At 41.7% G+C, this 72,089-nt stretch overlaps 2 protein-coding genes across 2 annotated transcripts; both read right to left on the bottom strand.

Annotated features, from left to right (window-relative positions):
- Positions 1–9,389: 9,389 nt before the first annotated feature.
- Positions 9,390–10,681, bottom strand: LOC122032419 (metalloendoproteinase 2-MMP-like). Its single transcript, XM_042591715.1, has one exon. The coding sequence runs from the start codon at positions 10,576–10,578 to the stop codon at positions 9,538–9,540; it is 1,041 nt and encodes a 346-aa protein (XP_042447649.1). The 5' UTR covers positions 10,579–10,681; the 3' UTR covers positions 9,390–9,537.
- Positions 10,682–47,896: 37,215 nt separating this feature from the next.
- LOC122031249 (peroxidase 31-like) lies at positions 47,897–52,049 on the bottom strand. Its single transcript, XM_042590384.1, has 4 exons — positions 51,875–52,049; positions 49,110–49,192; positions 48,301–49,004; positions 47,897–48,221 (listed from the first exon to the last, which is right to left on the bottom strand). Exons 1-4 carry the CDS (start codon positions 52,047–52,049, stop codon positions 47,897–47,899), a joined length of 1,287 nt encoding a protein of 428 aa, XP_042446318.1.
- Between the last annotated feature and the right edge of the window lie 20,040 nt (positions 52,050–72,089).

Genomic DNA, 72,089 nt, shown 5'->3' with positions numbered 1-72,089 from the left:
GACTGGATAGAGTAGCCTTATAGTAGAAGGTAGGGTAGTCCGAGTGACAGAGCGGTCCGAGCGAGTAGAGCAGTCGAGCGGGCGAGTGGACCAAGGCCTGTGATGGTCACAATTTCCTTGAAACAGATTCGCCCCACCTCTGGTTGTGCTTTGAGGTTTTCTTGGGTTATCTATTTTTCAGGATACAACGGTTAACCATGATGCACACCAAGCACTGGTGGTCACGGTGAACTAAGAGGCACCCGACTGCTATCACAGGTACTCCATCGAGCAAGAGATGCATAATAGAGGAGGAGGGGGAACATAGGTGGAGAGCTTCAACTTTTTGTGTGTGTTTTACCTGTGATCACAACCTCCTTATATAGGAGCTCAGAGCAATGGATAATGTTAATGATTGATTAATGATTATTACTTACCGAGCTGTAAAAACGCCAATGTTTCACTCGACCATTTACATTATGCATTAATCTCTAATTTAATGCATCTGTTACACACTTAAATAAGCAGTAAAAAAGATTTATATGGCAAAATGTCGGTTGTTCCACTTGAAAAAATTTTACCCTGATCGGTCTGGCATTCGGCGTAAGTCTTGCTTGCACACGAGTTAACATGATTTAGTACAATTCAGGACCTAGATTTGCACTCCTCCTGTACACCCACGCGTGAGAGAGAGCCTCTCTCCATACATTTGTTTACATCATCAATACATGTGAATTAATATAAATAACTAATATGCCTTGAAACTCCCAATGTGGGACTAAAGTCTCATCCACAATGAAGCTTCTTTCTTCTTCCATCTCTTATCCATTCACATATATCCAACAATTACCCACATGAATGAAGATAAGGTGTGTAATAGTATTCAACAGTTGAGTCCAGTATAGGATAGGTAGGTTTTATCCTTTGAACCTTCTCTTGTGAAGATTTGTTTACTTACTGGCTGACAGTAGACACGATGCCCTTGAACTGTTCTACTGCCTGTGTGAGCATTGACATATCTCACCCAATACTCTCCTTGATACAACTCATTTCTCATGAGTGTGTTCATTCTTGGCCATGAACATATCTGGTTCTGTGAGAAGCTATAAGAATTGTGCCTCCAATTCTCTTCGAAGCAACCCCATATCTTTATCACATAGGTGATCCCTCGAGAGTAGCCATCTACTCTTCTTTGATCATTAAAAGCCCATTAACTTATCCCGGTCCAGTCAATATTTTATTGGGTTATCCCCCATAGATGTGTAGTCGGTACAAATTAGTTATCCCTTTGAACCTAGTTCTTAGGATCTCGAGTCAGCATAAGTTAGGTGTCCTTTGCACTTATCTCTAACAATGGCATTAAACCCATTTCTTGTGATAAGATTGCAACTAACTCTTGATTTAACGCTTTGGTTAGTGGATCCGCTAGGTTATCCTTTTACTCTATATAGTCAACAGTGATAATTTTCGTTGAGAGTAGTTGTCTAATAGTATTATATTTACGACGTATATGTCTAGACTTACCATTATACAGATGGCTCTATACCAGACTAATTGCTAATTGACCATCTCAATGTATGCAAATTGTCGGCACAGGTTTTGGCCATCTCAGAATATCTTCTAAAAATTATTGTAACCATTTAGTCTCTTCACCATATTTGTCAAGAGCCACAAACTCAGATTTCATGGTAGATCTAGTTATTACCATTTTCTTAGAAGATTTCCAAGAAATAACTATACCTCCCATAATGAATACATATCCACTCGTAGACTTAGAGTCTTTTATGTCAGATATCCAATTCGCATCGATGTATCCTTCGATCACAGTAGGATATCTCGTATAGTGTAATCCATATTCATGAGTATATCTTAAGTACATCAGTACTCTTATTATCCCTTTCTAGTGTTCAATACCGGGATTACTTATGTATCTACTTAGTTTACTTATTATTGCATAGGCCAAGTCTAGTCATGTGTAATAAATCAGGTACATCAGACTTCCAATCACTCAAGAGTACTCTATCTAAGAGATACTTTCATCTCAATTTTTTGATAGATGTTGACTTGTATCTATCAATGTTTGTATCAACATAGTATCACCCTTGGTGAATTTTTCAAGAATCTTGTCCACGTAATAGGATTGACTAAGAATAAGTTCTTCTGTTATTCTAAGAATTTTGAATCCTAGAATCACATCAGCTAGACCCATGTATTTCATGTCAAATCTTGAGTTCAATATATATTTAGTGGATTTGATTATCTTATCATTACTCATAATGATAAGTATGTCATCTACATATAGGTGCAAGATGACGTAGTCATTTTCTGCAGCTTTCATGTAGAAACATTTATCACATTCATTAATCTTGAATCTACCTTCCTTCATGACATTATCATATTTCTCATGCCACTACTTTAGTGCTTGTTTCAAGCCATATAATGACTTCACCAATCTATAAACCTTATTTTTCTATTCTCGTATAGAAAACCCCTCAGGTTGCTCTATGCAGATTTTCTCTTCTAAATTCTCATTTAGAAAGACTATCTTTACATCCATCTGATATATTTAAAGATTTCATAGAGTGGTTATAGTCATACTCTAATAGAAGTTATTATCGACACCAGAGAATACGTATCAAAGTAATCAAGGTCTTCTCATTGTTAGTATCCTTTGATTACCAATCTTACGTTATACTTATCAATTGTGTCATCTGACTTTACTTTTTTTCTTGAAAATTCACTTGTAACCTAGTAGTTTATGTTGGTACAATATCCCCTAGGTCAACGTTGACTAGGTTGACTAGGTTGACTAAGCTTAAGTTGACTTAAGCTTGAGTCTTGATATTTGGGGTTTGATGTTTGACAATATATAGAGATTGCAAAAGTAATTGTTTGATTTGGGGATATTATTGGTGCAATTCCCTTTTGATCAAGGTTTGACCAGTTTGATGTAAAGAAGAGTCAAGTATGTCAAGGTTGACCGGATACTTGATTGGGAAAGTCCTAACTGGAGGTTAGGCAAGTGAAAGTCCTGGTGAGTGAAGCCGGACAGTGGGAAAATCCTACTGAGTGAAGCTAGGTGAAAGTCCTGGTGAGTGAAGTCAGGCAGATGGAAAGTCCTAGTGAGTGAATCTAGGAAGATGGAAATCCTGGTGAGTGAAGCCAAGCATGTGGAAATCCAGGTGGGTCAAGGTTGACTGACACCTGGTGTTAGGAAGTCCAAGTAGGTTAAAGGAGTGATTAGATACTTGACACAAGGAAATCCAGATGGGCCAAGAGTGATCGGACATCTGGTGGAAGGAAGTCTAAGTGGGTCATGGAGGACCGGACACTTAGCACGAGACGGTAAGTCCAAGTGGGTCAAGGTTGACCGAATACTTGGCACGAGGAGAAAAGTCCAAGTGGGTTAAAGGATTGACTGAACACTTGGTGTAGAAGTCCCAGTAGGTCAAGGTTGACAGGATGCTAGGCACGAGGAGTCCCAACAGGTCACGGTTGACAGGATGCTAGGCACGAGGAGTCCCTAGACTTGACGGGCAAGCTACGGTTGGATAATTTGATCAAATGATCAAATTGGACCAAGCCCAATCGATCAGCTGATCGATTGGGCACAGTGTTGCGATAGACATTATCCCAATCGATCAGCTGATCGATTGGGAAGCGATGTAGTGAGCATAGAAGGGTCCCCAATCGATCAGCCGATCGATTGGGCACTGCCAATCGATCGGGCAATCGATTGGGGGCTGAATTTCTTGCGCAGATGTGAGAAAGCTGAATCGATGGGTCGATCGATTCAGGCTTTTCCAGCGAGAGCACAGAGGCATTTTGAATCGATCAACCGATCAATCCAAGCCTCCCCAATCGATTGGGATATGACCGTTACGCAGAAAGTGAGCAATGGACGACTGTGATTGTGTGGATCTGACGTGGCAATCGATTGAGAGAGAGCCCAATTGATTGGGAGCCCTAGAAGCGCCAAGTATAAAGTCGTGGCGAGCTTTCTTCTTCGACGGCCTTCTTCCGATCTTCACACGACTTCTCCGACTACTCTCTACCAGTTCTTGGAAGCTCTTGGAGATAAGTGTTGTTGCACTTCCAAGATTCAAGAGGCATCTACAAGCAACAAGAGAGCAAAAAGAAGGTTTTTCATTTATATTCTTTGTATTTTTCTTCTTGTGTTGAGTTGTATGCTTGTGTGAGTGTTGTAAGAGGTTTCTCCACCTCCAATAGTACCGAGAAGTAGTTTCTTTCTTAGTGGAGAGTACTCGTGTGTATGGATCCTTGAATTAGTTATCTTTTCTTGAGGTAGATACCAAGTAAATCCTTCGTGTTAGCGTTGTAAGTGTGTTTTATGTTTCATTCCGCTGCATATCATCATCACGAAATAAGACAACGAGTGCGACGAGCTATTCATCCCCCCCCCCTCCCCTCTAGCTACAAATTGACCCTAATAGTTTACTTCCAAGAGGAAGATCCATAAATTTCCAAGTGTGATTTTGTAAAATAGATTCTATCTCAAATTCAATTGCCTCTCTCTAGTAAGGTCCATCAGAAGAGCTTACTGCTTCTGAGTAACTTTGGGATTCACTTTCTAACATGAAAGAGATAAAATATGATCCGTAGGATTTTTCTACCCGAGCTATTTTGCTCAGTCTAAGCTCAACCTTGATTGGCTCCTCATCATCATCTTCATCTTGTGTTCATATACCCATTTGAGGAGCTAGCTTCCTCTCGGGTCTTATACGGAAACAAATGCTTGAAGAATGAGGTATTTCTCGATTTTATTATTAAGTTCTTATGTACATCCCGTATTTGTGACGCATATATAAAAAACTAATACACACTACTGTTATGTGCATATCAAATAAATATGCAATCATCAGTGTTTGATCCTATCTTAATCCTTTTCGGAACAGACACCAACACTTTGGCAAGACACCCTCACATTCATAAATATTTGTAGGATGATTATCTTCCATTTCATAACTTATAAGAGCTCTTATCTATTTTCTTTTGGAGTACCTTATTTAAAAGGTAATTAGCTGTTAACATAGCTTCCCCCCACTTAAACTCTAGCAGTCCATAGTTTAATAGAAGAGCGTTCATCATCTCCTTTAGAGTGCGATTCTTCTGCTCGGTAACACCATTTTGTTGAGGTGTATAAGGAGCTTCTATTTCGTGTCTAATCCCATCTTCAACACACAACTCAGTGAACAGTGATACATATTTACCGTTTCGGTCACTTTGAACCACTTTAATCTTTCTATTAAGCTAGTTTTCAACTTCAATCTTATAAAGAGAAAATTTCTCTATAGCTTCATCCTTACTTTCGAGAAGATACACATAACAATATTTTGTATTATCATCTACAAAAGTGATAAAGTATTTATTCTCACCACGTGTTGGCGTAGCTTTGATGTTGCACACATCGGTGTAAATTAGTCCGAGTGGTTTGTTGCTTCTCGTAACATGTTGAAAGGATGACTTTGTCATTTTCGCTTCAACATAAATCTCACACTTGTGTTTTAAGTCAAAATGAAATATAGGTATGCTTTGCATGTTTATCAATCTACGCAATACATCATAGTTAACATGTCTTAGTCTACCATGTCATAAACATGAAGGCTCAAGCATATAAGTGAAAGAGCTTTCATCTTTATTTATCTTAGGCCTAATGACCATTACATTGAGTTTGAACAACCCATCAGATACATAGCCCCTTTCTACAAACATTCTATTTTTGGATAGTATAACTTTATCTGATTCAAAAATAATGCGAAAGTCATGCTTACTTAATAGTGATTTGGACACTAGATTCTTCTGATTCTCTGGAACATACAACACATTGTTCAGAGTAAGGTTCTTGCTCGAGATCATCTTCAGCACCACTTTTCCTTGGCCCATGATATCCGAGGTTGTTGAGTTTCCCATGAACAACTTGTCTTTATTGACTTCCTCAAAGTTATGGAGCAGCTCCTTATTGCAGCAAACATGTCTGGTAGCTCCAGTATCAATCCACCATTGTGAGTTTGAATCGATCAGGTTTAGTTCTGGTTGCTCATTTAGGTTGGCCTCCTGCTTCTTCTTCGTCTTTATACATTCCAAAGATTTGTGATCAACTGGACCATAGTTGAAGCACTTCCCAAAGAATTTCTTTTTGTTGATACCTCCTCTAGGTCCCATCTTAGAAGGCTTGGAGTTCTTCCATTCGAGTTTTGACCATACTCGACCACGTTAGCTTTTATAGTAGCTTATAATTTTCTCTCTGAACTTTTATTGTTTTCTTCAATGCAAAGTCTAACAATGAATTCTTCCATATTCATCTCCTTCCGCTTGTGCTTTAGGTAGTTCTTAAAGTTCTTCCAATCGGGAGGCAGCTTCTCAATGATAGCAACCACCTAGAAGGTTTCACTCAGGACTATCCCTTTTGAGTGGATCTCATGCAAGATTATTTGAAGCTCCTGGACTTGGTTGATCACCATCTTGGAGTCAATCATCTTGTAGTTCAAGAATCGACCCACGATGAATTTCATGGCCCTTGTATCATTCGTCTTGTACTTCTTGTCCAGAGACTCCCACAGCTCCTTAGTCATTCTTTTCATGCTATACACAACGTATAATGATTCGGTAAGGCAATTGAGAATGTAGTTTCATCAAAAGAACTCAGAATGATTCCATGCCTCCATTGCATTGATGGTCTGTGCATCAACATCCTCAACATGCTTGGGAGGGTCCTCAATTAAGAACCGAGCCAGATTAAGCGTGGTCAAGTAGAAGAGCATCTTTTGATGCCACCTCTTGAAGTTCAATCCACTAAACTTTTCTCGCCTTTCTCCGTGATTGATTGACACAGTTCCAATCGAGGCAGAGGGAACCTTCATGTGTTGAGTCTATTGCACTGTTATGTGGTCATCTCAATAGAATCGGAATATGTTTCAAGTTTGTTGGATAATCTGTAGGAGATTTTGGGGAATTAGCTAAATTTAAATACACTAAATTAAATTTAACTTATCTTGTACCTGAACCAGTGACTCACTTTTTCTGAATAATGGGGAAGAGGGCCGAAACATGCCACTAAAAGACTCTACTGAGACAAAAAGATGGGCTATCAATAACGTAGAGGAGGTAGGATGGGCAGTTAGTCAGATCTAGTATGGATTGTATATGGACGATAGTTAGAGTCGGCGACTCCCCTAGGGTTTCTTCATCTGGAATCTCTGGAGAAGAGGATCAAGTTGGCCCTTGTGAATAGCTTGATGCACTATCTCCCTTCAACCCTTTGATCGAAATATGGCAAAAGGAAAGAAAATCCATGGACCGACCTCGTCGTCTCCACCCCGTAAGAACTACGAGATCAATCCAAGGACGCCTTCAGCATCTAGGGGTCACAGACCGACCATAGACCTTGTTCAATAAGTGGAACGCATTAGTTGTCTGCTCCCCGGTTGGACAGTAAGGGTCGGAGAAGGGCAATCACTCGTTCTTAAAACCAACATTCTTAAGACCAAGACATGAGCAAATAATCTCAGGTTGTCAACAGAGTTGGTTTCTGCCAAGTGTTGACTGCAGAGTAGCTGAGTAAGCAGAGTAGCTAAATGGCAGGGCGGGCAGAGCAGCATGCAGAGTGGTTGAGCAAGCAGAGTAGCTGAATGGCCGGGTGGGCAGAGCAACAGAGTAGTTGATCAGGCGACCGAGTGGTGGTGCAGCCGAATCAAGAGCGGGTAGGTCGGCCGAGCGAGAAAACCGTCCGAGCCAGCAGAGTGGCAGATTAGACCGAGCGGGTGAGTACTCCATCGAGCAGAGTAGAGTAGTTGCAAGTAGAGAAATCGAGCAGCAGATCAGTCTAAGTGATCGATCGAGCAGAGTAGCCGACCGGGTATAGCAGTTGAGTAAGGAAAGACAGGGCTACCTAAAGGCAGAGTAGCCTGAGCCACAGAGTAGCTGATCAGGACGAGCGGCCGAGCGGACAATTATCGAGCAGCAGATCAACTGAGCAACAGATCGGTCGAGTCATAGAAGGGGTTGACCAGGAAGAGCAACCTTACAGTAAAAAGGTAGGGTAGCCTGAGCAGGAAGAGCAGCCGAGTGGGTGAGTGGACCAAGGCCTGCGATGGGAGATGCATGGCAAAGGAGGGGGAACGTAGGTGGAGAGCTGTGAAACACTAACGTTTTATTCGGCCGTTTACATATGTTGATTGTTCCACTTGAGCAAATTTTGCCTTGACTTGTCTGACATTCGACACACGCAGGTCGTACTCGCATACGAGTCAACATGATTCAGTATAATTCAGACCCTAAATTTACACCACCCTTGCACATCCACGCATGGAAGAGAGCCTCTCTCCATACATTTATTCATATAATCAATACATGTGAATCAATATAAACTAACTAATATATCTTAAAACTCTTAATATGAGATACGAATTAATATATGGGTAAATTTGCATGCAATCCCCAATCATAAACTCAATTTTGCATGCAATCCCCATTGACCAAAATCTTTGTTTCCACTCCCTTGTCCAAAATAATAGACACTAATTTACTTAATTATCCCTAATATTTTCAGGTATAAAAAGTCCAAAAATGAGTATAATTTTTCTTAAATTCGGCACATAAACTAGAATTCAGTATATTTTCTATCAAATTGAACACGACTCTTTTTCCACTTTAGTTAGATGAAAAATATACTAGATTTTCTTTAAATGATATTCAATTAGATAGAAAATATACTAGATTTTCTTTAAATTGTGCTGAATTTAGAATAAATTATATTAAGTAGGAAAAAAGTCATGTTCAATTTGATAGAAATTATATTGGAATCTAGTTTAAAGTATCGAATTTAAGAGAAATTATACTTATTTTTAGATTTTTTATACTTAAAAAAATATGAGGAGTCAATTTTGATAGAAAGGATTCTTATTTAAAGTGCTGAATTTTGATAAAAATATACTGGATTCTAGTTTAAAGTACTGAATTTAAGAGGAATTATACTCATTGTTGGACTTTTGTACTTACAAAATCTGAAGGGTAATTAGGTAATGATATTTGTATGATAGAGTTGAAACAAATGAAACTTTACATACAGAGAGTGAAAATAAAGTTTTTTAGACATAGGGACTGCATGTAAAGTTAAAATTATGATTAAAAATTTTTCTCTAATTTACCGTTAATATAAACTAACTAATATACATTGAAACTCCTAACATGAGACTAAGTTCTGCTTATAATAAAATTTCTTCTCTCTTCTCCTATTCTCAATTCATATATATTTAACAGATAATTGAACCACACGGGGAAGAAGAGGAGTGTCTCTCCGGACGGATTATCTGTGAATTCATCAGCATTAATAAGTGTTAGCAATGAGGGAAATCCAGATCTAAAATTATATCCATTTCATGATTTTTCTAACAACATGTATAATATTGTATAACTATACAAAAGATTACAGCTGACTCATTGTATCTAAACAAATAAAAATAAAATGTAAATGTGTCAATCTAAAATAAAATAAAGAAAAAAACGAAAAGAAAAATATTTAATAACCATGAATTCTACTTATTCCCACCACAATCCAACGGCCAGTATAGGCAAAATTGGCAACCACCGTCGCCGCCCTCCGTCCGGCCCATTCCTCTCCGGGATGCTCTCCGGCGTGCTCCCCGCGCCGCCCTGGTAGTTGGGGTTGCTCCCGTACAGATTCTGAATCGCCTCCACGTCGTCGCTCGCTAACTCTACCTTCCTCGTTCGCGTCCTCAGCGACGGGTACATGATCGCCTCCGCCGCCGTCGAGTGGCCCAGCCCCAGCAGGTGCCCGATCTCGTGCACCGCTACCGACTCCAAGTCCACCGCCGCGTCCGACCTCGCCTTCGCCACGTCCCCCCGCGCCACCCACGCCTCCGCCGCGTCGAAGTGCAGCCGCCCGTCCGTCGGCGAGAACGCGTGCGCCAGCGTCCCCAGCCGCCCGTCGAACGGCTCCCCGTCGCCGTGCGAGCCCAGGTAGAACCCGACCTTGATGTCTGCCGCCGCCTCCGAATCCGTCTCCGAGAACGTCAGCGTGGTGACGGAGGCCCACCGCGCGAAGGCCCGGGCCAGGACCTCGCTCAGCACGGAGCGGTCGATGGAGACGTCGGAGGCGGCGGTGATGGCGTACCTGAGATCACGCCGCCAGAAGGGCCACTGGGGGAAGCCAGGGAAGTAGGAGTAGAGGTGGCGGCCGTGGGCGGATCCGTTGATGGTGGACGAACCGTTGATGAAGTCGCCGACGCCGCAGCGAGGGGTGATGATCTGGGAAACGGTGGCGGCGTCCAGCTCCCCGGTGGCGCTGAGGCCGAAGTTGCGCTGGTAATTGCGGATCGCGACCTGGAGCTCGTCGTCGAAGGCATCGGTGAAGTTGGACCGGGGGAGGTAGCCGAAGTGCCGGAGATAGTCCTTGAGGGCGGCGAGGCCGGGCCAGTCTTGGCCGTGACGGCAGCCGGAGAGGTTTTTGAAGGGGAGCCAGGGGTTGGCAATGAAGGTGGAGGCAGCCGGGAAGACGGCAGAAGCCGGCACGAGGAGGAATCCGGCGAGGAAGAGGAGGAAGGGGGCTGAGGAAGTCATGGCGGGATCGCCGGAGACAAGGGAGAAGAGATAGAGAGAGAGAGAGGAATCAATGGGTTTAGTTAGAAGATTGATGAGGCTTTCTTTAATCACTGACCGATTGAGGGTGTTTCTTAATGTTTTCACACAACTTTTTGCCGTGCAAGAAATTAAAGAAAGTTTATTGGTCATTCACTGATTTGTTAGGGGTGTTTTTCAAGTCAAAGCTTGGATTTTAGAATTCAACCGTGGCGTTGAATGAATCGAAAGTTTATGAAAAAAATCGATGTTGAATTTGATAAGAGTTTTATTTATCTTTGTTTAAATGTATGTATTTTTAGTTCATTAATATAGAAGGAAGAATAGGGAAAGAGTAAGAAATAATATGAGAACAATAAAATCTATTGTTAATTGATATTTGTCCTAAGGATAATACAATATATAATATTTAAAAAGTACTTGGTCAACTGACCAATTAATAAATAACAGAATTATTTTAAGAATAATTCTGAGAATTATTCTAATAATTATAACAAAATTATTAGAATACTAATTTGATTTAATTTGATGATTTGATCTGGTCAATTCTGGTAATTTTTTTTTATCTCTTTTACCTCCGACAAACTTAACGGGAGATCTTTGACGTTGAATTTGCTTGTTACGTTGTCTAGATAATGACTTAGTAAAGATATCAGCGATTTGATCTTCAGCAGAAATATAAGAGACGGATAACTGTTGAGTTGCACACGTTCATGAACAAAATGAAAATCAATTTCCACATGTTTTGTACGAGCATGAAAGATTGGATTTGCTGTGAGATATGTTGCTCCAATATTGTCGCACCAAATTTTTGGCGCAATATTTGATGCAAGATGAAGTTCAGAGAGAAGTGATTGAAGCCAAATAATTTCTGACGTTGTATTTGCTATAGCTTTACATGGTATCAGGGCCATCTTTTTTATCCTCCCTCAACTTCTTGAGGTGAAGATCCAATAAACGGTGAACCTTTTTAATTTTGTTTCCCTCACGCCTCTTCTTCTTTCCTACATATTTTAATTTTCTTGTTCTTCTCTGTTTTCTTCCACTGCAACCCCTTTGTTTCTCTTTCCTCTTCCTTAATCTATGTATTTCTCTTTCACAAAAAAAAAGGTTTCCTTAACGATTCTGTGTATGTGGTTTTTCTCCACGACCGTTAACCACAAGGCAGAAACTCTTTTTTGTGACGTCATCCAACAGCTGTCGTCGGACAAATTATTTTACTTTAGATGTCAAATACTCAATGACATCAAAAGCAAAGTTTAGACTGATGTCAGATTTGTCACATCGTTGGTCATATTGGAAATATATACCCTAAAAGACTTGATTAGTCTCGGGTAAAATGTAAAATTAATTTTAGGTTCGACTCGACTTTACTCTATTCTGCTCGATTATCTTATTAAATAAATTTAAAAATCATAAAACTTACTTTGGCTTAAATTGCTCCCGTCCTGAATTCAGCTATTTATTATATTTGTCCATTGATGATGAAGCTTATCTATCAATATTTCAATTAGATAATATAAAAATATAATAAATATATATATCTCAAATAAATAAGAAGATTAATAAAGGTAAAATAAGTTAAAATTTATTTAAATATATATAATAATATAAAAATAATTTAATTTAATTATTTAAAAAAAAAAATTATATAGCCGATCTCATATAATAAGATAAAACTTTATTCTGATTGTTGATCAATTTTGCACTAGCCAATAATTGAACTTATAAGCTTGCATTGAGCCTCGTGATTGCAGATCGGCACGGACTAGTCGCGAGTCGCGGCCACAAAATGGTTGCAAGTTTGTGGCTCGGCCGTGAGAACTCACAACCAAAGAAACCCTTATATGCCAATTACACTCTTGAGGATCAGAGGATGGATGTAGAAAAATAAATTGCATAAGTGTTGAGATAATTTTCGCTTGTAAACTTATAATTTTGAACAAATCTTTCTTCATGATTAATTTATTTCCTCTTTTATTCGTTCATCTGGATAAACAGAGCATTCGTCTGAGTGAAGGAAAAGGCAGAGAGGTGACTGAATAGAATACAATACTACACATGTGAAGACGTGTTGGACTCTGTTCGAATATATTACTCTTACACAATTCATTGTTTATAACACGTGGATTTTTGCTAATTTTGCACAACTGCAAACTTCTTTTTCAGTCGAATTAGATGAGCCACCGAGTGCGGAATGCTGAACGACCAACCATTTGCTGCAAGTTTTCTTCATCTAACTGATAAAGACTCGATCTGCTTGTCAGTTGTGTGGATATTTTAGAGATCAACTACTGATTATACACAAGTTGTAGGTCGGAACTCGGACATGAACTTATCAACGTCAAAAGTTAATTTATAGATGATATGATGCGGAAACTGCAGAATAAATTTTTGAATGCCATAATTTTTAGATCACAGCTTTTTTACAGATCTATGATTAATTACCGGATGGAATCCATAATAGACCGGTTTCGGATCCTAAAAATAACATCTAAGATATTCTTAGAGGCTCCAAGCAAATTTTATTATTATTTAAGGTTATTTTATCTTTTACATTATTAGATTTTTGAAATTATTTATATTTTAGAATAGTTTTTGATAATTATAATTTTTCAACTGCCGTCTCCTTCTAAAATGATGAGTTTTATTTCTCGATATTCTTCTGAATCAACTTGTTATAGATTGTAAAATTAACCCATGTTTAAGAAGTTGGAAAGCTCGAGAGGCTAAGATACATTGGGTTGGGTTGAAGGATGAGTCCGGTTAAGTTTGGCTCTCCGGTACGTGTGAGCTTGGGATCGTGGCATGCTCGGTGCTCGGGCAAGTGTGTACATTGAGATCTTTTTCTTGTAACGTAGTCGGGAGGAGTTTAGAAATATTAGATTATATATTTATTTATTTATAATTTTTAAAATAATTTATTTTTTTTTATATTTAGAGTTTAAGATTTATTTACTGGACTATATAAAATTTTATATTCTGTATTTCTAAGAATTAATTTTGGATTTAATAATATAATTAGTTTTTTTATTTTCTTAATTTTTATATGGTATCAGAGTGGTTCTTCTTTTTAAATTTAATTTTTTTTGTCGCCCCCTGTTATTGTTTCATGTTGCCGCTATCATCTCCTACTGCTGTTATCGATTTCGGCGCTGACATCTTTTTCTATTGATTTTGTCGCTGATTCAGTGTACTGCTGATTTCGGCAACGCACTTTTCTACCAATTTCAATGCCGATGCTCTTTTCTGCTGATTTCGGTGCTGATGCTCTGTCCTGCTGATTTTGATGCCGACACTCTTTTTTATCGATTTTGGCTCCGACGTTCTTTTCTGTCGATTTCGGCACCGATGTCTTATGTTGCCGATTTCAGTGCCGATGCTCTTTTCTATCGATTTCCATGCTGATGTCCTGTGTTACCAATTTTGGCACTGACGTCCTTTTCTATTGATTTCGACACCGACATCCTATGTTACCGATTTCTACGTTTGACATCCTTTGCTGCCTTTGATTCTTTGTGTGATCACAGGCCGTCTTGATACCAGTTTTTACGGATCATAAAGATGTGTATCCTTACTATTTGATTATTCTGAGTATTATTCATTTTGTCATTATGTCTGATTGTGCAGATACTTCATGGAAATCTGATCTATGTATGTTGGAGCAGTTTCAACAATTTCTTGTTTCACAGTCGTCTGTCATGTTAGCTTCCTCTCATATAAGTTTATCATCGTCTGATATTTTAGGTATATCTTTATTCTTATAGTTTTTGGATTCTGGTGCCTCCCATCTGTTGGAGTGTATACTGAAAGCCTAAGCTTTGTAAACATTCATTATGAATAAAGAATCACATTTGGTCTAATTATCTACATTTGTTTGTAGTTGTTCATTTAATTTATATTGTAGATAACATAGTATGTGGTGTCACATACAGAAGATGATGTTATCAGTACCTTATAAATTATAAACAGTAGCTCACGACCAGAATGGAAAGGAACAAACCATTAGAAGGTCGTAGTGTAATTAGGTATTAGTTTATCTTGACTATATAATTACACTAGTACACTCAGAGTGTATTGAGTAGGACCATTCGAGGTCGTTCCTTTTATACTGACTTTATAAAGGAACAAAGACCTCAGTTATTATGGAAGTGTGTGCTCTTAATCCTAATATAATAACAAGCACATATATTTGATATTTATTTCTTTAATTTATCAATGGGTGAGATTTAGTTCGATGAATCAATAAACCCGATAAGTTGGGAAATGCTATCACTTATAGTGTGTGTTGTTGATTATAGAAGGAAACTGTGTCCTAGAGATACTAGGTTGATAATGTCCCCAAGAGGAGCTCATAAGGATTGTCATGTTAAACCCTGCAGGTGGACTTAGTCCGACATGACGATAAAGTTGAGTGGTACTACTCTTGGACTTAGACATTAATTAAATGAGTTGTCAGTAACTCACTTAATTAGTGGACATTCGATATCTTAAACACAGGGAGACTAACACACTCATAATAAGAAGGAGCCCAAAAATGTAATTTGGGATTGGTGCGGTAGTTCAATGATAGTTCTCTAGTGGAATGAATTATCGTTGATAAAATTAAGTTGTGTGTTCGGGGCGAACACGGGATGCTTAATTTTATCGGGAGACCAAAACCAATTCCTCCTCTCGGTCCCTATCGTAGCCTCTTATTTATAGAGTACTATACCCACCTATACCCACCTTCTATACCCACCCAAAGGGGGCCGGCCAAGCTAGCTTGGGAATCAAGCTAGGGCCGGCCTAATATTGGGTGGCCGGCCCTAGCTTGAACCCAAGCTAGTAGGGCCGGCCAAATAAAATTAAAAAAGAAATTTAATTTTAATTTTTATTATTATGTGGAAGATATATTTTAAAGAGAATTAAAATTAAAATATCTCTCTTGTGAAAGATCTACAAAAGATTAAAGAAAGAGATTAGATCTCTTTCCTTATTTGTAGATTGGAAGAGATGTTTTATTTTCTCTTTAAAATTATTCACATGTTAATAAAATTAAAATTATAGATATTTCCTTTTATTAACCATGAAGAGATTTTAAAGAGAAATTTTATTTTTTAAAATTTCCGGAAACAAATTAGGAAGTTTTAATTGTTGATTAAAACTTGTCCTCTTTTGTATTCCAATGATGTGGCCGGCCATCACAAATTAATTGGGGAAATTTTATTTCTCTCAATTAAATCATGTCAAGGAAATTAAGGAAAATTTATTGTAATTAAATTTCCTAATTTACCTAGGCCAAGGAATATAAAAGAAGGGGTGAGGGTGCCTTCACAAGACACAACATCTATTATTCCTCTCCCTCTTTTGTTCCTTGGTGTGGCCGGCCATCATCTCCTTCTCTTCCTCTTGTGGTGGCCGAACCTCTCCCTCTCCCTTGGAGTTCTTGTGGTGGCCGGATACTACTCGGAGAAGAAGAAGAAGAAGGAGAGAAAGCTAGCATCTCTTGGAGCTTGGTTAGTATTTTGGTTTTTCTCCTTGGTGAAGCTTTTCTTTTGTGGCCGAACCTTGCTTGGAGGAGAAGAAGGTGGTTGGTGGTTTCTCATCTTGGAAGATCGTTGCCCACACAACGTCCGAGGTTAGAAGAGGAATACGGTAGAAGATCAAGAGGTTTTTTTCTACAAGGTATAACTAGTAATTTCTATTTCCGCATCATGCTAGTTATTTATGGAAATAATACCAAATACAAGAGGCTTACGTTCTAGTATTTCGAATATGTTTTTTCGAAGTTGTGTTCTTTTGTTTCTTTCTTTTCCTTGTGATTTGATTGTTCTCTTTGGTTAACCTAAAGTTATTTTAGGAAATTAAATATTAGCTTTCTATTAAAGGTTTTGTCTAGTCGGTGGTGGTTGCTCCCATATCCAAGAAGGTCATGTGCCTCGCCACGTCAGTACTGGGAACCTTTTATGGAAATTAATATTTAATGGAATTAATAACTTAAGGAGACTTGGGTCGAACGTGTTAAGTTCCGCAGGAGATCCAAGTCAAAACCTAAAAGAACAAATAGATTAAGTTTTGGATCAAACGTGTTAAGTTCCGCGATCCAAAATTTAATTTAAAAGAACACATGGAAGCTAGGAAAGCGTTCAGACCTTTGTACAAAATTTTTGTACAGTGGAACCTATAGGTTTTCCGAGTAGCAACCAACAATTGGTATCAGAGCTAGGGTTTTGCCTCTGTGTATTTGGTATTTAGTTTAATTATGCACATGTCATACATAATTTAGGCAGGATAATAGTAGGATGTGCTAACTTTGTGGATGCAGGATCCAACTATTATGACTTTTAGTTATTATGTGTGTGATTGGACCCTTGGACATGTCAAGGGCATTTAATGTGTGTGCATGATTGTATTAAAATACAGCAGGAGCTGTATTTAGTTTTATTAGGATTTTATTTTTGATCTAGATACATGTACATTCCTTTTATGGAATATAGGATCAAAAATGTAAAATTCTATTAATGTCGCGGATCGAATCTTGCAAAGCGTGGAACCTTCTAAGGACCAGAGGCGCAGCGGAACTAGGAGCAAGATGGATGCGACAGCTAGACCCGGTGGCGGTGGCCAAATATGGCAGCAGCTTGGGATGACAACACACGGAGGACAATTAGAGATAAAAGCCATAATAGTTGAAAATTAAATTTTCTATTTATTGCTTTTATATTGTGCTGTGTGTGCATGTTAGTTTACAAGTTTAGTAGGCTAGCATAGTTAAAATTCCTCATTTATAAATAACTAAGTGGGAGAGGGATTTTTAAATAAATCCCATGGTCTCCATTACTGGTTTGTAAGTGATGCAAACAAGCTTGCGCGTTGGCTCTGAGTGCCTTCCTCCATAACGGATGAGCTTGTTTGTGGATCACTAGAACAAACTTCCATTTTTGGATGACTATAGGAAATTAATTAAGAGCGTGTGATCTTCCCCAACGGAAGGGGCATAATCTTATTAATGGACTTAGTGTCAAGTAATGGTATACACTTAGACACATCTAATAGTATCCTCCCCAACGGAGTCACTGCTATTATATGTGTGACCAAATGATACCAACTATTATTTTTATTTGTCAAAAAGTTAGGTTGACAAGATAATAAAATTAATGGGTTAAAACCCTCCTTTTACAAATGTTGAATTTGTATACGTCCACACTAACGTGGCATACAAAATTCACGGTGTTATGAGGTGTTGGTTAATTTAAAATAGTATTGTTTGAGGAATCAATATTATTCTAAATTTAGAGTTCGACCAAAAGTTATTTGTGATTCTTAGGATGTCTTTCAACCCACTGTCCATCATACTTCAGAATAGACTTATTGGACCAAACTACATAGATTGGAAAAGAAACACGGACATTGTTCTTCTTCTGAAAGCTATAAATATGTCTTGTTGGCGGTGCCGATGCACCTCTTGGTGAATTTACCCAAGAGGAGATTGAATATCATAGGAAATGGGTAAAAGCGGATGAGATGGGCGGTGTTACATTTTGGCTTCAATGTCAAATGTATTGCAACATCAGCATCAAGATTTACCAACCTATGATATTATGAACAATCTCAAGGAACTCTTTGGTCATCGGGATAGGGCTTCTAGGCAAGAAGCCATGAGAAAGATAATGACAGCCACCATGCAAGAGGTACTGTGAAGGATCATATCCTAAAGATGATGACTTATCCGAACGAGATACAGATCCTTGGAGGAGAAATTGATGGGAAACCCGGATCGATATGATCCTCCAAATGCTACCTAGAAGTTTTGAGCTTTGAACTATAATATGAATAAGAGGGTTTATTCATTAGCGGAACTATTGATGGAACTTCAAGCAGTGAAGGATTATTTCGTCACAATGCTCAAATTCACTATCTTGAAAATGGTTCTACTTCTAAACCGAAAGGAAAGAAGAAGAAGAAACAAGTCGGTGAAAAGAAAGTGAATAAATCTCAGTGTACGGGATTTAAGAGTGAAGAAGCCAAGGGCAAATGCTTCATCTGCAAGCAGTTAGGACGCACTGTCCTCGTAGGAACCAAAACAAAGGTATATCTCATGCTCTAGTTGTTGAAACATGTTTAGCGGTGTTATCTACCAACACTGGTGTGTAGATACGGGAGCCATGATCATGTCTGCAATTCCTTGCAGGTGTTCCAGAAAACCTGACGACTATCTGAAGGGCAATGCTACTAAGGTGGCAGCTGTTGTGTGGGAGACGTCTACTTGTCTTTTAGTAGAAATAGAAATTTGGTTTTAAGAAATTGTCTTTATGTACCCAGTTTTAGAAAGAATTTAATTTCAGTTTCTAAACTGTTTTTAGATGGATATTCAGTTTCTTTCAGTAACGATGTAGTTATTAAAAGAAATAAAGTGATTATCTGTTCTGGTGCATTAGTTGGCAATTTGTATACTTTAAATCCAATTTCTTCCACAAAGCAAAACATGGAAATTTATAACTCATCTTCTAATTCTAATAAGAGAAAAGAACCTTGAAATGAACCAAGCATATCTTTGGCATCTAAGACTTGGTCATATTAATTTAAGTAGGATTCAGAGGCTTATAGCCGATGGACTTTTGAGTTCATTAGAGTTGGAAAATTTTCCAACTTGTGAATCTTGCTTAGAAGGTAAAATGACCAAGAGGCCGTTCAAGGCCAAGGGGTATAGAGCCAAAGAAGTGTTAGAGTTGGTTCACTCTGATTTGTGTGGTCCTATGTCTGTCCAGGCAAGAGGAGGTTTTGAATATTTTGTCTCTTTCATAGACGATTATTCAAGATACGGATATATTTACCTAATGCGCCGCAAGTCCGAGTGCTTTGATAAGTTCAAAGAATACAAGGCTGATGTGGAGAAACGATTAGGTAAAAGTATCAAGACACTACGATCTGATCGTGGTGGCGAATACCTCTTAGGAGAGTTTAGGAATTACTTATCAGATGATGGGATTCAATCCCAATTGTCTGCACCTGGAACACCCCAACAGAATGGTGTAGCAGAACGAAGGAATAGGACTCTTATGGAGATGGTTAGATCAATGATGAGTTATTCAGAATTACCAAATTCGTTTTGGGGATATGCTCTGGAAACAGCAGTATACGTTCTGAACTTAGTACCTTCTAAATTAGTTTCTTCTACTCCCATAGAATTGTGGAATGGGCGAAAACCCAGTCTAAGACATATTCGGATATGGGGTAGTCCAGCACATGTGCTGAAACCAGATGCTGATAAGTTAGAATCTCGTACAGAAGTTCGCGTGTTTGTAGGATATCCCAAAGGAACGAAAGGTGGTTTATTTTATAGTCCTAAAGACCAGAAGGTCATTGTTAGCACCAATGCCCAGTTTTTAGAAGACTATATAATGGATCACAAGCCCAGTAGTAAAGTTGTTTTAGAAGAACTTAGAGAGGACATGTCTACTTCAGTACCAACAGTACAAGATGAAGTACCACAAGAGACTGCAACACGTGTCACACATGATACACAACCACAGACAGTGCCTCGTCGTAGTGGGAGGATTGTAAGGCAGCCTGAAAGATTCATGTTATTGGGAGAGTCTTCAGACTTGGTCCCGGGTAAACATGAACCTGATCCACGAACATACGACGAAGCACTCCAAGATATAGATGCAGCATCTTGGCAAAAGGCAATGAATTCTGAAATAGAGTCTATGTACTCTAATAAAGTCTGGGAGCTTGTAGAACCACCTGATGGTGTAAAAGCCGTTGGATGCAAGTGGATCTACAAAAGGAAAAGAGGGACAGACGGGAAGGTAGAAACCTTCAAAGCTAGGCTTGTTGCGAAAGGGTACACTCAGAAAGAGGGAATCGATTATGAGGAGACCTTTTCACGGTAGATATTGTAATACTCTTACTATTTTTGCTCATATGGATTATGAGATTTGGCAAATGGATGTCAAGACAGCTTTCCTTAATGGAAGTCTTGAAGAGAACATCCATATGAAGCAACCGGAAAGGTTCATTGAAAAGGCAAAGAGCATCTAGTGTGCAAGCTCAATCGGTCCATTTATGGTGAAGCAAGCTTCAAGTCTTGGAACATCCGGTTTAATGAAGTAATCCATCATATGGATTTATTCAAAGTCCGGATGAGTCTTGTGTATATAAGAAGTGTAACGGAAACGTGGTGGTATTTCTTGTACTATACGTAGATGATATTTTGTTAATTGGCAACAATGTCAAAGTATTATCAGACGTAAGGGTATGGTTGTCCAAACAATTTGATATGAAGGACTTAGGAGAATGTGCACACATTCTTGGGATCAAAGTTATAAGGGATCGTAAGAAAAGAATGTTGTGTCTATCCCAAGCTTCATATATAGATACAATACTTGCTCGTTTTAGCATGCAGGATTCCAAGAAAGGTTTCTTACCTTTTAGACATGGAGTAGCTTTATCTAAAGAGATGTCTCCAAAGACATCAAAAGAGATAGAGGACATGAAAGCAGTTCCTTATGCTTGGTGTAGGAAGCCTAATGTATGCAATGCTATATACGAGACACGATATTTGTTTTGCCGTAGGCATGGTCAGTAGATATCGAGTAACCTGGACAAGGACATTGGATGCGGTAAAGCATATATTAAAGTACCGAGAAGGACTAGGGATTATATGCTAGTATACCAAGCGGATGATTTGCTCCATGGGTTTTGATTTCCAATCGGATAGGGATAACGTGAAGTCTACATCGGGCTATGTGTTTACTTTAGGAGGTGGAGCCATTTCATGGAGGAGTGTTAAGCGAAATGCGTATCGGACTCAACCATGGAAGCGGAGTATGTAGAGGCAGCTAAAGAAGCGGTATGGCTCGGGAACTTTCTAATGGACTTAGATGTGATTCTGGTTTGCCCAAGATCATCACAATTTATTGTGATAATAGCGATGCAATTGCAAACTCGAAGGAACCACGAGCTCATAAGGCGAGTAAACATATAGAGCGCAAGTACCACGATACGAGATATTGTGAAGCGAGGAGAAGTTGTCATCGCCAAGATTGCATCAGATGACTGGCGATCCTTTCACTAAGGCCCTTCCGAAAGCTTTCGATCGGCATGTGGAGGAATGGGAATCGGATGTATGGTAGAAGATATGGCGACTTAGTCTTTAGTATAAGTGGGAGATTGTTGGAGTGTATCTGAAAGCCTAAGCTTTGTAAACATTCATTATGAATAAAGAATCACATTTGGTCTAATTATCTACATTTGTTTGTAGTTGTTCATTTAATGTATATTGTAGATAACATAGTATGTGGTGTCACATACATAAGATGATGTTATCAGTACCTTATAAATTAAACAGTAGCTCACGACCGGAATGGAAAGGAACAAACCATTAGAAGGTCGTAGTGTAATTAGGTATTAGTTTATCTTGACTATATAATTACACTAGTACACTCAGAGTGTATTGAGTAGGACCATTCGAGGTCGTTTCTTTTATACTGACTTTATAAAGGAACAAAGACCTCAGTTATTATGGAAGTGTGTGCTCTTAATCCTAATATAATAACAAGCACATATATTTGATATTTATTTCTTTAATTTATCAATGGGTGAGATTTAGTTCGATGAATCAATAAACCCGATAAGTTGGGAAATGCTATCACTTATAGTGTGTGTTGTTGATTATAGAAGGAAACTGTGTCCTAGAGATACTAGGTTGATAATGTCCCCAAGAGGAGCTCATAAGGATTGTCATGTTAAACCCTGCAGGTGGACTTAGTCCGACATGATGATAAAGTTGAGTGGTACTACTCTTGGACTTAGACATTAATTAAATGAGTTGTCAGTAACTCACTTAATTAGTGGACATTCGATATCTTAAACACAGGGAGACTAACACACTCATAATAAGAAGGAGCCCAAAATGTAATTTGGGATTGGTGCGGTAGTTCAATGATAGTTCTCTAGTGGAATGAATTATCGTTGATAAAATTAAGTTGTGTGTTCGGGGCGAACACGGGATGCTTAATTTTATCGGGAGACCAAAACCAATTCCTCCTCTCGGTCCCTATCGTAGCCTCTTATTTATAGAGTACTATACCCACCTATACCCACCTTCTATACCCACCCAAAGGGGCGGCCAAGCTAGCTTGGGAACAAGCTAGGGCCGGCCTAGGTATAAGTTGGGTGCCTAGCTTGAACCCAAGCTAGTAGGGCCGGCCAAATAAAATTAAAAAAGAAATTTAATTTTAATTTTTATTATTATGTGGAAGATATATTTTAAAGAGAATTAAAATTAAAATATCTCTCTTGTAAAAGATCTACAAAAGATTAAAGAAAGAGATTAGATCTCTTTCCTTATTTGTAGATTGGAAGAGATGTTTTATTTTCTCTTTAAAATTATTCACATGTTAATAAAATTAAAATTATAGATATTCCTTTTATTAACCATGAAGAGATTTTAAAGAGAAATTTTATTTTTTAAAATTTCCGGAAACAAATTAGGAAGTTTTAATTGTTGATTAAAACTTGTCCTCTTTTGTATTCCAATGATGTGGCCGGCCATCACAAATTAATTGGGGAAATTTTATTTCTCTCAATTAAATCATGTCAAGGAAATTAAGGAAAACTTATTGTAATTAAATTTCCTAATTTACCTAGGCCAAGGAATATAAAAGAAGGGGTGAGGGTGCCTTCACGAGACACAACATCTATTATTCCTCTCCCTCTTTTGTTCCTTGGTGTGGCCGGCCATCATCTCCTTCTCTTCCTCTTGTGGTGGCCGAACCTCTCCCTCTCCCTTGGAGTTCTTGTGGTGGCCGGATACTACTCGGAGAAGAAGAAGAAGAAGGAGAGAAAGCTAGCATCTCTTGGAGCTTGGTTAGTATTTTGGTTTTTCTCCTTGGTGAAGCTTTTCTTTTGTGGCCGAACCTTGCTTGGAGGAGAAGAAGGTGGTTGGTGGTTTCTCATCTTGGAAGATCGTTGCCCACACAACGTCCGAGGTTAGAAGAGGAATACGGTAGAAGATCAAGAGGTTTTTTTCTACAAGGTATAACTAGTAATTTCTATTTCCGCATCATGCTAGTTATTTATGGAAATAATACCAAATACAAGAGGCTTACGTTCTAGAATTTCGAATATGTTTTTCGAAGTTGTGTTCTTTTGTTTCTTTCTTTTCCTTGTGATTTGATTGTTCTCTTTGGTTAACCTAAAGTTATTTTAGGAAATTAAATATTAGCTTTCTATTAAAGGTTTTGTCTAGTCGGTGGTGGTTGCTCCCATATCCAAGAAGGCTATGTGCCTCGCCACGTCAGTACTGGGAACCTTTTATGGAAATTAATATTTAATGGAATTAATAACTTAAGGAGACTTGGGTCGAACGTGTTAAGTTCCGCAGGAGATCCAAGTCAAAACCTAAAAGAACAAATAGATTAAGTTTTGGATCAAACGTGTTAAGTTCCGCAGGCGATCCAAAATTTAATTTAAAAGAACACATGGTAGCTAGGAAAAGGTTCAGACCTTTGTACAAAATTTTTGTACAGTGGAACCTATAGGTTTTCCGAGTAGCAACCAACACCATCATATGTCATCAAATTTATCATCTTTTGTTTCTTTGTTCTTCCCGTTCTTCTATATTTATTATGACTGCTGATAGTACTCCTATTTTATTAGTATGTGTTGATTCAATTGTTACATTTTGTTTATCTCTTACTGGTGTTTATTGTTTTCTGAGTTTTATTTTAAATCTTATTTCTGTTAGTCAATTTTGTGAGTCTGGATATCATATTTATTTTTCTTCATCTAATTGTTATATTTAGGACTCGCAATTTCAAAGGCTGATTGAGACAGTCCATAGGCAAGGAGGACTCTATGTTTTAGATCAACTCAAAATACCTGAAGTTGTAGCTTCGAGTGTGGATTTATTATCTTTTTATCGGAGTTGTTTATCTTTTAATTTTTATTTGTGGCACTCTCATTTAGGTCATGTTTCAACATATCATTTGCAGTTTTTAGTTTCTACAGGAGTATTAGGAACTTTAAAAAGTTCTGATATTTCTTATTATAGTGGTTGTAAACTGGCCAAATTTTCTACCTTACCATTTTCTAAAAGTCTTTCTTTTTCTTCTGCTCTATTTGATCTTATATATTCTGATGTGTGGAGACCCTCTCCTATTTCTACAAGGGGGGGTCAAGGTATTATGCTTCGTTTATTGATGATTGCACTCGTTACTTTTGGGTCTATCTTATGAAACACGAGTCTGATTATCTTACCATTTTCAACAACTTCAGAGCTCTTGTGAAAACTCAATATTCTAGTGTCATAAAGTATTTTCATTGTGATTTGGGAGGTGAATATACTTCGAATCATTTTTCACATTTACTTTTTTTTGATGGTACTATTTATCAAACCTCTTGTACAGATACTCCTAAACAGAATGATATGGCTGAACAAAAACATAGGCATCTTGTTACAACCCGATCATTTTTATTGTCTGCCAGTGTTTTTAGTATCTTTTTTTTGTTGGGGAGGGGGAAAATTCTTACCGCTGCTCACGTGATTAATAGAATTCCAACCTTATACAATTTAGGCTTGTCATATTTTGAAAAATTATATGTAGGATTGATGCGTGCTAGGAAGTGGGGGGGGGGGGGGAATAACACTCGTGACTTTCACGTTCGTTTAAAACAATCTTAAAGTAAGACGCAGCGGAATACAAAAAGAAAATAAAATACAAGCACTAACACTTTTGGTTACTTGGTTTGGAGCCTGTGACGACTTTTACTCCAAGGCCCGCGATCGTCGATCGCTTTCGTTGGACAATCACTATAGATTCGGAAAGTTACAACTTGAAGTACAATTGCTATATAAAATTAAGTTACTGACAATAAAGGATTAAGAAGATGTTTGTCAATTGTTGGAGTAGTGGTTCGGCGTTGTTGAGTCGTTTCGGAGCAGCGCGCACGTTAGAAGATCGTTCTGTTTTAGTTGTTCCAAAGTGCTGGTCGAGACCCCCTTTTATAGCCAAGCTAGACCTGATCTAGATCCACTGATTTCGGGATCAGGTTTGACTCGATGTTAATCGGTCGGCATATCCAGGTGTTTGATCAATTGAACCTGCTGAACCTGCCCGACTTTCCGTCTAGATGCTACTACTCGGATAAGAGTCTTTGTTCGGTTGACTGATCCAACTGTTCGGTCGACCGATCCTGCTTTCCTCGTCGGCTTATCTAATCCGATCAACTCGGACTGACCACTTCAATGCCTATCCATTATTTGGTCGACTGAACCCACGGTTCGACTGATCCCTTGGTCGAATTTGATCAACTGGTTGGAAATTTGATCCTTTTGTTTGAGGGTTCGATCGACAGATCCAAATGTTCGGTCGACCGAACAAGGCCCCATCTGATCATGTAAAAATGTTAGTTTTTCTACAAAACAGAGTTAGACAAATGGCAAACAATAGAGCAATAAAATAATAACTTTTGACATCCTCCAGATTGTTCGGTTATGACTTTCATATTTCCTAGAAACCTAGGTCGAACCGACACTTACTGTTCCCTCTTCGGGGAACACGTCCTCACTTACTCCTCTCAGGAGAGTTTACCTTTTTTCAAACTAGTCCTCCAGACCGTTTGGACTTTTGCTCAGCGTCTGAGACTTTAGGTCTTTATGCTGAACGTCCGCTCCACGACCCGTCCAGACTTTCACCTGGTCCCCGATCATCAGAATTTTCACTTAGAGTCGCTGACTCTAGGATTTCACCTAAAGTGCTCAACCCACCAAGACTTTGCCAGTTCCCCGGACCAAGACTTCGTTACCTAACTACAGCTAGGACTTTCTATAACCTAAGATTACCACCCCTAGGACCTAGGGTTACCTCCCCCTAGGGTTTTCTATCTTCCTAGAATCTACTAGGATTTTTACTTAAGAACACTTAAGACTTTCCTGCAAGCTCATTCACACTTGTTAGACATCAAGTAACCTTAACTTTGAACCCTTTGTCATGATCAAAACACAGGTTCAATCGTCTGGTGCTCCCTGCACCAACATTATATAGGCATGTTTCTCTCTGTTTCTCTTTGTGTGTTTCTGGTTGTACTTATTTTGTCCTTCATTCACATGTCGAGCGTAATAAATTTGCCTCTCGGTCTGCTTTTTGTGTCTTTTTGGGTTATAATGTTACTTAAAAATGATATTGTTGCTTTGATCCCATTAGTAAAAAATTATATGTCTCTCGTCATGTTATATTTTTTTAGCATATTCCATTTTTTTTCTATTCCAACTAGTTCGCATAATATGACAAATTCAAATTTGCTTTGCATTGATTCTTTCAATATCGACACTAAGGAAGTTTCACCCACAGCTCCTACTGGTAGTTCAACTAAATATGGTACTTTGGTTCCCGAGATATCTGCTCCACATGCTTCTCCTTCTGCCACTACCTAATCATCTCTTGAGGTTGCGAATGATTCTTCTCTACACCATTGTCAATCCACTCGTGTTTGTAAGTTTACTAAACTACCAGATTTTGCTTACTCTTGTTATTCTCATTTTTTTACTTCATTTGTTACATCTATTCATTATCTTTCTGAGCATGTATCCTATAGAGAAGTTATTTGTAATCCACTTTGGCAGAGTGCTATGGCTGAGGAATTAACTGCTTTACATCAGACTCATACATGAGATTTGATTCCGTTGCCACCAAAAAATACACTATTGGTTCTTGTTGGGTATATAAGATAAAAACTAAATCTGATAGATCTATTGAACGCTACAAAGCTCGTTTTGTTGCTAAAGGTTATTCTCAAAAGTATGACATGAATTATGAGAAAATATTTGCTCTTCTTGTAAAATTGATAAATGTTCGTACTCTGATTGTTGTTGCTTCTGTTTATCGATGGAGAATATCTCAGATGGATGCCAAGAATACATTTTTAAATGATGATCTTCATGAATAAGTTTATATGACATCTCTTCCTGGTATTTCACACCAACCCGATGAAGTTTGCAGACTTCGTAAAGCTCTTTGGGATCCAAGCATCATGTTTAGATACTTGGATCCTAAGGTAAACTTTTTTAACTGTTCTTTTAACTCTTTAACTTGGCTTTTCAAGACAGAATTTTCTTCCTCAAGATTTGTATCTTGAGTTAAATTTTTATTTTGAACTTCGTCAGTTAAGAAGGTTAAGCTCAGTTATTCCTTAAGGAAATTATTTTCCTTAAGGAGGAGTTTAGCATGTTCCTCAGTTTTTGTTAATTTTTTGTTTAAGCAAGAAATAATTTTTTTAAAAATTATGGTATAATTAAATGTTACCTAAGTTGGTTCTTCTAAACCAAATGTGGATCCGTTGCTCGACGCGTATTCAGATTCTTCTTCTTGATCTGTTTCGCCTCCAGTTGTCATCAACATGAGGTAGCTAGTTTGCTTTGGTTCTTTAGCTTTGGATCTGTCTGAAGACTCGTCCCAATTTTCCTTGAGTACTTTCTTTTACTTTTTTCTTCTTGATCTTGTCTTCGTTCGGGCATTCGTGTTTGATGTGCCCCTTCTTGTTGCAGCCGTAGCATGTGATGTTAGCCTTTGAGTTGTCTGTCTTTTTGTCACATTTGATAAAGTTTTTCTTGTGTCTAGTGAACATCTTTCATTCCATAATCACTAGTTGGTCTTCTTTATCTGATTCTGAGTCAGATTCCATTTCTACCTCGGGTTTAGCTCCCTTCGAAGTCCTTGCAAGAAATGCAATTCCTTTCTCGACCTTTGTAGTGTTAGTTTGTTCGTGTAGCTCTAATTCATAAAATAATTTATCTAATTTTAATTTTGAAAGGTTCCTCGAAACTTTATAGGCATCTACAATCGATGCCCATAGTGAGGTTCGAGGGAACAATTCAGAGCATACTAATAACATCGCAGTTCTTGAGTTGATGTCCAATCATGTGCAGGTCGTTGAGAATATCTTTGATCCTCACATGTAGTTGGTTTGTTGTTTTTCTGTCCTGAATTTTAATATTAAATAAAGTATTTAGAAGGAGGTGTCATTTAGTTACCTTGGCATCATTGATTCCTTCGTGTGATTCGATGAGCTTGTCCCATAGCTCATTTACGTTTTCGTGCAGGCCAACTAGGTTGAGTTCTTCTTTCGTGAGTCCGCACTAGATCGTGTTCAATGCCTTCAAGTCAATCTGGGTCTTTTTTTTATCATCTAGGTTCCATCTTTCTAGATCAAGTGATAATTTAGTTGCTTTATCTATAGTCGTCTGGTACCCTCATCAGATGGTGAACCATTGCTCGATGTTCGTCTTCAAGTAGACCACTATTTTCTTCTTCCAATATGAAAAGTTATTTCTGTTGAAGAGAGGAGGACGAGCGATGTTGTATTCCTCAAGTTGGGCCATTTGAAATATCTTGCAAAAAATTTAAAAAATATCCCAAGACTAGGTTTTGGATTAGTAGAGTTTGAGGTGAAAATAAATATCAAGGACTCTAGTGGTGTTGCACCAACTTTGAGTTAAAACTGAATGAGAAAGATTTATTTGAAAAGGTAAATGTTACCAATTCAAATAAAATACTAAAAACTAAAATCCCAAGAAAAATAATTGTCCTAGTTTAATTGGTATTGCACCAATCCAGAGATAACTTGGCTCTGATATCATTTGTTGGATCGAGACACACGTGAGAGGGGGTGAATCACGTGGTTTTCAAAAACTTTTGTTTTCTTTTAAAATCAAAGTAAGTGCAACGAAAATAAGTACAGAAATAGAAAAGGACAAGAACGCAAATGACTTTACTTAGTTCAGAGCCTTCGGCGACTCCTATTCCAAAACCTAGGTCCCACGAACCTATCAACGAGTAAGCACTAATAACCTCTTCCAGAATCGCCAGAAGAGAGGATCGAGTACAAAAAGAATAGGACAAAGTGTAACATGCTACATTTTTTTTTGCAATATTTAAGTACAATATTGGAACTCGTTACCCAACACTTTCGAAGATGACCAAATCACGTTCGGTGTTGGACGGGTTTTAAGTGGTAGTTAGGCGTAGTAGAGTCATAGTAGGGTTGTAGTGGGAATTTGGAGCAGTCAGAACGCCAATAGACACGTAGAAGTTTGTAGAATTGATGTGTAAGAAGCCTTGATCGAGATGGTCTTTTATAAGGTGTGGAAGGCGCCTTCCATATCATTGAAGGTGCCTCCAATATATAAATTTGATCCTAAACAGTTCGCTCCTTATTGTCGACAAAGTCTGATTTTATCCATTGGAAGACATCTTCCAAGCTCCCGGAGACGCCTTTCATGAACAGTACCGAAGACACCTTCCATCGTCTAGAAGGCGCCTCGGGTATTGTTCACTCGATGACTTTTGTGCTTCCTTTTCTTGTAAAATTTGTTAGTCTAATATAAAATATTTAACCTACAAAACAAGGTTAGCACAATAATGATATGATTAATTTATGACTTAGACCCTGCCCTCTAGACTATGATTTAGTCAGAGTCTCAATTTAAATTTCTGAAATGGACATAAATTAGACCGACACCTACTGCCCCCTCAATCGGGATGCGTCCTCACTTAGTCACTCTCCTCTAGTGACTTACCTTCACTTACCGAGTATTGAGTTACCTTCTCGATATCCAATCTGACCCACTATGTCTTCCTACCGGAATCACACATTCGGACTTCGCCAACCAGGATTCGAACATCCTGATCTCTTATCAGAATAGCACATCCAGACTTTCTCCTGCCATAATCCCACATCTAAATTTCGCTAATCAGGAATCGCATATCCTAACTAGACTTTCTGCCTGGTGTCAAGTCTTCTTGACCCGTCAAGTTAGTCAATCTTGCACACTCAATAATAAGGTTAGATTAATAATATATCTAACTTTAACCAATTTGTCATTCATCAAAACTCAAATTTGATCATTGGTGTCAAATGCACCAATAGTGTCCTTATCCAGAAAAAATTGGTCTAACAAATTAGACGATGCTCTATAGGCATACCGAACAACCTAAAAACTCCCATCGATACGACCCTGTTTCAACTATTTTATGGAAAATCTTGTCATTCTAATAGAGTTGGAGCGTAAGGCTTACTAGACAATCCAACGCCTAAACCTCAACTTAAAGACAGTAAGGGAAAAGAGAAAACTTCAGCTAAATTAACTAGATGAATTGAGGATGGATGCTTATGGGTATGAAAGATCATACAAGGAGAGAACCAAGCGGTGTCATGACAAACACATTATGTGAAGGGAATTTAATAAAGGAGATCTTGTTTTTTTCTTCAATTCAAGGATAAGACTTTTTCTAGGAAAACTAAAATCATGGTGGTTGGGACCTTACATAATCTGGAAGGTATATTTGTATAGAGTAGTAGGCATTTGGAGTAAGGAATCGAGATCTTTCAAGATGAATGGACAAAGATTGAAGAGGTGTTTCTTTAGCATGCCCATTGAGATGGAAGAGGAGCAAGACTTCTTCAACTCAGGCGCCCCAAATTAAGATAAACAAAGGTTCCTCCTCCTCCTTATTAGTGTTTTTGTTTTCATTAGGGGTAATGAAATGTTTAAATATGAGGATATACATATGTTAGCCTAGTTTTTAGTTTAGATTGATTAGTTTTGTCATGTTTTTTATGCATCATAATGTTTTTTTTTTGTCATGATTACATGTTATCATTCATGCATATACTTGTTTGTTTCTTATAGCATGACATTAGCATGATAGACTTTATGTTCTTGTGTAATTTGCTAGTATGCTTAGTATTGTCTTTTCTTTTATTAGTATTAGCATGACTTGAGTAGCGTTTTGACTGTAAGAGTAGTTTTGGTGTTAGCCTAGTTGTTTAGGATCTCTTTACACTTATGTTTGATTTTGATAGTAATATATCTGAAAATAGTCATAATTTATAGAATTGGTCTAGTACTCTTATTTCCTAGGTGACCCCTCAGCTGCATTTTAGTCACTGGATAAACTCAGATCATAGTACTCCTTGAAAAAAAATCAAAATCCTAGAAAAAAATAGAGAGAAACAAAAAGTTGTTCAAAGCATTGCACCTTACCAAGAAAAAAAAGAGAGAAAACGAAATATAAGATAAAAAAATAGTTGTCATGAGTGAAAACTAACAACATACCCTTTTAAGACCAAATTAGGTTACTGAATAAATACTTGTTATATTTCTCTTGATACTAGATAATCCTTTGAGACATTGTACAGACAATGCGTAACATTTTTTTTTGGGGGGGGGGGGGACAAACCTTGCATGTCGCAGGAAAGTGTCTATCGTCGGAAGCATTAGGAACACGATTAGAAGTTGAAACTAGTAAAAGTTGAGCCACTTTTTGCATTGAGCATGGAGAACTTTCAGTTAGGCCACACTAAGAGAATTTGGTTATTTTGCTCATTAGCGAAACTACATGATAGGATTAGGCTAATTCGCTAGGGATTATGATGCATCAATCACACGCATAAGTCTCAATTACAGATTTTGCTTGAGGACAAGTAGAAAATTTAAGTGTGGGATATTGATATATGCGTTTCTTATATGAATTTTAGTATTATTTCGTATACATTCTATGGCATCTCTAGAGCATATTTCACATTTTTACATCTTCCTTTTATTTGTTTTACTCTTTTAATTTGGATATTTGTTCTATACTTATTTTATTGAAAGGACATTGATCCTGTCTGAGAGTCGAGTCAATGGACGCTGGGAAGATCACGTTGACTGAATATAGACTGAAGATGACGTGGGCCTCTGACGAGTTAAGCCTGCAACCACAAGTTGTTAGTGTCGAGCTGGGGAGGGGTTCCTCGACGATGGCCCTCCGACGCTCAAGTCAGTCACCGGTGGCAAGCGAATGAAATGGAGAAGAGAAAAGAGCAACAACGTAACTGTAACTACAGTCAAAGTGAGCAAACCTCCGTCGAAGCCTGGGGGTCCTTATATAGGGCTCCCAAGAGGTGCGTGCATGTTTCCCAAGGCATGCACACTTCTCAGAGCATACCTAGAAATGATGTGTCAGAAAAGTGTGTCTGATGCCATACCTTAACAGCCTGAGCATATCCCTGATGTGACAGTGGAAGTTTCCACCGTACGATTCTTTGTCTGACCATGCTGCCAACCATGCCGCCTGTCGGCGGCACTGGTCCCTAAGAAGATATTTCCAACTGCTCCTTTTGTCCGTTATTGGGCCGAGCAGGAGAGTCGCTCGGCCAGTCTGTCGTCCGGGTGATACCATCATCAGGCCGAGCGGGAGAGCCGCTCAACCAATGGTCTGTTGTCCAGCTCCGTCCTGTCGAGCGAGGGAGCCCTGCCTGCTTAGTCGGGGCTGCCCCCACCGTTTAACTGAGCGAGACGGCCGCTCGACCTTCGTCTTTCTATGCTTGAGCTTTTTGAGCGTTGGATGCTCGGTATTTGGCCAAGTTGTCGAAGTGTCAGATCGACTACTCTTCATGCCGACCGGGAAGGTGGTTCGCCCGATCAGACGAGTGCCCAAGACGTTGACCACTTTGACTATGACCCTCCACGTGGTGATGAACTTCTACAAGGCAGGCCCCACCCTTACCACCGGATCACGTGCCTCCCTCTCAAGTCTAGTTGAAGGAGGTTGTCAGTCTGACTGACTAGCCAAGTAGTGTAGTGACCAATTGGCCGATAAACCAAGGGCTAGTTACGTCCCGATCGGCCCACGTAGGGTTAATCTCCTAGGCCGTTTGACACCCTGAGGATTTACACTTGGGAAATTTCTCCTTCGGTGCCTTCGAATGGGCGCGACCCGTGCGGTCAATGCTGACATCACCCAAATCTCCTCGGAATTCATGCAAATCCCGCCATTAAGGTCCGAGCATGTACCCACGCCTAATAATGGCGCTCATTAAATGCCTCCCCGTAAGTGAGCGCCACATGGCACTACCACCGTCACAGCACGATCGGAGCGCCAGAGCTGATGTGACATTCGACGGTTCGAATTCGACGACTAGATTTATGCTTTGGTTCCGGTTGGCGGAGCCCACTCTTTATAAAGTCGTAGTGTCGACTTTTGTTCCATCGCTATTCTTCGTGCGCTCCAGCGATTCTGCTCATCCAGTGCTCCAGTGATTCTGTTCGTTTAGTGCTCCGGCGATCCTCGGTATTTTCAACACTCTTGCTTTGTAAGCTTTTCGATCTTTTGCCACCCTTGTAACTGCTCAGTTCTTTTCATTCGTGTTTTTCCACTTCTGTTTTAGTGTTTTTCCGTCTTCTTTGCCGCCCCTTTCCTTGCTGTCTTGTTTTCCGGCAATGGCTAATTCTTCGTAGCCATTCGACCTCGCTCCCGATCTCTGGTACAACACCATGGAGACTCAGTTCGACGTGAGCGACGCTGCAAGCCTCATCAACTCCTTTGACATTCCTCCTGACCACGAAATAATCTTAGCCTACCCGTCCGATCGACCCAATGACCCACCGATCAGCACTGCCTATTTTTTCCATGACCAATTCGTGGTCGGTCTGCGCTTCCCAATCCATCCTTTCATAACTGAAGTCTGCAATTATTTTTGTGTCCCTTTGGCGCAACTCGTCCCTAATTATTTTCGCCTCCTGTGCGGTGTGGTTGTACTGTTCAAGGTGCATGGTATTTTCCTCACACCTTAGGTATTCCATTACTTCTATTACCCCCAAGAAGTCCGAGCTGGGCACCTATCTCTTCCAGTCTCGGGTCAGCTTAGTCTTCTTCGACAAAATGTCATCTTCCAATAAACATTGAAAAGATTACTTTTTCTATATGCGTCTCCCCGAGCAGCCGAGCGACCGAGCGTCCATACTAAGTGGCAGGTCGGGCTCCCACCTCAACCGGAGCTGCCGAAGTATAGGAGCCGACCAGACTATCTCCACGCGGCCAACCTGCTGGCCGGTCAGAAATTCAGCATCCATAAGTTGCTTCCGGAGGGGGTGATGTATACGTTCAGGCTGAATCTGATCCGGACGAAGCTCCCGAGCAGCCTAGGTATGAAATTTTCTCTTCTTTCTTCTTTTGGGTCAAACTGTTTCTTTTTTTCTTTTGCAGCTGACATCATGATGCGCTCCTTAGCCGCTAGAATTATGAAGGTTAAGTAGGCTGAGATCGAGGCAGCAACGGCAAAAGAGATGACAAGCCTCGGTCTGACTCCGGTCAGCTCTCACGAGGGTGAGAGCGAGGCAGGCAAATTGAATGAGAGGGTGCCGCCGGTTAGACGCCCCACACAGAACCAGCCGGGGATCCGCTTCCTTCTGAGTCCCAGCCTGCCGCTCGGGAAGAAGGGTCGGGGTCTTCTGGCGATGTTCCCTTAACCAACTGCAAGAGGCGCCACATGACCACCCCTTCCCGCTCTGCAGCTTCGGTGGTGCACTCCACCGAGCGAGAAGGCATCTCCCCTCTAGCTGCTCTCGAGACCGTGGAAGCCGTTTCTTCCGATCGGACCCCCCTCATTGTCCGATCTGCCACCGGACCCGATTGCGGCTCAGCCGCTAGCGTCTCTTCCTCTAGTTCGGCGGAGGATTCTATTATCCGGCATCCTCCCTACTTCGGCTGGCCTGTCCTCCGGTCCTTCTGCGTTCGCTCAATCTGCCCCGAGCGGTCGTCGATCCGTGACGGCAATCCTTCACCTTCCGACGAAAGAGTTCTTAGCAGCGGCTGACCAGCCGAAAATTCCAGAGCATTAGATTCTGATCCGTGGGCCGCTCGCCAAGGTTTGGGAGGAGGCCAGAGGGCGTGCTATAACGATGCCTCCCGGGTTGCTTGGCAACAACCACATACAAATGGTCACCGGCGTAAGTTTTTTTATCTATTCATGATTTACCTTCGTTCGGCACTAACATTCTTCTGTTCGGGTGTAGTACTGGTTGGAGAGTGCGGCGGTGTGCAACTGTTTGGAGCTGGTGGAGGAGGAGCTTAAGAAGCTCAAGATTTTTGGTGGAGCTTCTTCCTCCCAAGGCCCTTCGATTGCCGAGCTACAGGTCGATCTGGCCAAGACCAAGAAGCTTCTGGAGGCCAAGCAGAAGACCTCCTCTGACCGACGATCATGATGGGTCGGCTCGAGACCCAGGTGAAATCCTATTACCAGAAGATCGAGCTAGCCACCACCAGAAAAAATCAAGCTATAGCTGACCTGGATCTGAAGAACCAGGAAGCTCGGAACTTAGCCGAGAAGCTCAAGAAGGTGGAGAACCTTTTGGTTGCCGAGCGGGAGAGTCGTTTAGCTCGGGAGACCGATCTTCAAGGGCAAGTGAAGGCCCTTGAGGATTCTCTGTAGACCTCCCGTGCGGCCCTGAGGACTTACCAGGACGTCGAGCCGAGCCTCTTTACGACCATGAAGCAGGGATACCTCCGCTCGGACCAGTTCCTTGTGAAGGCATCCACACGGATAGTTCGATCGTTTTAAGTAGCCATCGACGTGACGATCATCCAGTTGAAGGCGAATAGCCATCTCCCTGAAGCCTTGCCTGCTAACGCTATCAACCGTGTCCAACTCCTCAACTCTATTCCTGACAAAGCTTTTGATTACATCGAATGAGGAGGGCTTTTGTAACTTGAGTGAGGAGGGATTCTGTAACAAAGTGTTGTATGTTTGACTGTCATTCGACAGCTTTTTGTTCGTTATCAATGAAGTTATTTGGCGGTTCTTCACATATTTGCTTGCCTTCTTATTTAGCTTTTGGCCTTTCAATCTCGGATGGGCGATACATATCCATTATTGAACTCATTAGGGTCATACCTCTGGGTTTATAATCGCCGCTCGACTCTGGAGTTTAACGTCGCCACTCGACAGCTTGATGAAACCTCGGGTTTAAGGTCGTCGCTCGACCGTCGGTAGAGACCTGTGTTTAACGTCGTCGCTCGACGGTCTTCTAAGGCAGGAGTTTAAGGTCGTCGCTCGACCGTCGATGGAGACCTGGGTTTAACGTCGCCGCTCGATGGTCTTCTAAGGCAGGAGTTTAAGGTTGCCACTCGACCGTCTGTGGAGACCTGGGTTTAACGTCGTCGCTCGACGATTTTCTAAGGCATGAGTTTAAGGTCGCCGCTTGACCGTCGGTGGAGACCTGAGTTTAACGTCGCCGCTCAATAGTCTTCTAAGGCAAGAGTTTAAAGTCGCCGCTCAACCGTTGGTGGAGACCTGGGTTTAACGTCGTCGCTCGACGGTTTGATGAAGACTCGTCGTTCGGCAATAATTTTGCAAACCTTTCGCTTTTGATTTCAATCCTGCAATCGAAGGGTGCAGGAAAATGGAAAATACATGACATTAACTACATCAGCACACCTTTCATCTAGCTCGGTATGGTTGGAGATGGTTCACGCTCCACGGACGTTCTAGTCATCGTCCATCTTCGTCCTCTAGGTAGTAGGCGCCTGAGCGAAGCTTTTCCACGACCTTGAAGGGTCCGACCCAGGGAGCCTCCAGTTTGATGACATCACCGACTAACTTCACCTTCTTCCATATGAGGTCTCCGACTTGGAACGACCTCGGAATCACCCTCCTATTGTAGTTTTGCCGCATTCTTTGCCTGTAGGCCATCAATCGAACAATAGCCTTAGCGCGCGCCTCATCCACCAGGTCCAGCTCCAATAGCCTCCGCTCGACGTTGTCCTCGCTGTAGTTCTGTATCTGGTCGAACTCGACTCCGATCTCGACGGGGACGATCGCTTCACCTCCATACACCAAGTGGAATGGGGTTACTCCCGTACCTTCCTTAGGGGTTGTGCGGATTGCCCATAGCACGTCGGGGAGCTCATCCACCCAGCTTCCCCCCGACGTGGTCGAGCCGAACCTGTAAGATCCGCAAGATCTCCCGATTGGCGACTTCGGCCTGTCCGTTGCTCTGAGGGTATGCTACAAAGGTGAAGGCCTGCTGAATGTCATACCCCTGGCACCATTCTTTGAGTTTCTGCCCAGCGAACTGCCTACCATTGTCTGAGACGAGTCGACGTGGAATCCCGAACCGACAGATGATGTGCTGCTAAATAAACTTCTAGACCATCTGCTCGGTTATTCTCGCCAGTGGCTCTACTTTGACCCATTTGGAGAAATAATTCACTGCGACAAGCAAGAACTTCTGATGACCTGTCGCCACGGGGAAGGGTCCCATGATGTCCATACCTCATTGGTCGAATGAGCATGATACCGTGGAAGCCTTCATTTCTTCAATAGGTCGGTGTGAAAGGTTATGATACTTCTGACAGGACAGGTAGGTGGTCACTGTCCGAGTGACATTCTCTTGTAAGGTCGACCAGAAATATCCAGTCAGCAAGATCTTCCTCGCCAACAACCGGCCCCCCGAATGTCCTCCACAGGAGCCTTGGTGTACTTCTTGCAATATGTAGTCGGCGTCTTCCGATCCAACGCACTTAAGCAGCGACCTAGAAAAATTCTTCTTGTAGAGCTGGTCCCCGACCAGTATGAACCGATTGACCCTTTTTCTGAGTAGTCGGGCCTCCTCCCGATCGGACAGTGTAGCTCCCGATCACAAAAACTCTATCAATGTCGTCCTCCAATCGCCTGGGAAAGTGAGTCCCTCCATCCGATCGATATGCGCCACCAAAGATACCTGCTCGATCGGCTGTGTGATAACAATGGGTGATAGTGAGCTGGCTAGTTTGGCCAGCTCATCCGCCGCCTGGTTCTTCGTTCAGGGAATCTTTTGTATGATGACCTCTCAGAAATTGACCTTCAGATTTTCGAATACTTCTGCATAGAGCTTGAACCGAGTGTTACTTATCTCAAATGTCTCGATAAGCTGCTGAGCGACTAATTGAGAATCCGAGTGTATTAAAACCTTGACGGCTCCAACATGCCGGGCGGCCTGCAAGCTTGCTATGAGTGCTTCGTATTCGGCCTCATTGTTGGTCACCCGATAATCCAGCCAAACGAACAAATGCATCTGCTCTTCCTGGGGGGAGGTCAGTAGTATACCAATCCCGCTTCCTTGCTGAGTGGATGATCCGTCCATATATATCCTCCATGTGGCTTCTAGCTCGGGATTCTTTACTTTAGTGACGAAGTCCGCCAAGGACTGCACCTTAATGGTCGTTCGGGGTTGATACTGGATGTCGAATTTGCTGAGTTCTATTGTCCACTTGATCTGCCATCCTAACGCCTCTGGATTGAGGAGAACTCTCCCCAGAGGGTTGTTGGTCATCACGATGATTGTGTGCGCAAGGAAATATGGGATGAGCCTCCGAGCGGCCAGAACTAACACAAAGGCAAGCTTCTCGAAACCAGTGTAGTAGAATTCAACATCTTTTAAAATATGACTCAGGAAATACACTTGTTGTTTTTCATCGTTTTGCCGAACCAACGCCGATTCGACAGCATGCTGGGTCGAGGACAAATAGATTCGGAGCGGCTCATCGACACTTGGCTTTTAGCCAGTACAAGCAGCGAGTCCAGATACGCCTTGAGTCCTTCAAAGGCTGATACTGGATGTCGAATTTGCTGAGTTCTATTGTCCACTTGATCAGCCATCCTGACGCCTCTGGATTGAGGAGAACTCTCCCCAGAGGCTTGTTGGTCATCACGATGATTGTGTGCGCAAGGAAATATGGGATCAGCCTTCGAGCGGCCAGAACTAACACAAAGGCAAGCTTCTCGAGACCAATGTAGTAGAATTCAGCATCTTTTAAAATATGACTCAGGAAATACACTGGTTGTTCTTCATCGTTTTGCTGAACCAACGCCGATTCGACAGCATGCTCGGTTGAGGACAAATAGATTCGAAGCGGCTCATCGACAGTTGGGTTAGCCAGTACAAGCAGCGAGTCCAGATACGCCTTGAGTTCCTCAAAGGCCCGGTCGCACTCTTCGTCCCATTGGAATTTAGTGGCTCGACGCAATATCTTTAAGAAGGGTAGGCTCCGGTCGGATGACTTGGAGATGAACCAAGATAATGTTGTTATCCGGTCGGTGAGACGCTGAGCTTCCTTTAAATTTCTTGGAGGCGACATATCTTGCAGTGTTTTTACTTTGCTGAGATTCGCCTCAATGCCTCGCTCGGTGACTATGTAGCCCAAGAAACATCCGCTCCTTGCGCCGAACAGACACTTGTTCGGATTTAGCTTGATTTCGTACGTCCTAAGTGTCTGGCAGGTCTCCATGATATTTCCAAAGAGGTCAACCGCTCGGAGGGATTTGATCAGTATGTCATCAACGTATACCTCCATATTACGGTCGATTTACCGTCGGAGCACCTTATTCATCAGCCTCTGGTAGGTAGCTCCGGCGTTCTTCAGTCCGAACGACATCATGTTGTAATAGTAGGTTCCATCAGCCATAATAAAGCTAACCTTCTCTTGATCCTCCTTGGCGAGCGACACTTGGTGGTACCCCTGATACGCGTCCAGCATGCATATCAGCTCGCACTTGGCAATGGAGTCTACCATCTGATTGATCCGGGGCAAGGGATAGAAGTCTTTCGGGCACGCTTTGTTCAAGTCCCAGAAGTCAATGTAGACCCTCCATTTGTTGCCTGGCTTGGAGACGAGCACCACGTTCGTGAGCCAGCTCGGGAACTGAACCTCCCGTATGTGGCCGGCCTCCAAGAGCTTCTCGACTTCTGCCTGGATGATCAGGTTCTGCTCAGCACTGAAGTCTCTTTTTCTCTACTTTATCGGCCTAGCGTCCGGTCAGACGTGGAGTTCATGTTGCGCGACGCTCAAAGAGATGTTGGGCAACTCGTGCGCTGACCATGCAAAAACATCATGGTTTTACTGGAGGCAGTTGATCAGTTCTGCTTTTTGCTCGGCCCCCAGGTCGGACGCTATAAAGGTCGTCACCTCTGCTCGGCCAAGATGTATCTGCACTTCTTTCTTTTCCTCATAAACCAGACTAGGAGGTTTTTTTGTTATGGCGTGTACCTCTAGCCGGGGCGTCTTCCGAGCAAACTTGGCTTCTGTCTTGACCATCTTCACGTAGCAGCGTCGAATAGCCAGCTGATCCCCTTTGACTTCCCCGACCTGGTTTTCGACTGGGAACTTAATCTTCTGGCAGTAGGTTGATATTATCGCTCGAAACTCATTGAGGGACGGTTGACCCAGAATGACGTTGTAGGTGGAGGGAGTATCTACTACGATGAAGTTGGTAGTCCGCGTCCTCCGGAGTGGCTCCTCTCCGAGTGACATGGCCAACCTTATTTGGCCGATCGACTGAACCTCATTACCGGTGAACCTGTGCAGAGGGGTCGTCATCGGCAACAACTCGGCACGGTGGATCTGGAGCTGATTGAACGCCTTCTTGAAAATGATGTTGACCGAGCTCCCTGTGTCAATGAATATGCGATGAATAGTCTAGTTAGCAATTACTGCTCGGATAATGAGGGTGTCTTCGTGCGGCACTTCAATCCCCTCGAGATCCCTGGGGCCGAAGCTGATCTCGGGTCTGCTCGCCCTCTCTTGACTGCAACCTACGACGTGGATCTCCAGCCTCTAAGCGTATGATTTTCGGGCTTGATTGGAGTCTCCGTTGGTCGGTCCACCAGCTATGATGTTGATCTCCACCCGGGTGGCATTGCTTCTGTTCTCCTCCTCCCAAGTGGATGGTCTGCCTCGTTCGTGTGAGGCTCGGAGATGGTCATCACTCCTTGGCTGACGATGGTGCTGTCGCTTGGGTGATCGCCTGGTCTCCTCCCGTCGTCCGGTGCTCTGACGCCTATGTCGTCGGTCAGGGGAAGGCAATCGGCGGTGATAACTTCTAGGTGACGTTTGAGCGACTGAATGGAATCTGCGACAATCGCGGGTGTTGTGGGTTGCCAACTGATGGAAAGCACAGAACATAGGAGTCCATACCTTTCCCTTTGGGTTTGGTCGCTCGGAGGCGACATGCTAGATGACGTGTGGCCTTGCTTCCTGATGTGGTCATGCTCCTTCGGCTCGGGCCCTTTTAGCGACTGGTGGCTAGTCGGCGACCTTCGCTCGACCGGCGCCGATGGTTTAGATGGCACTTCCTTCCTTCTGGCTACCTAGGCTTCCTCCACGTTTATGTATTCGTTGGTCTTCTTCAATATATGGTCGTAGTCTCGGGGCGGCTTCCTGATGAACGATCGGAAGAAGTCCCCGTCCACGAGCTCTTACGTGAACGCGTTCATCATGGTCTCAGACGAGACCGAGGGAATATCCATTGCTACCTGGTTGAAGCACTGGATGTAGGCTCGGAGAGTCTCTCTTGGCCCTTGCTTCATGGAGAACAGACTGACGCTTATCTTATGATAGCGCCTGCTGCTCGCGAAATGGTGGAGGAAAGTCGTTTAGAAGTCCTTAAAACTCCGGATCGACCCGTCCGGCAACCTCCGAAACCAGCATTGTGCCAAGCCAGATAATGTAGTGAGGAAGACTCGACATTTGACTCCATCTGTGTATTGATGAAGTGTAGCAGCGTTGTTGAACTTACCAAGATGGTCGTCCGGGTCGGTGGATCTGTTGTACTCTCTAATCACCAGAAGAGCGTAGTGCCTCGGTAGTGAATCTTGTAGTATCGCCTCGGAGAATTGGTTGTTGATCCGCTTGGGAGACAACTCAGCTTTCGACGCTTTGCCTTTCCTCGCGTCCCGAACGGGCGCTTCATCTGACGAAGAACCTCGCTCTTGGTTTGCTTGCGGATCTCGGAGGGCGACTGGAACAAAGCCCGATCAAATGGTATCGGGGCGGGCGGTGCCTCCCCTGGCGTGCGGGTCGACCCTTTATTCTGTCCCCAGATGGACAGCTGTTTCGACCGATCTTCCTGTGCCGCTCGACCTCCTGAGGCTGATGTTGCCTATTGTGCCAGCCGATTGGCCAACACTCTTTGCTGCTGTTGCTCGACTATTTTTGTCACTCGTGCTTATATGAGCGTGTCGAGCTCCTCCTGAGTGACCGTCACGGTGTGAAGTCGTCCAGCTTCTTCCATCTTCTCGGCTCGGATGCAGGTGCGTTCCACAGACGGCGAATTTGATCCTGTCCGAGAGTCGAGTCGACGGACGTTGGGGAGATGACGCTCACATTGACTAGATGTAGACTGAAGATGACGTGGGCCTCCAATGAGCTAAGTTTGCAACCACAAGTCATTAGTGTCGAGCCAGGGAGGGGTTCCCCGGCGATACGCTCAAATCAGTCACTGGCGGCAAGCGAATGAAGTGGAGAAGAGAAAAGAGCAGCAACGTAACTGTAGCTACAGTCAAAGTGAACATACCTCCATCAAAGCTTGGGGGCCCTTATATAGGGATCCCGAGAGGCACGCGCACGCTTCCCAAGGTGTGCACGCTTCTCAAAGCATACCTGGAAAGGATGTGTCAGAAAAGCGTGTCTGACGCCATACCTTAACAGCCCGAGCATATCCCTGACGTGATAGTGAAAGCTTCCACCGTACGATTCTTTGTCTGACCATGCCGCCTATCGGCGACACTGGTCCCTAGGAAGATATTCCCAACTGCTACTTTTTTCCGTGATTGGGCCAAGCAGCAGAGTCGCTCGACCAGTTTGTCGTCCGGGTGATACCATGGTCAAACCGAGCGGGAGAGCCTCTCGGCCAATGGCCTGCTGTCTGGCTCTGTCCTGTCGAGCGAGGGAGCCCTTCCTGCTTAGTCAAGCCTGCGTCCACTGTTTAACCGAGCGACACGGCCGCTCGGCTTTCATCCTTCCATGCTTGAGCTTTTTAAGCGTTAGGAGGTCGGTATTTGGCCGAGCTGTCGAAATGTCGGATCGACTACTCTTCATGCCGACCGGGAAGGTGGTTCGCCCGATCGGATGAGTGCCCAGGACGTTGACCACTTTGACTATAACCCTCCACATGGCGATGAACTTCTACAAAGGTGGGCCCCACCCTTACCACCAGATTAGATATATATCTAGAGCAATAATAGAGTAATTAAGCATTTTTGGTCATGTCCCAAAATATGAGTGTGTTCCTTAAGCTAAAGTCAATCGAAGAACTGAGCAAAAATGACATTTCCAACACTTGACATGGTTGTGACTCCCAGGAACGATCATGCTTTCCTCCACAGTGTTAGACAACTACAACTAGGACTTGCCAGTCATGGTCGCCTCTCATGCACGACCGTGCTTTTCTCCACAAAGTTGGGCAGCCGGACGCCACGACTATGCCTCTCAAACACGACCATATTTTTCTTCATAGAAATAGATACAGGCAAGTCATGCCTTTTGTCACTGCACTAGACCAATCACGGTCGTGCCTCCTAGGCATGACAATTGTTTTTACTCCAAAATCAAATAGCAGACCAGCCATAGTTGTGCCTCCTAGGCATGATCGTGCTTTTCTCCACCTAGTCGGGCATAGGCAGGTCATACCTCTAGGCACGACCGTGTTTTTCTCTCTAGAACCAAACAATAGAGGAGGCACGATCGTGCTTTTCTCCATCGAGATGGACACAGATAGACCATGGCATGACCATGCCATGGTTGTTCTGTACTCACGACGTAGGGTGGCTTCCAACCATTTTTAATGGTTAGAAGGACTATAAAAAGCTGAAAAAGACTCCTAACTCAAGGAGGAGAGTTTTCCCTATCCTAGGGACCCTAAAGCCGTTATTCCAAGAGCCTCCAAAGAGATTCGTCCACCTATTGGAGCTTGGAGTTCCTTCCAAAGATTAGCAACAATCTTGATAAGTCTTCTCTTCTCCTCTTTCTCTGTTTGGAGTTGTTGCTTTCTTTCATTTCTTCTAGTTGTATTTTCATCTCTATAGAGTAGTTATTTAGATTTTAGGATCAGGGAGTAGCTCGATATAATTGTTAACAATCAATTTATTTGTTATCTTTTTCTATTGCATGAGATGCTTATTCTATGATTCGACTTTATTATGCATACACGATTGTAACACTAACCTGCACCTTCATATCTCACAGGATGCGGGGAAGGATTGAAAAATAAACCCAACTCTTTGATGCATACATCATCGAAATATGGGGAGTCGACAACAAAAGTAAGTTAGAACACCACAAGGGGATAGCGCCCCAATAGGGGCACCATTGGCTATCATAGAAGCTAATGAATATGCCCTGATTCATCATCACAAGGTAGAGGAGGACAACTAAGGGGACCATGGGGTCATCGTGATAGGGGTCTCCTTGAGAAAGTGATCGTATTAGTAATTTCACCTTGAAAGTAGACATTGCGTTTGGTAGGCACATTGGTATAATTCCAAAAGTCTATATCAATATTTCAGGATAGGTCAACTTTCATGAGAACAAACATAAAGATAGAAAAATAAACAGTACTTAGGATGTCAATGATCATCGTGGTAAAATCGAAATTCTAGGATAGTTTCCCTAAATCTAGATTTCTCCCTCAACCGCTTGCTTGCTCTCAACTTCTTGTTGAGCTGTAGACTGTCAATTCTCTCTCTCTCTCTCTCTCTCATCATATAACTTGCAATTCTCTAGATAACTTGCTTCACAAATTCAATCAGTACTTAATCTACAGTCCTCGTAGGATCAATATTATTTATTATTTGATGATGATCGTACACTTGCGGTTTCAACACATCAGACGCTTATAGTCACTTCTATGATGGAGGCAAAGTTTATAGCTTGCTATGAGGCATTGAATTAAGAGATATGTTTACAAAACATCGCCATAGCATTTTAGATCATCGATGGTGCTAATAAACCATTGAAGATCAACTATATTAATAAAACCACATAACTGTATTCAAAGAACAACTACAGCTCGTCAAAGTCCAAACACATCGACATTAAGTTTCTACTAATCAAAGAAAGAGTTTAGAGTGGTCAGATATGGATAGAGCACATTAGTGCAAACTTTATGGTTGCAGATCCACTCATCAAGAGCTTACAATCCAATATGTTTCATGTGCAGGTTGCACATATGGGGGGTGCTTTTATTGGATGAAATACTTGTTTAGTGGAAGTATGTATATATGCTTGTTATTTTGTTACTCTATGTAATGAACACTTTTGTTATATATATATATATATATATATATATATATATATATATATATATATATATATATATATATATATATATATATATATATATTCATTTTTCACATTCAGTTTCTTATTTATTGCAATAATAATGTATTTTAATTATTACTTTGAAATAAATATGTCATAATTTACTAATGTAGTTTAGCATTTGGTGTAGTAAATATGATATGAATTCCATTTTGAGTCATAAAAAATAGGTTATGATTTACAATTGTAGTTTAGCTTAAGGTATTTATAAACAAGACATGGATCCTCTGGGTTACTAAGAGGATCAGTTGAGAATGTGCATGTACAAATTACTTTTCATGCAATTTTATGTTATACATCCATTTTAGATCTATGTTATTAATGAAGTTTGTATTTTGATTACTATGAGACTTGTTATAGTTACGGTAGTTATGACTTATTTAGTCCTTGTTGATAAAATCAATTGACCAGATTATTTAAGGGGGTATTTTTATCTATAAATTAAGATTGACATTATTATATGTAACTAATGAATATATTCTATGTTGTGTTATCTTCACATGTAATCTAAGTGGTAGATTATTAGATATTTTATATATTTGATAATCTGTTAGTGGGTCTACCGTGAATTTATAACCCACTATTTTGCCACTTAAGTCCAAACCTGTTAAAGTGATATAATTGATTTGTTATTGGGTTTGCTTTTGGATGTAGATATTATATATGTAAACTCATTTACTTTATGTCCGTCATCTATTATCATTAATGAGTTGATAATGGATAGAATGTATCAGGCTATATATAGGGTGTGATCCCTGCAGGATTAGATAGATTAATTGATGATTCATTGCTTCCTCATTCGGTAACGATATACAATGCCGAAGTCCTAACTTTTGTGGAAGATCACATTTTGATTTTCGACTTCAAATTTTGGGATAGCGCAAAGATGATGCTTCTAAATTCAGATATGATTTAATTACATCATAAGGTTTTCAACTACCAGATTTTTTGTTTTCCTTCATGAAGATTGTTGGATGTTGAATGACAACACCGTGTGTTGAACAATGGAACCGTATAGAACGTCTCATTGACATTAGGTGTTTAATGAGGGTGTGTGTATACTAAAAACCTTCAATTAGATTAGTAGCAATGATTCCATGTATGGAGAAAAGTATAGAAAGAGGCAGAGGGGGATGGAGATTAGTCTTGCGTTGAATGGAGGCATATCCACTAGTGCCCTTCTTCTGTGAAGATGGTTACTACTTTGTAGGGAGAAAAGCACAAGAAGTAGAAAAGGAAGGATGATACTTTTAAAATTCCTTCATAAGAGGGGATGGTGAACTTGACATCGTGTTTTTTTGTGTGTAGTATGAAGTTTTATGTGATAAAAAGGTGAATACGCTCATTCCTAATACTCTTGTCAGTCTGTCTCAGGATCAACACGGAGGAGGTAAATCATAGTGACTGAGAAGGCAAGTGACTGATGGGATGAGTTTACACATATTGTAAGGATTTACGCTCTATCAGACTCGAGATTCGACTCCAAGACTTCATGTGGCAATCAACCTGCCACTTACAACTCAGCTAAGCTCGTGTGAGCATGTAGTATGAAGTTCTAGGCCCACCAAGAGAGGGAGAGAAGGTAAAAGAGACAAAGTGAAGGACAACGATCGTCAAATTCATTTGTGAGGAGGAGCAGATGAACTTGGTACTAAACTTTTGTAGGTGGAGTATGGGAAATTAGGAAACAAAGGAGGTAAGAAGATTCAATGTTCAAAGGAATAGATTAAACATTCCTCTAGAAATGAATTGTCTTCCATATAAATACTAGTGTGCTATTCATATATAGAAAAAAAAAAGGAGGAGGGACTAGTGAGTCTCATGTGGAAATCCCTCAAGAGACATGATCCCAATGACTAGAGATTAAATTAGCCCCGGATCTTATAACTACTAGGCTTATTTTCTTATATATATCATTGACAAAAGTTAAGCACCATGCTGAAGGGGTAATTTGAAGCATGAAACTCCTGCTAATGTGAAGTTGAGGGAAAAGATATGTTGTATACATACTTCTCTTACTTTGTAAAAGACATTATTTGAACATAATTCCATGAATAGTTAGCTAAAGCCTTTGAAATTCATTCAAACTATGTCTCATGGATTAGTTAGAATTTAAAGTAGACAACAATATTTTGTCCTGTTTAACAATACAATGCAGCACATATATAATTACATGGATAATTTAGAATACAGGTAAATTAAATATCAATCAAAACCAATAAGTTTTCAGAAATCTTTTAACAAAAAACATATAAATTAATAGTTCTATAGATACGCGTACATGTAATTTGCCTCTCATTCACTAGATAATGTGATCCTTTGTATCAATTGGGCTGATCGATTGGGCTGATCGATCAAGTGGAGAGACTGTTGAACTCGTCACAGCGGCGGCGGACCTCGCCCTTTCTGCCCGTCTTCACCCCGACGAGGCTGAGCTTCTCCATGGCCTTGGTGAAGTCGTTGAAGAAGGCGGTCTGGTTGGCGGCGTAGAGCTCCACCAGGGGCCGCGTCCGCTTGTCGGCCGCCAGCGCGGAGTCGGACGCCAGCAGCCCCAGCCCCCGGAGCACGTTCTGGTAGTACAGGTTGTCGAACTTCCCCGGCGTCATCAGGTCGTTGAACGCCGCGATCGTCGAGTCCTTCTCGTAGTTCGCGCACGCCTGCTGCAGCGCCGCCGCGTACCTTGCGATCCCAAAAAACAGAGATTGTTTTGATTGATTGATTGATTGATTGATCAGAGTTAGAGAAGAAAGGTACGTACTCGGAGTTCATCGTCGGGTCGTGGCCGCCGCTGCCGTCGTAGTTGAAGACGCGGGAGGCGAACTGGTTGCAGTGGGAGAAGCCGACGGTGTGAGCGCCGGAGAGCGCCACCATGTCCTGCACCGTCATCTTCTTCTTGGCGAATACGTCGATGAGCTGGTCCACGGTCATGTTGGGGCTCGGCAGGTTCCCGGGGACGGAGGCCGCGGTGGAGGCCAGCGCATCCTTCCGGCCGAGGCGCACGGTGTAGAACGGCCCGCCGAGCATGAGCACCAGGTCGCGGGTGGCCAGCGCGAGCACGTCGGCGCAGGAGACCACGCCGGGGCACTGCAGCTCCAGCGCGGTCTTGGCGCGGATGACGGTGTCGAAGGCGTCGCCGGGGAGAGAGATGTTGTCGTCGGCGTCGCGCTCGGCCCGGTTGAAGGCGTTGGTGGAGATGAGCATGGAGGCGTCACAGCCCCCCACGAAGCAGTCGTGGAAAAAGAGCCGGAGGGAGCCGGCGGCGGTGGTCGGGGTGGAGATCTGCTTCCCGGTGACCACGTCCGATATGATCTGCTCCGCCTTGGGGCACGTCTTCTGGTAGTAACCGGTGGAGAGATTAGCTGCGGCGGGGCTGGCGAGGGAGAAGAGCAGGAGGAGGAGTGCCGGAGGGATGGCCACCGCCCGGGCCGCCATGCTAATGTCTCCGACCTTCTTGGTCATTGGCTGCAGGGGAAACCAAGTACGTAATGACCTTCTCCAATTAATGGGGAGACGACATTAATGGCGATGCAACGGCCTGTTTTCCCAGAAAGGGAGAGATAGAAATGCCAGAGAGAGGGAGAGGAGGAGGGAGGAGAGGAAATGGAGGAGAAGAGAATGGGCAGGAGAGGATTCAGGGAGGAGGACGAAGGCTAAAAGTGAAACAGAGTTAGTTACGTTGGCTAGGGAATATTCTTATATTCTTTTGGGTAATTTTAAGGAATTAGATTGAATCGGAGAGGTCGTTAATTAAATGGGGGAAGGGAGGTGAATAAATTCCATATATAGGAGTAATATGAGTTGACTTGGTCAACTAATTCAACGAGATATGATCATTTATAAATTGATCTAATCATTTTCAATTTTCAAAATTTAAATCAGCCATGAATTTGGCCTCTCCGGCCTAACCGAAATCCACATGGAAATAATTGTTTGGGGAATAAAATCTATCTAGTCGTCTATTATAATTTACTCTTCTCATTTCGTTAATTTTATGATGAGATGAATGAATTAACTATATAATTGCAGCCAAATTAAAGTTAAATGGCTTCTAAATTATAGTCGAGGGCACCCAAATCACAAGTAGATGGCTGCTCTTTTAGATGGATGAATGTGGTAGAATTTTAGTATGGTTAAAATGACGGTATAACATCATTTAGATAAAGTTTAAATTAGAATGGGACTCTATTTTTTTAGAAGAATTTGTCCGGTACATAATACTCATGAAATATAATAATTATCTTTCAAGATATAACGAATTCATCTTGTAATAATAACACTGAAAATCACAATAATTCTGAACTAAAGAAACTTATTAAACTCTTCAGAATGCAAGTGTGGAATCTTACGCTTGATGAAAGTTTTATTTATACTATATGAAAAGTTAAAAGAACCCCAGTTCAATCATATCTGATCTATCTAACTTGAATTGGATGATGTAGACTGTTTTTCTTTACAAAGAACACAATGTCCTTTCACTTGAACCCATCTATTTTATCCATTTTGGAATTAGCAACTCAGATCTTAACTAAATTTAGGTTAAGCAATTGTACAGAATCGTGACCAGAAGCCTATGAGATCACAGTCACGGTGATCATGATTTTATAACCAATAGCACAATTGCAATTAGGTAGTTGAGTTGGCTCTGAAATTATAATAAAATTGTGGCCAAATGACTATGGTGGCAGAAAAGAATAATATGTTCGCCTTTAGTATTTTCGTCAATTCGTCCAGGGTCAACATGAAGGAGGTAAATCATGAACGACTACTAACCTTTGAAATGGTAACTAGCACATAAGGGAGATATTTACCTCGGCTTTGTCGAAATTCAAATCCCAAATCTCATGGTGGCAATACCTCATGTGCTAGCCACTAGACTATCCCAAGGGGACGAGGCCAAATGACTATGAAATTAGAACAAGAGGTCCCAAAATCATGAGTAAGTGGTTGATCGATCAATAGTACTATTAAGCAGGGTCAGTAGATGGATCAGTCGAAAACCGTTATATGATAGGAAGGATTGGTCTATCATCATCTATATATACCAAAGGCTAATAGTCACCCATGATTTACCTCCTCCGTGTTGGACCTGCGATGAATTGACGAGGGCGCTGGAGGTAAACGTATTCACCTTTGCCATCAAAAGTTGAACAAAGCTTTTTTCAGTGGGCTCTTAAGTTTCTCAAAAATCACAAACCTTACTCTTCAAATTATTAAAATTATATATATATATATATATTAACTTTAGATTAGGTGGGTCAAACCTCATGATCCTATTAAAATTTTCACTTTAATTTTAAATTTTTTTTCTCAATTCTCAGACGGGCTATGGGCCCAGGCGGATCGGTCTGCCTGGACCCATCTTATAATAAATTGATAAAATTTTAACCTAATTTATTTAAATTTTTTGACAGGGTGGACTAATATGATAAACTAATTTAAATTGATGGCTCTATTAATCAAAGTTGTTGCGACTTTGCAGCCAACTTAGGTAAATGGACAGATCGAAGGGCATTTTTAAAAAATTAGTATATAATTTTAATAATTTGAAGAGTAAGGTTTGTGATTTTTGAGAAACCTAAGAGCCTAATGAAAAAAGCTTTGTTCAACTTTTGGTGGCAAAGTTGAATACGTTTGCCTCCAACGTCCTCGCCAATTCATCCCAGACCCAACACGGAGGACGTAAATCACGGATGACTAATAGCCTTTGGAATAGTGACTAACACATAAGGGAGATATTTACATTAACTTTGCTGAGATTCGAATCTCAGACCTCATGGTGACAACACCTCATGCGCTAGCCACTAGACTGTCCCGAGGGGACCTAACTTTGTTCAACTTTTGATATAGTAAAAGGTGGTGATTATATTCATCTCATACATCCCTTTAAGTTCGTCTTCGTATTATGTAAATGGAGGATTAGTTTATACTTGTCAAGTGACTAAGAGGTAGGAGAAATTTTTCTCTGAACATACGTCTAGAAATTGATTCTATTTCATTATAACAAATCTATCATCCTCCGATCATTTGAGTAGCTTCGTTAAAAAAACAAATGATGATTTAGGCACCGTGTAAGATATGATAAATAAAAAATAAAAACTACTAATAAGTGTTAATTAAGAAATAATTTTATATTTTTTTTATAAAAAAATAATAAATTTTTAGAATTTAAATCGAATTCATATGACTTGTTTAACGGGCTAAATCTATTAGAGTTGGAGGAAATCTGTTTGTAATACCCATTTAAGTTGGGAGTTGGACTGAAATATAAACTTAGGTTTAGTTTAATTATATTTCCTCCGATTCCTTTCTCTTACGACACAACTGATGCCCACCTCTATCCATGCCCCTTGACTCAACCGACATTGCTTTAGCCGCCACCTCGCACCTGACCACCGGTGCAACCCGTGGCACTGTCTCTGTTGATGTTGCAACAATCCGACAATTGGTGTTATCCCTAAAGCGATCTACTATCTGCCAAGGTTGAAGAACTTTATTGACATCTACCATTTCTTCCCTCGGCGAGCCGCAACAACTGCTGCAACACCCACCGTAGTTCTTTGGCCTTTGGCTGTGAGCAGCGTCAGCCGTCGCTATTGCTAGCCTTGGTAGACTCCTTCCTACTCACCATTGTCGGCAAGCTTTGTAGGGATTTGAAAGGGGATCACCGACTCGCTACCCCCAACAACTACTTATTGGTGTTGGAATTCCGTTCTGTTTAAACTTTCCCGTACAAAAATTGTACAAGTACAGAACTTCTCCTAGCAACCCGCATGTTCGATCAAAGATGTGTTCGATCAATCAAGCAAGTTCTTGAATGATCAAAGCACACCTTGATCGAAATATAAGATCGCTGGCCTCTTGTGTTGGTGTTCAAAATCGATAACAAAAATCGATACGAAGAAAACAAAACTATATACGCAGCGGAATTAAAGAACTAGTTGTACCTTTCTTCGTAGCTAAAGACCTCTTGATCTTCTGCCGTATTCCTCTCCTCTTCTTGGACGTCATGTGGGAGACGATCTACCAAGACAACACCATCCTTCTTTTCTTCTCTTCCAAACCGTCGGCTACAAAAAGAGTCGCTAGGATAGGGCACCTTCTAATCTTCTTCCTTCTCTTCTTCTTCCTCTTCTTTCTCTTCTTCCTTTTCTTCCTCTTCTTGCTTTTCTTCCTCTTCTTCCCTTTCTTCAAGCCGCCGCCCACAAGTGGGTGGGAAGGGGCCGCCAGCCACCAACGAAGAAGGGGCCGCTAGCCACCAAGGGAGAAAGGGGGGGGGGGGGCACCGGCCACCAAGGAAGAGGAGGGGATAAGGGCGCCGACCCTAAGCAAGGAGGAGGAGAGGGAAAGGGGGGAGGAGAATAGGTTTATGCTGCCGGCCCTAGGAGGAGGAGAGGGGGTGGCAACCACAAGGAGAGAAGGGATTGTGGAGAATAAGAAAGTTAGGTTTTAGGGATCATATCCTTCTCCTTTTTATAGACCAATCGTTGGTTACAAGGAAAAAAAAATTAACAAAATTTTGTTTAGAAAAAATCTAAACAAATTATGTTAAACCAAACCAAGTTAAGTTAAATCAAATCAACTTAAATTAAACCAACCCAAGTTAAATTAAACCAAATCAAGTTAAACCAAACCCGGTTATGGAAGAGTAGATGAGAGGCTTTATATATATAAAGGCTACAGTAGGGACCGAGAGGAGAAATTAGTTTTGGCCTCCTGATGGACTTGAGCTTCCTATGTTCGACCTGAACACTCAACTCAAGTTCGACTCGAACACTCAACTCAAGTTCATCAATAATAACACATACCACTAAAGGGTCATTATTGAATTACTGCACCAATCCCATATTATAATATGGGCTCCTACTTATCATGAGTGCGTTAATCTCCTTGTATTTACGATATCGTATGTTCGTGTAAAATACCAAAAAAATAGCGAATAATAATAAGGAAATTTTCTGAAATTTTTAGAAATTTTTCTGGAATTTTTCGGAGCTCATATGGACGAGTTTACTAGGATAAAACTGGGCCTCGGGAAAGTCTGTTTAGGTTACCCCGTTTTAGCGAGGAAATGTTGATTTTCTTTATTTCCTTTTTCTTTTCTTTCTATTTTCTATTTCTTTCCGTCGTCGTTTCCCTCTTCCCCGAGCCTCTTCTCTCGCGCCCGGCGCCTGCCCTAACCGCCCACGGCGGTTTTCCTTCTCTTCCCACGCATACAACGCTAAAAACCCTGGTCGAACCCTTCTCCTTCTTCCTTCCAAGCCGCACACCTGCCGCCTTCTTCTTCCCTATCTCTGCCACTGAGATCGAGATGCGTTGCCGCCCCTCTCGGCCGGAAGCCACTTCCAAGTCGTGCCCTGGGTCACCAATCAACCCCTCCTCTGTGCTAGTGCCCTAGTTAGCCACCGGGGCTTGTCGCCCCTCGCTGTGGGGATTCCAGTTGCGCCGTCGACCTCCTCTGCTGCCCTAGTTTGTGTTCACCGCCGCTCCTCCTCAGCCTTAGCGTCGGCTGCCGCCACCTGGTGTTAGATCTCTTCCTTTGTTTCGGCCAGAAGTTTCCAGACAGCTTGTACCGGCCAAACAAGTTTGATCCGGCTAGAAGAAGAGTATTGATTTGGGGGGGGGGGGGGGGGGTAAGTAGTTGGTTTAGAGGATTATACATTTGTAATTTTAATCTAATGTTTAGCAGTGGATGTAATGATTTTATTAGGGTAATTGCTTTGGGAATCCACAGCTCCACCTCGCTCCGATTAGGTTTATCGGCAGTAATTTCAGCCACAAATCTTGATCCAATAGAAACAAGGTAAGGTTTAGGGTTTTGATCTTCATGGTAGATGTTGCTAGTTGTGTTAGCAATAATTGTTAACTTAGGTTTAGAATTAACCTAATGGTGTAATTAGGGTTAATGAAGCTAACCCTAGATGGTTGGTGGATTAGGAATTTGTTTAGCTATTTGTTTATAATTAACTTAGCTAAACTGTACGATTTACTACAGGACTTTGACGTGAGACGAGTATCTCGACGTCGGATTGGACTTTTCGATTGGTGGCGGGTACTTTGACTTTATGTCATTTGATATGCATAATAATGTCTTTAACAAATAGCAACGATTGTGTTTTCTCATCTGTTTCGGTTGATCACTACCCGATCTATTACATGCTTGGTTGTTTGTTGGTTATGCATTTATTGTTAGTACCCACATGATTTTATATATGCTCATATGGTAGTGACATACCATGCCTCATTATACTCAGGACCTAGGTTTTTATACCCTACCTGACCTGTGTACATTAGGTCTTCGGATTTGACCATCGATACTACGGTACATATTTTGTATATATGGATATTGTTATGCTGATCAGGTTATTTCCATGCTTAGTGTCATGCATCATCTCGCATGATTGCATGCTGCGCGATAGTCTGCTCCATTATTGTCGAGCACATCACCAGTTACATGTATTCGTACACACCACCACTCATGGGTTAGTGGTATATCAGACAGGTGTGTGACAGTTCTGCTGTTTGGCTCCGTTGGTCTGGTGACTCAGCGTGGTAGCCGGCAGTGTAGCGTGGTAGCCGGCAGGCGGTTGGACTCTGTTTGACTCCGTTGGTCCGCTCATGGGTAGTGTGACGCAGCGTGGTAGCCGGCAGAGATTTCCTCCCCGTCATCATGTACCGGGAGATGAGAGCATTGAGCTCCCCCATTTATGATTTGGGGTAGGAGGATAGGTGTACTCCGACAGCATCCCGTCTACTCTGTCACTCATTAGGAGCAGTGACGTCAGAGTGCACGGTTGTCACAGCCCTACCCACTCGGTCTCACCATTGTGTGTGAGATGGCTGACTGACGTCAGGGGTGACCATGTCATTGGCATCATATGCATTGATGCATATATTGATTGTGTTTGTTGCACTTATAAGCTGCATTTGGATGGATGCATATGTTTGACATGCATACAGGATTTATGATACTCTCGGTCTGATGACCTGGCCATTTTGATAAGAGGCCCTGGTGAGTACAGTTCTCTTCAGCCGTTTCCTATTGTGCATTTTCAGTTTTTGTCTAGGAGACTATACTCCATAGTTATTTTCTATTTGTTATATCTTACTATACATATCAACTGGTATTTGCTGAGTTGTTGAACTTACCCCCATGGACACTATCTTTTTCAGGTACCTGGTTGTTTATGGAGTTGTTTGAAGTATCCTACCTGCCGGTCCCCACGTCACATTAGAAGCCTAGTCTTCGCATTTTTGTTTATTTTTATTTTGATATATGATATGTGTGTATTTGGCTTTGTGTTCCGATTTTATTTCCGGAGTTTTGTGTTGTTGTGTGGTGTAAGCCTAGCCGGCTAGCAGTCTTGTATTTTAGTTTGTATGTGTGTCCGTTGTATTTTCGCTGTGTTTGATTCTGGTACAGCCGAGTTGGTTGTTAGTTTTACATATAACTGCGTGGTGGTGTTTTTATTGTATCAGCCGAGTAGGCTACATATAAACTGCGTGGTTGTGTGTTTATTCTAGCCGTCTGTGGCTGAGGTATATTGTGCATGTAGAAATGATTCAGATTGTCAGACGTACAGGGGAGGTGCTGTCGAAATTTCTTCGGACAGGGACTCCCCCGGGGCGTGACAATTTAGTGGTATCAGAGCCAAGTATACGATACTTGCTATGTGTTCTGGATTTTCGAGATTTTATCTGATGCCAATTTAGCCCTATTTCCTATGTTTCGGATTTCGTGTTTTAGTTTTCTCGATGTGACTTTTCGGGTTTTGGGACCTGGCAGTGGTAGGACATCTCCAAGCTATAGGAGGTATGTTAGTATATTTTTATCATATACTTTTTGTTAGTATATGCCCTGTTGACTATTACAGTTTATGACATGTATTAGCATTCTTTATTAGTACCTGTCTAGTTGATATAACATATATTTTATGTGCTAGGTAAACCACTGATCATGGTTGACTCTAATAGAGATCAAGGATTACAGTCTCTGGTGATTTTTCATATCATACCACCAGTAGTTTTAGCTTCTGTTACTACTACTTGGTTAGGAGATGGAGGCACATACCAGTCTTTGTTATTATTAGCTGGGTAGTGGATGGTATCTACATATTCATGTTGACTTAGCCAGTAGAATACCATTTTATCTTAGTTAATTTCATCAATAGATAACTGATTTACTCTTGTTAGATCGATCAGTTGAAGTCTGATTTACACTTGTTGATTTGGGTAGTCGTGGATCGATATACCATAGTTGCTTGAAGAGGATTAATATAATCTTGATCAGATAGTAGATTACCAATTTTTTTTTATTGGTTGGATCAGTAGGGGATTGTTATACTCTATTTTATAGAGATGTTGATCTTTGGGTGATTCGTGCTTAGTTGGATATCTTGAGCACATTGAGTACATGGCTTGTACCGACGTGGGAAAAGACTGAGTTAGCCATATACCGTTGTCGGTTTGGTCAATCTATAGAGGATTGATGTATCCTATTCCATGAGCACGTTAATTTTAGACTGTATGTACCTAGTTGGATAACATAGAAGGTAGCATAGGGAATATCAGGTTGATTGGATTAAATATGTTGATTCTGCATATCTATGTGGTGTGTACATATGATTATTATGTGTGGTATGAGTGTTATGATGGACGGTCTAACTGCATGTAGTGGGTGTATACTTTTCCAGTTATGATTGTTGTGGGTTTCTAGTAGATTATACCCGAGTGGTCTGATTGGTTTATTGGACGTATCTTGTCGATTAAATTGGTGTTGTGATATGTACACATGTGTTTGGTGTGGTATTCGAGATAACTTGTTGATTATGTTTGAATTGTGAGTGCACTCGGGTTTAGTATGCTTTATTGGAAGTATATGTTGACTATACTCATAGGATATGTGTACACATGTTTGGTGAGTATTATTGGACGTGTATTGTTGATTATACTTACGATGATATATGTGCACACGGGTTCAGTATGCATTATTGGAGGTATCACGATGATTTATACCTATGTTATGAGTATGTTTGGTGTGTACTAATTGGAGGATTATGTCGATCATACATATGTTGTGTGTGCACATGTGTCAGGTCTATGGTTGGTAGCATCATGATGATTCTACCTATGTTGAATGTAGAATGTTGAGTGTCTACATTATGTTATTGGTTGTATTACCTTGTCAACTAATTCTCCTATTAGTGGGTGACCGACCCACTAGGATGATGATAGAGTTGACTATGAATTTGATTTGCTTACTCGGTTGTTATACCCTAGGCTACCCACAGTGATCTGTGGTAGAGAGATCTCGTGCAGTCTCTAGCTGGATAGTTAGGTGTCTTGGGCACTTATGTATTGGTTGTGGTGGAGCGTTGCTCCCACACATGTTATGGATTGTTTGTGGTGGAGCGTTGCTCCCACATATTGCGGATTGCTTGTAGCGGAGCATTGCTCCCATATTTATTGCAGATACATATTACGGATTATTTGTGGTGGAGCGTTGCTCCCACATATGGAGGATTTCTTGTGGTAGAGCGTTGCTCCCACATATGTGGTATTTTGTGTGATGGAGCGTTGCTCTCACATTGGAGGATCTATTACTTGGTGTTTATTGTCGAGGATCTTATGGTTGAGGATATCTGATTTACGGACATTATAAGTTCTTGGTTTTATCATTTAGGCTAATAGTGCCCTAGATGTTATCATGGACTCGATGATTTGGTATTCCTAGGATGTTGGATCGGTTTCCATTGTCTTTGTTGACAATGTTGTGATCTATTTCAGATCCGAGGTGAGTCACGTACACAATCTTCGCATAGTTCTAGAGATGTTTCGACGGAAACGTCTATATGTGAAGACCAGTAGTGTGTATTTTGGTTATCTTCTGTGAGATGTTTGAGACACACAGTCACCAGTAGGAGTATACCGTGGTTCCACAGGAGATCAAGGCTGTCACCAGCTGGGAGCAGCCGAAGTAGTGCAGGAAATCTGTAGTTTTCTGGGACTGGCCGGATATTACCGACGTTTTGTGGAGGGTTTCTCTCGGATTGCTATGCCACATACACGCCTGATCAGGAAAGGCGTGAAGTTCACTTGGACTGAGGATTGCGAGACCAGCTTCCAGGAGCTGAAGCGGAGACTAGTGTCCGCTCCAATTTTGGTTTTACCTTCTGAAGAGGACAGATTCGTGCTCTATACCGACGCATCTCTACAGGGTTGGGCGCTGTTTTGATGCAGCATGGCAGGGTAGTCTCCTACTTCTCGACAGTTGAAGGAGTATGAGGAGAAGTACCCAGTACATGACTTGTGGCTGGCCACCATTATTTTGCCTTGAAGATTTGGCAGCATCATCTGTTCGGTATTACATTTGAGATTCTCATTGACCATAAGAGTCTCAAATATCTGTTCACTTAGAAAGAAACTTAATCTCCGACTGAGGAGATGGATGGAATTCCTGAAAGATTATGATTTGTACCATTAGCTATTACCCGGGGAAAGCTAATGTGGTTACTGATGCACCCAGCAGGAAGTCCAGAGGGACTTTGGCTTGCCACCGAGTTTCAGTTACAAACTTGGTTCAGGGTTTCTCCGAGTTGGGCCTTCAGGAGCAGAGACAGACAGAGCAGGGTATTCTGGTTACCATGGTTGCTCAGTCATCGATCGGGACGAGGATCCGAGAGGCCCAGGCTGGTGATCAGTATTTGCAGTTCGTTTGCAGCCAGATAGCTTCCGGGCAGCAGACCGAGTTCATGCGAGATGAGGAGGGTATTATATACTTCCGACGCAGATTAGGCGTACCTCAGTCTCACCCGGTCTTACAGGAGCTACTTCAGGAGGCTCATCGTTCTCGATTTACGATCCACCCAGGCGGTACCCGTATGTACCGAGATTTGAGGCGTTCCTATTAGTGGAACGGAATGAAGAAAGACATCGCGGAAATTATAGCTAGATGTCTTGTCTGTCAGTAGGTGAAGGCCGAGCACCAGAGACCTGCAGGATTATTTCAGCGGATTTCTATTCCTGAGTGGAAATGGGAACACATCACCATGGACTTTGTGGTGGGTTTGCCTAGGACACGACGAGGTCATAACGCGATTTGGGTAATCGTTGATCGATTAACCAAATCCGCGCACTTCTTAGCGATCCGAAGGACTGATCCCCTGGATCGATTGGCAGATCTGTATTGCCGGGAGATCATCAGATTACATGGTGTCCCTTTGACTATCATTTCAGATAGAGACCCCCAGTTCACGTCTCGTTTCTGGCAGAGTCTGCAGCAGGCCTTGGGCACTCAGCTCCGATTTAGTACAACTTTCCATCCGCAGACAGATGGATAGTCAGAGCGGACTATTTAGACTCTAGAGGACTTGCTGAGATCTTGTGTACTAGATTTTGGAGGCAGTTGGGAGGACCATTTGCCATTGGTAGAGTTCGCCTACAACAACAGTTTTCATTCGGCTATCCAGATGGCACCGTTTGAAGCGTTGTATGGTAGGCCTTGTCGGACACCCACCCTCTGGGATGAGGTTGGGGAGGCCCAGCTGTTGGGACCTCATAGAGCTCAGCATGACGCAGAGTTGGTCCGTATTATCAGACGGAGGATGTCAGAGGCGCAAGATCGCCAGAAGAGTTATGTTGATCGGAGACGCAGACCTTTGGAGTTCTCTATTGGTGATCATGTTTTTCTGCGAGTTTCACCCACGAAAGGGGTGAAGAGATTTGGCCTCAGAGGTAAGGTAGCTCCGCGATACATTGGTCCTTTCCAGATCCTGGAGAGGATTGGAGCAGTAGCTTACCGGCTAGCACTACCACCATCCCTGGCAGGCGTGCACGATGTATTCCACATATCTATGCTGAGGAGATACGTACCCGACCCGACACATGCGCTGACAGATATCTCAGTTCCAGTTCAGCCTGACGTCACTTATGAGGAGATTCCGGTACGGATTCTGGACCAGAAAGAGCGTCAGCTGCGGAACAAGACTATCCGGCTGGTTAAAGTCGGATAGCAACATCATACAGACGAGGAGGCTACCTGGGAGCTCGAGGATACTATCTGAGCTCGATACCCCCATCTTTTCACTTGAGGTATGTGATTTAATTCACCGTTCAGCATTTATACTCTTTACCTATTGTTAGTATTTGCTGATGGTAGATAACGAAATTTAGGGGACCAAATTTTTATTAGTGGGGGGGAATGTAAAATACCAGAAAAATGGCGAATAATAATAAGGGAATTTTTCGAAATTTTTAGAAATTTTTTCTGGAATTTTTCGGAGCTCATATGAACGAGTTTACGGGGATAAAGCTGGACCCCAGGAAAACCTGTTTAGGTTACCCCGTTTTAGCGAGGAAATGTTGATTTTCTTTATTTCCTTTTTCTTTTCTTTTTATTTTCTATTTCTCCCCATCGTCGTTTCCCTCTTCCCCGAGCCTCTTCTCTCGCGCCCGACGCCTGCCCTAACCACCCACGGCGGTTTTCCTTTTCTTCCCACGCATACAAAGCTGAAAACCCTGGTCGAACCCTTCTCCTTCTTCCTTCCGAGCCGCACACCTGACGCCTTCTTCTTCCCTGTCTCCGCCACTGAGATCGAGACGCGCCACCGCCCCTCTCGGCCGGAAGCCACTTCCAAGTGTTGGAGGATCGGTGGCCGGCTTGAAGGGGGGTTGGATAGACGGCGCCCCCAAATCGTTAGCTTCCTACACTATTGTTAGCTTGCGCAGCGGAATACAAATAAAAACAAACAAGCTAAACTAAATACAAGACAAAGAAAGGAAATGCAAACCAAACCGCTAACACGTTCGATGTAACGTGGTTCGGAGATGATGCTCCTACTCCACGGCTGTCCGTAAGGTGGACGATCCCTTAATCCGTCGGTGGATTAGTCCCCGGAAACTCCGGCTAGCTCAACCTCCTTGTGGGTGGAGAAACCTCACCACAACACTCACCAACAACACTTGGACACAAGGGAACCTTGAGCACTTTGGTGACTACTAATTAGGCTTTAACCAAGTCTAATTTCGTCGCCTTGGCCGGCTATACCAAGCTCCTTCTTATAGAGCTTGGAACAAATCAGAACCTGATTTGCCCATTACCAGTCGACTGGTCCATGCACCAGTCGACTGGTGCCAGCCCAACGGCTATTTCAACGGCTCTCTGCTACAGTGCATCAGTCGACTGCTACAGTACGCTACAGTAACTGCTACAGTACGCTACAGTACCTGCTACATTGCCGCTACAGTAAACCCCTAAAACTAGGATTTTACTCCGAGTACAATCTCTCATGCACTCGTACCCTCACGACTCATTTGACTCTTCTTTGCAGCCTTGACCTCTTGCCTTCAAGCCTACTTCCTTTGGCTCTCGTCCCTCGGATGCATCCAAGCCCGCGGCTCGTCCCCAATGCCATCCTTCGCGTATGCCTCGAAGTCGCTTCCCTCGGCCCTTGTCCTCGCTGCCTTGTCCACGGTCCCTCGGATGCTCCATCCTTCACCGGACCCGAAGCCGTCAACCTGAGTCATATGTGTCACCTGCAGTCCTGCACAACTCAAGTACACATATCAAATAACAAGGGTAAACCTAACTTAAACCCTTTGCCCAAACACCAAAACACATGGTCCCGCGGACCATTGGGATTTCTCCAACACCAAGTTGTGCCCTGGGTCACCAATCATCCCCTCCTCTGTGCTCGTGCCCTAGTTAGCCATCGACGCCCGTCGCTCCTCACTGTGGAGATTCCAGTGGCGCCGTCGACCTCCTCTGCTGCCCTAGTTTGTGTTCACCGCCGCTCCTCCTCAACCCTAGCGTCGGCTGCCGCCACCTGGTGTTAGATCTCTTCCTTTGTTTCGGCCAGAAGTTTCCAGACAACTTGTACCGGCCAAACAAGTTTGATCCGGCTAGAAGAAGAGTATTGATTTGGGGGGGGGGGGGGTAAGTAGTTGGTTTAGAGGATTATACATTTGTAATTTTAATCCAATGTTTAGCAGTGGATGTAATGATTTTATTAGGGTAATTGCTTTGGGAATCCACAGCTCCACCTCGCTCCGATTAGGTTTATCGGCAGCAATTTCGGCCATAAATCTTGATCCAACAGTAACAAGGTAAGGTTTAGTGTTTTGATCTTCGTGGTAGATGATTGCTAGTTGTGTTAGCAATAATTGTTAACTTAGGTTTAGAATTAACCTAATGGTGTAATTAGGGTTAATGAAGCTAACCCTAGATGGTTGGTGGATTAGGAATTTGTTTAGCTATTTGTTTATAATTAACTTAGCTAAACTGTACGATTTACTATAGGACTTTGACGCGAGACGAGTATCTCGACGTCGGATTGGACTTTTCGATTGGAGGCGGGTACTTTGACTTTATGTCATTTGATATGCATAATAATGTCTTTAACAAATAGCAACGATTGTGTTTTCTCATCTGTTTCGGTTGATCACTACCCGATCTGTTACATGCTTGGTTGTTTGTTGGTTATGCATTTATTGTTAGTACCCACATGATTTTATATATGCTCATATGGTAGTGACATACCATGCCTCATTATACTCAGGACCTAGGTTTTTATACCCTACCTGACCTGTGTACCTTAGGTCTTCGGATTTGACCATCGATACCACGGTACATATTTTGTATATATGGATATTGTTATGCTGATCAGGTTATTTCCATGCTTAGTGTCATGCATCATCTCGCATGATTGCATGCTGCGCGATAGTCTGCTGCATTATTGTCGAGCACATCGCCAGTTACATGTATCCGTACACACGACCACTCATAGGTTAGTGGTATATCAGACAGGTGTGTGACAGTTCTGCTGTTTGGTTCCATTGGTCTGAGACTCAGCGTGGTAGCCGACAGACGGTTCTGCTCTGTTTGGCTCCACTGGTTTAGTGTAGCAGCATGGTAGCCGGCAGGCGGTTGGACTCTGTTTGACTCCGTTGGTCCGCTCATGGGTAGTGTGACGCAGCGTGGTAGCCGGCAGAGATTTCCTCCCCGTCATCATGTACCGGGAGATGAGAGCATTGAGCTCCCCCATTTATGATTTGGGGTAGGAGGATAGGTGTACTCCGACAGCATCCCGTCTACTCTGTCACTCATTAGGAGCAGTGACGTCAGAGTGCACGGTTGTCACAGCCCTACCCACTCGGTCTCACCATTGTGTGTGAGATGGCTGACTGACGTCAGGGGTGACCATGTCATTGGCATCATATGCATTGATGCATATATTAATTGTGTTTGTTGCACTTATAAGCTGCATTTGGATGGATGCATATGTTTGACATGCATACAGGATTTATGATACTCTCGGTCTGATGACCTGGCCATTTTGATAAGAGGCCCTGGTGAGTACAGTTCTCTTCAGCCGTTTCCTATTGTGCATTTTCAGTTTTTGTCTAGGAGACTATACTCCATAGTTATTTCTATTTGTTATATCTTACTATACATGTCAACTGGTATCTGTTGAGTTGTTGAACTCACCCCCATGGACACTATCTTTTTCAGGTACCTGGTTGTTTATGGAGTTGCTTGGAGTATCCTACCTGCCGGTCCCCACGTCACATTAGAAGCCTAGTCTTCGCATTTTTGTTTATTTTTATTTTGATATATGATATGTGTGTATTTGGCTTTATGTTCCGATTTTGTTTTCGGAGTGTTGTGTGGTGTAAGCCTAGCCGGCTAGCAGTCTTGTATTTTAGTTTATATGTATGTCCGTTGTATTTTCGCTGTGTTTGATTCTGGTACAGTCGAGTGGGCTGTTAGTTTTACATATAACTGCGTGGTGGTGTTTTTATTGTATCAGTCAAGTAGGCTGCATATAAAGTGCGTGGTTGTGTGTTTATTCCAGCCGTCTGTGGCTGAGGTATATTGTGCATGTAGAAATGATTCAGATTGTCAGCCGTACAGGGGAGGTGCTGTCGAAATTTCTTCGGACAGGGACTCCCCCGGGGCGTGACAGTCCGTTAATTAAATAAGTTACTGACAACTCGTTTAATTAACATCTGACTCCAAGAGTAGTACCACTTAACTTTATTATCATGTCGGACTAAATCCACCTGCAGGGTTTACATGATAATCCTTATGAGCTCCTCAAGGGGACATCATCAACCTAAATAAATAGGACACAGTTTCCTTTTATAATCAACAACACACCATGTAAATGGTACTATCTCATAACTTATCGGGCCTATTAATTTAATGAATAAATCTCACTCATTGATAAGTTAAAGAAATAAATACTAACACTACAACAAAAGTAACTTTTCACAGCGCGCTATTAATAACACACATTAAAAGCATGTCGTTAATAGCATTATTAACAGCGTACCTGTTGATGTGTGCTATTAATAATACTATTAACGACATGCTTTTAATGTGTGTTGTTGATAGCGCGTTGCGAAAAGTTACTTTTGTTGTAATGTGTGTTTGTTATTATATCGGGATTAAGAGTACGTACATCCATAATAATAAAGGTTCTGTTTTTTTATATAGTTAGTATAAATTAAACAACCTCAAATGGTCCTGCTCAATACACGCATAGTGTACTAGTGTAATTATATAGTCAAGATAAACTAATATTAAATTACACTACAACCGTTCCAATGGTTTGTCCCTATCCATCTTGGTTGTAAGCTACTATTTATAATTTATAAGGAACCGATAATATGATCTTCTGTGTGACACCACACACCATGTTATATACAATATAAATTAAATGGATAACTGCATCGACATATATATATATATATATATATATATATATATATATATATATATATATATATATATATATATATATATAATGCAGACATTTGATCAAAGTGATTCTCATTTTAAAATATCTCAAAAACAGATGTTCATACAAAAACTAGACTTATAGTATACATCCCGACACTACTGTCGCAACCCGACTTGGTCGTTGTTGCAGCCTCCAGCTGAGGCTGTGGGCAGTTGCCAGGGAAGAACCCGAGGTGACGAGAAACCCTTCACTAAGTGTTGTTCATTTATATATTTGGAATTTGATTAGCGATAATTACTAGAGTAATCAATCTCATTATATGAAATTAGAGTTTGGTCATGAATTTAGAAAGGATAACATTTGGTGGTTGTGTTGAGGTGATAAACTTCTTAACAATGAACTTGATGATGTCAATTAGAATTTTAGTGTAAATGAAGGTTGATTGATTCTTGTTATTAGGTTAGCAAGTTAAGGAAATGAAATTGAAGCATGTTAAAGGGGAGGTATTGGCTATAAATTGAATTGAGATTTAATTGGTTAGTTAAGTTTAATTGGATGAGTGACCCAATATCAATTAGATTAGGATTAGGTTTAGTTAATTGGTTTATGGTAGAACTTAGCTATAATATGCATTTTGTGTTGCGGGTTATTGATTTGAGACAAGCCTTCTGATGTGGAGATAGTTCAGGACGATCTACATTTGAGGCGAGTATTTCTTCCTTGATCTCTATAAACTATTGACCTTAGTTCATGGATATAGTTGATTGATTTGTTTATTTTACTTTGACTTTATTCTTATTTAACTGAATTTGATACTTATGTGCTTTATCTTAGATATGATCTATTTATTGTTTATATAGTCTCATCTTTAGCTATTCATGTTATGTAATTGTATATATGTGTATGGTATGTACTAAAGAGTTATCATTGTGAGTATTCATATTTTGTAGTAGTACACACGTGTATGGTGTGTATCATTGTAGTTTTATTTTAACTATTCATATGCCATAGATAGTATACACAAGTGTGGTGTGGTGTGTATTATAGGTGTTTATATTTGACTATACATGTTGTTTAGTAGACATCTGTTGAATTCTTACATATATGTATGTATGGTTGCTATATTTTACTATTGGATATACTGGTGATATTGTTACATGGTGATAACTATAACTATGTCATGATTATTTACATTTTACACATTATTGCATTGTATGCATGCTATCGACCATTGTCTCTTTTATAGTTGAGAGAATCATCAGTCATATTATCTGCCTACTCGACCACTCAGGGGTACTAGTAGTTAGAGTTACATATAACTTCTCATGTCATGCCCACTTAGGGGTGTAAATGAATTGAATCGAGCTGAATATATAGAAAAATTTAAGGCTCGAATTTGGCTTGAAATAGGTATATTCGAGTTCGAGCTCAATTCGAAGCTCGAAAAATTCAAAATGTTTAGTTCGAGTTCGGTTCGAATTAGGGCTCGGGTTCGAGTTTGGCTCGAAATATTCGAACATATTCGCGAACTATTCAAATTATTGCTCGAAAATATGTTCGAAAGGCTCAAATTTTATTTATTTAATATATATTTAACTTATATTAATAAATATTAAGGCTCGCGAGTGGTTCGAACAATATAATTTGGGCTCGAGTTCGGCTTGAAAAAAAGTTTGAACATGTTCGAGTTCGGCTCGAATTCGATAAATTTGAATACAAATCGAATATTTTTCGAGCTGGCTCAAAAATCTCGCGAGCCGGCTTGATTCGTTTGTAACCCTATGCCCACTTGCTATTTGGGTAGTGGTAGAGGAGTTGTGTGCAGACAGTGATCTCCTTGTTATGTAGTCAGATAACTATTTTGCATCCTGTCCGACTGACCACTCAAATATAGGGATAGTTGGAGTCGTGTATAGATGTCATAATCTTGGCTACACAGATGTCATGGTAGCTAAAGTGGTGTGTATGAGTGATACGTACATATTCATATGCATGTGATGTGTGTTGCATTTGATAGAGATACTATTGCATATGTCTATGATATGGTACATATGTTTGAGATATGAATGTTGTATATGTTTGACATTGTCATACAGGTTACATGCCATTATATGTTGCTTATGTGGTTATGAGTAGTTTCATTGCAAATCCTCAATTATTACTGATCATTATGTACGACCATAAATATATTAGAGAGGGTGAATAACGTTCGTCGAAAATTGTGAGTTAAAATGAGTTACGCAGCGGAAAAAGGAAACAAAAAAAAAACAATGTTAACAATGCCAAGTTTTACTTTGTTCGGAGCTTGTGACGATTCCTAATCCAAAGCCCGCGATCGTCAATCACTTTCGTTGGACAATCACTATCAGTTCGTAAATGGATTGCAAAAATTTAGTGCAAGAACTGAAAATAAAACTATTACCGACAAACAGAAAGGAAATTGAAGAAGTCTATTTGGGCAATTTCCCTTGGTCAAGTTTGACCAGTTTGACTAAGCTTGAGTTGAGTCAAGCTTGAGTCAGGATTTGAGTTTTGATGTTTGACAATATAAGGAGATTGCTGGAGCAATCGTCCGGTTATGGAGATGGTTAAAAGGTTGACCAGGTTGATAAGAAGACAAGTCCAGTAGGTCAGGGATGATAGGAGACTTGACTGGGTAAGTCCTAACTGGAGGTTAGGCGTTTGGAAGTCCTAACTAGAAGTTAGGTAGTGGTAAAGTCCTAGTGAGGAGTTAGGCAGGGAAAAGTCTTGGTGAGGAGCCAGGCAACGGGAAAGTCCTAGTGAGGAGCTAGACAGGAGAAAGTCCTGGTGAGGAGCCAGACAATTGGAAAGTCCTGGTAAGGAGCCAGGCAATTGGAAAGTCCAAGTGTGATCTTGGCAAAGGAGAAAGTCCTGGTGAGGAGCTAGGCAGGAGAAAGTCCTGGTGAGGAGCCAGACAATTGGAAAGTCCTGGTGAGGAGCCAAGCAATTGGAAAGTCCAAGTGTGATCTTGGCAAAGGAGAAAGTCCTGGTGAGGAGCTAGGCAATTGGAAAGTCCAAGTGTGATCTTGGCACAGGTTGTAAGTCAAAGCATGTGGTCTTGGCAAGATAAGTTCTAGTGTGACTTGGCAAGGAGAACTCGATAACTAGGATGAGGCCGAAGGAAGCTCTTGAAGGCAAGGCGTGAAGGATGAGGGAGATATCCGAGGGACGCAAGGCTGATAGAGGAGGCTAGAAGTCTAGTTCGAGGTTAGTCGAGTATGGTGGTATAATCCGACAACTAGGATGAGGCCGAAGGAAGCTCCTGAAGGCAAGGCGTGAAGGATGGGAGATATTCGAGGGACGCAAGGCTGATGGAGGAGGCTAGAAGGCTAGTTCGAGGTTGGTTTGGTGTGACCAAATACTAGGCACGGAGACCCAACAGGTCACAGTTGACTGGGAGTTGGGTTGGAGGTTTTGGACTTGAGTTTGACTAACTCAAGTTCAGGCTGGTCAATCGATCGGGCGATCGATTGAACCAGGGTCCAATCGATCGGTGGATCGATTGGAGTGTGCTGCGAAGGAAGGAATGACCCAATCGATTGGTCGATCGATTGAGACCATAACTCGCGAGCATATAGGCCTTCCCAATCGATCGGGTGATCGATTGGGAGCTGTCGATCGATCAGCCGATCGATTGGGCAGGGGAGTTCTCGTGCGAATCACGAGAACACAGAAAGCTTCTGAATCAATCCATCGATCGATTCAGATGTTCCCAATCGATCGGTCGATCGATTGGAATTCGACCGTTGGGCAGGATGCAGGTGATGGACGGCTGCGATGGAGTGGTGCTGACGTGGCAATCGATTGGGGGAGCGTTTTCTCCGCAGAACTTTGAGTTCTTCTCCTGCAATTTCTCTCTGACTTTCACAGCGATTTCTCCAGAGATTCTTGCTAGTTCTTGAGGGTTCTTGGAGTGCATTTCCAAGATTCAAGAGGCAACAACAACACACAGCAAGTAAGCAAGAAGAGTGTGTTTTCACTTGTATTTTTGTATTTCTCTTCTTGTGTGAGTTGTATTTGTGTGTTTGAGTTTGTACAAGGCTTCTCCGCCTCCGGCTGCGACCGAGAAGGAGTATTTCATAATGGAGGAGTGAGTCAGTGTGTGGATCCTTGGATTAGTCACCTCTACTTGAGGTGGATACCAAGTAAACCCTAGGTGTTAGCATTGTGAGTCTTGTATTTCATTTCCGCTGCATATTATCAACAAGACGAAGCAAACGACGCAAGCACGCGACGAACTGCTATTCACCCGCCTCTAGCGGGCACAAAGGTCCCTACAAAGTCTTCGTTCTTCAAACTTCGGAGTAGTCTTTCAGTGTCGTCAGAATCTTTTTGGAGCAGCACTTGAATATAAAAGTTGTAGTAGATGATCTCCTGAAGCTGTTAGTCAAGGGCCCTTATATAGGCCTAGTCCGGGCACTTGGAACTCCTCCAGGAGCCTGGATCGTTGCTGACGTGGTGATCTCTCGTTAAAATTTTATTCTCGAAGTTTATCCACTTTCGGGCGCTTAGACCCCCTCCGAGCGCCTAGATCGTTGATGTGAGTTTAGCCAGTCGTCACCCTCCAACTCAACTTCTTAATAACTTTTCTGGTTGGGGCACCTAGACCGCTAGGGTGCCGGGGCACCCACCCAAGCATACTTGGTCCGGGCGCCTGGACCACCTTCGAGCGCCTAGACCAGCTCCGTGCGCCCGGACACCCTTTTTTCCAACCTTCTTCCCTATAAAAAAGAGTTAGTCCTCGATAACAAAAATATGTTTATCCTGTAAAACAAAGTTAGCACAATTCAGCAGGATTGTAACGCCCGAAAAATTCTCAAAACTATTTTAGAAATATTCTATGATTTTTCTAGAATTTTAGGATATTTTTATGGAATTTTTAGAATAACGGAAGTAGCAAAAATAAATAGAAAACGAAAATAGCTTGCGCGGGAATTGAACCCGAGACCTATTGGGTCCTATGACTTATGGTGAACCATGGTAACCAAGTGAACCCAGCAGGGTCGTGCTGAAAGGAAAGGGAAACAATTAAATTTATATTCAAGTTGGACCGAGATTACCACTTAATATAAATAGGGAGGAATTAAGTGAAGAGTTATTTTCTTTTAACGTGACTTTTCTCCTCCTCACCCTAGTTTCCGCCGACCCCTCTCCCTTCTTCTCTCCTTCTCTCGGCGCACCAAGCCAAGGGTTCTAGGAGCACCTCCCGGTAACACAAAAGCACGAGGACGCTTCCCTCCACGAGAAGAACGCATAGGCGCGAGAAGATCGTCGAAAGGATCGTCTCCTCCGGAGATTTAGCGATTAGAACCGTAAGAAAATCCGAACAGGAAGTAAGAAATCCCTCACCTGCAGTATAAGTAGCCCTCGTGTGAATTTCATGTATTAGTTTAGTAATATGTAGACTACCGACACAGAGGATGTGAATTAGCGCATACCAAGTGTTCGATTTAAATTGTTTAGCACAGAAAAATGCAACTTAGGCATTTTAGTGGCTTAGATAAATGCAATAGAAGCATTTCATAGCTTATTGAGTCTTGCTCCAGTTTTTACAGGACTAGATGTCCAATGGGTGGGCTCCCACAGTCGCCTCTAGGTTTAGATAACCTAATTCTAGGTTTAGACAACCTAGTAAAAGCAAGACGAGAACTTATTAGCTTATGTTCAGTATTTTACTTTCTCAGTGGCACTGTACTGGATTAGATATCCATTGGGTTGGGCTCCCACAGTCGTCCCTAGGTTCAGATAACCTAGTAACCCTACTAAATTCGGGACTTACAAACTCGGGTCTAGTTAGGGATGCGCGCATAGCACATATAGATGCCGGGCCCATCAGCAGCATGATTAGTATTTTCATCTATTATATATGTAGTTTTTTTTTTAAACTCTCACAAAATAGTTAGTGAAATCAGTATAGCTTTAGCATTTGTTAGAATTAGCTCAGTTCATGCTTCAGTTCAGCTCACTCTTATGATTATGTATGATAGCTCTATGTTCAGTTTTTATTACACATGCTTTAGATGATAGTATGTCATGACTAGCTTTGATTTCTATGTATGATAGCATGCCATGTTTTAGTCTAAACAGTACATATTTCAAATAGCATGTTTTAAAAGCATATTACATCGAATGCATGTTTTTGTGAGGTAGATGGTTTCTTACTAAGCGAAAGCTTACAGATACTTTTTCCTTATACTGCAGATAGAGGTAAAGGAAAAATGGACTAGTAGAGGCTGGAGGGCAATGCGATGAAGATGTGTGTGGATGGAACTTGGAACAAAGATCTTAGGGAATCGCAGTGAACCTTGTTTTAGACATTTATGAACTTAGCATTTCTTATTACGCTACTTTTACTCATTTAAGTGTTTGCATGCATGGAGTAATAGAAACTCTGCTTAGATTGTTAGTAAACCTGTTTAGAATGCTAGCTGATTGTTATTAGAATGTTTTCTAGTCATTTTAGAACTTGTAATGTGATTGAGGCACGAAACAGTGCTGAAATCAGAGCTTAGCTGCAAAATCAGAAACCCCAATCGATCGGTGGATCGATTGGGGGTTCCCAATCGATCAGCTGATCGATTGGGCAATTTGTTCCGCGAACAGTAGGCTTCTGGATCGATCAGCCGATCGATCCAGCAATTTCTGTCGCGAACAGAGAGCTCCGGGATCGATCGCTGGATCGATTGACCAGACTGGATCGATCAGCCGATCGATCCAGAATATTGCCCCGAGCACAGTAGCGTGCTGGATCGATCACTGGATCGATCCAACCCAGGTCCCGCATACA

This window comes from Zingiber officinale, chromosome 11A (genome assembly GCF_018446385.1).
Source record: "Zingiber officinale cultivar Zhangliang chromosome 11A, Zo_v1.1, whole genome shotgun sequence".
Lineage (NCBI taxonomy): Eukaryota > Viridiplantae > Streptophyta > Magnoliopsida > Zingiberales > Zingiberaceae > Zingiber > Zingiber officinale.
The sequence above is the reverse complement of the archived record's forward strand: the minus strand, read 5'-3'. Positions and strand labels throughout refer to the sequence as shown.

What these genes read in the sequence shown, in the direction of transcription:
- LOC122031249 (XM_042590384.1), bottom strand. Translation starts at nt 52,049, where the DNA reads ATGGTAGATGTCAATAAAGTTCTTCAACCTTGGCAGATAGTAGATCGC. An exon ending in TCCTCCTCTCCCTCTCTCTG is followed by an intron (nt 49,005 to 49,109) that starts GCATTTCTATCT and finishes TTTCCCCTGCAG; the next exon opens with CCAATGACCAAGAAGGTCGG. An exon ending in GACCCGACGATGAACTCCGA is followed by an intron (nt 48,222 to 48,300) that starts GTACGTACCTTT and finishes TGGGATCGCAAG; the next exon opens with GTACGCGGCGGCGCTGCAGC.
- LOC122032419 (XM_042591715.1), bottom strand. Translation starts at nt 10,578, where the DNA reads ATGACTTCCTCAGCCCCCTTCCTCCTCTTCCTCGCCGGATTCCTCCTC.